Source organism: Abrus precatorius, unplaced genomic scaffold (assembly GCF_003935025.1).
Source record: "Abrus precatorius isolate BTA unplaced genomic scaffold, Abrus_2018 Scaffold3, whole genome shotgun sequence".
NCBI lineage: Eukaryota > Viridiplantae > Streptophyta > Magnoliopsida > Fabales > Fabaceae > Abrus > Abrus precatorius.
In genome coordinates, this window is record NW_020874373.1 from 12,999,634 (window position 1) to 13,060,581 (window position 60,948).

Here is a 60,948-nt window from a genome sequence, read left to right on the forward strand (position 1 = left end):
ATAAATAAAAAATTGAAATAACATAATCAGTATAAATATAATCATACTAAAGTAAAAAGAATCCAGCTTGTGACTTTGCTAGGCAAAATTTCTGATGAGCGGAACTTTGATCATCATCCCTTACTGATTATCTCGTCTCCTCTCATCTTTTTCACAGAATTGAAAAAATCACATTGCAATTTCATGAAAATTGAATATCCACGTGTAATAACTAAGAACGACGCCCGTGAGAACAATGGCTTTTTTTTTATATGACGTGGCACGTGGTAAGAATTGTAAGACGACGCATCCTTTGAAAGAAAGGGACGGGAACCGGTAGCAACGGGGTTCTATTCGGGTCAACCCGAATTGGAACTATAAAATTCAAAAGCATAGTTCTAGGGTTTTAGGTTGTTGGTCGTGTTGTACCCACTGCAGCAGAATTCATCTGTGACACAGCACCGAAGAATCGCTATGACTGCTGTGACCCAAGAAGAGCTTCTTGCCCAACACCTCGAACAGCATAAGATCCATGTATTCCACTTCTTCATTCTCTCCTTTTTCTTTTCCCTTTTAATTTTCATTTTGAAGTGGTTTAGGATTGGATTTAAAATTAATTCAGTATTGTTTGATTCTGTGCAATGTTTAGGGATTTGTAAACAGTTGCATGCTGTGCTTGATCTCAACCTTTTTCGAATTCAGTGACTGACTCTTGATTGTTAATTAGACTTACTACTAGTATAACTCTACTGCTTCGATTAGTATTGGGAAAATTGAGATTCCGGAGGGTGAAAATTACGAGGTTTTGATTGATTCAAATTTGAACATTTTCTATGCTGTTAGTTAAAAGGTTTCTGTGGATTTGAATGTTCTAGCAATTTATGTGAAAAAGATGTGTGTGATTTTTCAATCAGAGATAGGAGATCAACTTAGCATAAAAAGAATGAACACTTGGTTTTGACTTGTAGATGAAAAGTCTTAACAACCTTAGGTTATTATTACAACTACGTATTTTCTCATGATTACTAAGGAAGAACGACTTTTTTACTCCGTATTTGATGGCCAAGAATTTGCATTTTTTTCTAGTATTTTGAACTTTTGAATAATATCTTTTGTAGGATGATGAGCCTGTAGTTGAGGATGATGATGATGATGAGGAAGACGATGATGAAGATGAGGATGATGACAAAGATGACAATGCTGAAGGTAAGTTGGCTGGATGACATATCCATTTTCATTCTTGCGTTTGGCAAATGTTTAGTAGCATTTCAATCATTTGGTGGGGATTAGTGTGAAGCATCAGTCTGTATATGGTCAATATGATTAATATGGCTAGCTTCTTCTTTTTTCCTAGTAGTGATCTATTTTATTTTTTTCAAAACAAGTCATTGGCTCTTGGAAATTTTGGTCATTTTTCAATTTCATTGTCTTAATTTTGGGGCCTTCTTTAACAAGGCGATAATTCTTTCACGCATTTGTTCAATTTTTTTTTTTTGTGTAAAAATTTTAATTTTTTACCGATAATGAGTAGAGTGTTATGATAAATCATGCCAGTTTAATTTGTGTTAGAATAAAAATGAAAAAGCATGTAGGTTGTGAATGGGCCTCTGATCTGTAAAACTGAGCGAATACTACTTATTTATTTATTTGTACCTGAATTGAAGCTATTATAATGGATACAATTCTCACTCTCAGAGCAATTTGTATTCTATTGCAGGTCAAGAAGGTGATGCATCTGGTAGGTCCAAACAGACCAGAAGTGAAAAGAAGAGTCGCAAGGCTATGCTTAAACTTGGAATGAAACCTGTCACAGGTGTCAGTCGTGTGACAGTCAAGAAGAGCAAGAATGTTAGCATTTGACATATATATTTATTTTGACTGCCTTTTTCATTGCCTCATTTTTGTATTGGTCAAAATTGAATTTTTGAACTTTTGTTTGTTTAGATCCTGTTCGTCATCTCAAAACCAGATGTTTTCAAGAGCCCAACGTCTGACACATACATTATATTTGGGGAAGCCAAGATTGAAGACTTGAGCTCACAGCTACAAACTCAGGCAGCAGAGCAGTTCAAGGCCCCTAATGTAAGTAATGTGGGATTGAAGCCAGAATCCTCTGGTATTACTCAAGATGATGAGGATGTGGACGAGACTGGTGTAGATCACAAGGATATAGAGTTGGTGATGACTCAAGCTGGTGTGTCAAGATCAAAAGCCGTTAAAGCGCTCAAAGCTGCCAATGGTGACATTGTTGCTGCCATTATGGAGCTAACTAATTGATGATCAGATTTACTAGAATTTTAGAATTTGCAATGTGGAGCTATTTTTCTTTGTTGACCAAAATTTTTGCTCTTCTTTGGTTTGAAAGTGGTTTGCGGATACTTACCTTTGCTTTCTATTTTCTCGGTTCAATCTTCCGCACAGAAGGAAAAGACTATAGACTCATTGTCAACAAATGTACGTTTAATGTCAAGAATGGCAGTCATAATCAGCAGTTATCCAATATTTATGGTTTACAAATAAGGTGAGAATCATGTGTTGAAGTTAAAATTTGAGATGATATGATACTACTTAATTACAAGTTCAGGAACTTGGGACTGGTTTCTCCAAAATGATGGAGAGATTAATCTAGATATTATTCAGAATACAAGTTGGGTAGTTATAGGGGAGAAAAATTTCAGTATTTATTTGTGATATGGTTGTTTTTCGCATAAGCATATGTAAGATGAGAATTATGCATTTAAAGTTAGGATTTAAAATGATGTTATATCACAAATTTTAAGTTCGGGTACTTTTAATTAATTTTGTAGAATAATGAGAAAGTTAATAAAGATGTTATTTATTTTTAAGTTGAAAGGAAAGTTTTAATATATTACAGTATAATTATTTATTATAATAGTGAAAAAGATAATTAAAAATTGTTTAAAGTGAGTGAGTTAGGTGAGAAAACTTTTGTAGATACCAATAAAAAGTAGATAACAATTTTTAGTCTGACAAAAATGAGTAGAAGAAAAATAGAAAAATTTTAGAAGTTATTAAAAGAGATATTTTATTAATAATATTTTTGAAAATTTAGTTTTTAACAGAATTTAAGAAGTTATGTAATTAACTTTATTAAGTAGGATAATGTTTGATTGTTATATGGTTTACAAATAAGGTTTGTATTTTTTTAACCAACGCATGGGGAGCAAGTGTGAGAAGTTTTCCTTCTCACCTTAAGTAGGCGGCAAGGAAGAGATGGTTAAAAGTTTTCATGATACTTCCAAACTTCTTGTTCAGAAAAATTACGTTGCTTAGGTCAACCCATGAGCTATGGGAAGTTAAGGTTGACTACCAACTGAAAATTTTAATCCTTTGGTTAAGATAGTTAAATCATTTACACAAACAAAAATCCTTCTGAGTTTATCCAAAGGGTGTGTGTTTTAGTTATCATAAAATATTTTCCTTGACATCTTTGAATCAACGGAATGTTTCTCATCAAGTAGACATCATCAGCAAGGGAAGAATTAAAGAATATTCGGCAAATTTAGTTGAAAAGTCACACAAAATACCCAATATGATGGCTATTATCAGGGTTAGCTAACGTTGATGAGGCGCTGCTTCTATCTGCTCCATTTCTGCTATATTTAAATGAACATCAAGAAAGACACCATACAAGGAAATAGGTTCTGCTAGACAATGCTACTATAATTGTTTCTACTTCCACCACTAGAGCTCTGATTACTTAATCCTTTTCTAGAAATGAATGTGTTCATGCATAAAATTATGAGTCACCTATGAAGTCTTAAACCCAAAGAGTAGAGTAAGATAAAATTTCGTCTTTTACTCGATGTCCTAATTCATTTTGTTGAACTTGGAATGAAGTTAATATAATTTTTTTGTAAGTGCTTAGGCCGAAGAACATTTTAAACAAATTCCACTAAAGAGTGCATTTGCATAAATTAATTCCTTCACTTACTTTAAAATTCGAAAATCAAATTATTATTCTTCTCAAGGATCTTAATATCTCAAAAGAATAATTGAGAAAAATCTTGCAACTATAATTTTTGACTATATCAATTCAAGAATACTGTATTTAATTATTACTATAAAAAAAATCTCAATTCTTTAGATATCAACAAAATTATAACAAATAAAAATCATAATTACGTTATTTATCTTCTTAGTTTAAGTTATGTTTAATTGATAATTTAACTGTGTATAATGTTAAGATTGATATATTTTACTTGTAAATTAAATTAACTCAATTTTGTTCCATTATTATCAGATTTTGATCGGTCTATTTTGAAAAAAACACCCTATCACCTACTTATAAAAACCTGTGTGAATTATCAGATTTTTTTTTTCCTGCATGCACTTTTTAATTTATGAGTAGGAACAAACCAAAAACAAAGGTATAATTAGGCTTGCTTCCGTACTAACTGCACCGAAAGAAAGGGACGAGACCCGGAAGCAACGGGTGGGTCGACCCGAATTAAGGATGTATAAAGGCGTGAGTTGAAGTTCTAGGGTTTTAGGTTGTTGGATCCACTGAACCACACATAGAACCCATTTGTGACAGCATACATAGCACCCACAAATCAATGACTGCTGAGACCCAGGAAGAGCTTCTCGCGCAACACCTCGAACAACAAAAGATCCATGTATTTGTATTCTCTTCTTTTTCTTTCTGTTTTCTTAATTTTAATTTCAAGTGGTTTAGAATTCTCTTTGTATTTTCTATGCAGTTTGCTTCCTGTGTTTAATCCCTTTTTTTCTTTTTTAATTTCGTAATAAGTGTCTGATTAATGATTGTTCATAAGGGTTTTGGGTAATTAGTAACTTGAGATGCGGAAGAGAGTGTAAATTTGTAGGTTTTCAATTGGTTCAAAGCTTGAACTTATGCATTCAATTGAAAGGTTTCTGGAGGAATTTATATGATAGATAAGAGTGTATTTTTCAAGTGAAAAAAAATGCTTGACCGCTGTCCTGGAAGTACAGTTAAGATTTAAAACTAACAGGTAGACGCTGTGTCTCTGAATTTGGTTTTTATTTTTTTCATAGCCTTAGTTTATTGATACTGTTAAATATTTCTCGTGATTTCCATGGATCAGTTAAAATGTGGTTGCCGATCAACTGTTTTACTCCTTATGTAATGACCTGGTACTTGCTATGTTTTTTTAGTAGTTTGATGTTTTTAAATAACGTGTCTTTGTAGCATGACGAGCCTGTAGTTGAAGATGATGATGAGGAGGAGGAGGAGGACGATGATGATGATGAGGATGATGACAGAGATGATAATGCTGATGGTAAGTTGACATATGAGATTAACTGAAGGATTGATTGTTGTTTGCTTGCATTTGGCAAAGGTTTAGTGATACTCGTCCTGCAATTTGGTTGGAATTGGTGTAAAGTAAAAATGATGTATGTGGTTGATGAGATAAATTTGGCTTATCTTGTTCTACAAGTGACCTATTGCATTTAATTCCAAGTTGAGAAATGAGTCCTTCCAAATTTTGGCCAGTGTGTTTTAATTGCAATTTCATTTTCATTTTTTGTGGTCTTCTCATAAAAGGTGTTTATCATCATGGTTTTCAAAGTTTTTGTTTTTTTTCAAAACTTGAACTTAGGTTTCAATAACAGGATTTTGAACTTATACTTTAATTCATTTAGATTCAGAAATTACCATCAGTACTACTAGTCCGGTTGTTCACATGATTTAATGATGCAAATTAAAGTAAAACTGAAATTTCATCAATAATTGCATATTTTATATGCGCTGTTGTTTTCAAGTAAGCATAGACAGTTGAAAATAGTGGTCCTGTTGTGTTGTACTTGTGTCTGACACTTTGAATAATCATGGCTGCATTCTAAAATTTTTAAAACTTCTGTAGCAAACCAATATCAAATGTTAAATTTATATTGCAATACTTAGTTAAATAGTAGCATTTGATTATGTCTACAATGACTGATGTTCATTTTTAAAACATCAAATCTCCCGTTTGATTTAATATTTATATTATGTTATTTTTATTTTCTGTATTATACCCATTTTCTGTCCTATGATTTTTAAATTTGTTGCATATGCTTCTCCGAGTCAAAATATTTGTGTCTTGTGCCTTATCCTAGCTTTATTACGTTGTTGTTCTGTGCTTATACCTCAGTTGCTAGTCATAATAAATCATGCTAATGTCATAAATAGGTTGGGTAAAATTAGCAGTCGAGTTTAATCTGTATCAGAATGAAACTGAAAATGCATAGTGATTGTGGATGAGCCTCGGTTCTGTATATGATTCAGCCTCAGAGCAGTTTGTATTCTATTGCAGGTCAAGAAGGTGATGCATCTGGTAGGTCCAAGCAGACCAGAAGTGAAAAGAAGAGCCGCAAGGCAATGCTTAAACTTGGAATGAAACCTGTCACAGGTGTCAGTCGTGTGACAGTCAAGAAGAGCAAGAATGTTAGCATTTAAACTCTATTTCTTTATAACTATTTTTTTCCATTGGGATTTTATCAAAATTTTAACTTTTGGACTTTTGTTTGGTTAGATCCTGTTCGTTATCTCTAAACCAGATGTTTTTAAGAGCCCAACTTCTGACACCTACATTATATTTGGGGAAGCTAAGATCGAAGACTTAAGCTCACAGCTACAAACTCAAGCAGCGGAGCAGTTCAAGGCTCCTAATTTGAGTAATGTGGGAATGAAGCCAGAATCTTCTGCTATTGCTCAAGATGATGAGGATGTGGACGAGACAGGTGTAGATCCCAAGGATATAGAGTTGGTGATGACTCAAGCTGGTGTGGCAAGATCAAGAGCTGTTAAAGCTCTCAAAGCAGCCAATGGTGACATTGTTGCTGCCATTATGGAGCTAACTAATTAATAGTCTTGTCTGGTAGAATTTGGAATGTGTAACTATTTTTCTTTGTTGATGGAAATTTTTGTTCCCTTGGGATTTGCGTTGTTTTTCTCTTATCTGTGTAATTGTCTGTATGGAAGGAAAAGACTATAGACTGATTCTCAACAAGTGCATGTCTAGTGCCAAGAATGGCAGTCATAATTAGCAATTATTTAATATCCATATTGGTTAGTCTAGTGTAATTAGTTCAGAAAGGGACACCGATTCTACCTGGCATGCTACTATAATTGCTCCTGCTTCAACTTTTATGGCTACATAGCATCTAGCTTGATTCTATACCAATTTCAGATAATCTTTGCATAATTGTCAATGTGAATGGAATTGGCCACCAAAGGTTGCAAATGTAGCAAGCCCCACCCTTTAAAGAGATTTGATCGGATCACGCACTCACGATATAGTATCGTTTCTATCTGTCATTTGTTGCATCAGAGGCCGTGAAAGTTTTTTAAGTCGATACCTCACAATTATGTTCATTTTTGCCCAGTTTAAAGAAACATAGCTCAACGACAAGTTCCATATCATTAAGTTCATGAACAAATCCATCGTTAGTACAAATCATGTCCCTCTTTGATCTTAAGTGAATTGCAAATTGAATAGCTAGTTGAAACATTGGCTATTTGGATTGAAATAAAAGTTGGAAGTTGAAAGTTAAAAATTTTAAGTGCTGAATGTTCTTTTCCTCATACTCAAGACTCGGAGTAATCTTGCTTAAGAAAAACTAAGACCTTGTCTAAGAACGATATGCTTTGGGGTTCAATCCTCACATCCTGTAAAAAGTCACCAACTCCAGTCCTGTGTTTAAAATTTTAAAACAAAATAAAAATGCATATTATATCTGAAAATTTTTACTGAAAAATAAAATATTGAGTTTTATCTAATTAAAAAAAACAAAAATAAACATCTCGATTATCGTCAGAAGACTTTAGTGTTCATGATGGTATGATCATATCTGTTTTTTAAATAAGAATTAATTTCCTTACACGTAATTTTTATAATCTAATAATAAAGGGAAAATGTTAACGTCAGTTCTAGGTAACATTTTTCAAAGTAACATCACTGATATACTTCTTGGATAGTGATTTAATCCTTGGTGTAATGACAAGAGCTATGGCTCTGCTAACTTTGCCTGCACTTTAATCCTTGGTTAATTCTTTTGAGAGATGCTATCAATGAAATTGTAAAAGGAACTGACACTTCAAGCTTTATGGCAAAAACATCATTAGAAAAATGTTTTCCATTAATTTCAATCGAAAGGAACAGAACTGTGTACACACATTTTTTGTGCAATAGTTATCTTCGATGTTTCATCATTTCGTCTGCAAGGTGACATTGCATTTTCATGATAATTGCCTTGAGCAAAGCTATATGCTGGCGTTCATAGAAACTTTATCATTTGTCCACTCAAAAATCGTTAGACTCTTGTTAACAACTTTAAGGATGCTGTTTGTTTATAGAGAAATGTTTCTGACTCTATTATCTAAGGTCTCTGAAGAGACTTCATTTGCTTAAAAAATATGACATGTTTATTTGAAATATTTTTATATAAAGATAAAATTTAGGTGCAGTGTGATATGATAAGTGTTTTTTGCGCTATTTTTTAAGGTTGTGGCGAGTTAGGAAGTAAAACTTCTAATTTTAATTTAAAAATAACATCAAAAGAATTTTACATGAATTTTGTGAGCGTTTTTACGACTGAGAACCACAGATTTAGCAGTATGTAAATAACCAAACTGTTATGTTCCATCTTCACGATCGTTTGGCTATAAAATATTCATGATGAGCACTTCCTCAATATATTGTATAAAACAGAATAAAAACTTATGTGAAAAAGCAATTATGAGCTAGGATGTAATAATGCATTACGAATTCATTTTTTTTTCACATTATGACAATGCAATTAGATTCGAGTATTTAATATTAGTATAATATAAAATTAAAGAACAATTTTTTTAAAAAATGTCAAACATTTTTTTAACATTATTTTCCCAATATTTTACAGGAACAGTTTTTTTGCTCTCTAATTTTGAAATTTATTTTGAGAATAAATTATCCAATCGCATTTTTGTAGATTTTTGTTTTGTAAAATTACCATTAACTTTTTGGGGGGTCATCCTTTTTTATTGTCGAGTGTTTGGCTCAACTTTAACTATTGGGCTGTATAATTGAATATTGAATCAATACCAAAATGCCCATTATTTCCAAATGGACCAAAACTAAAACTGTTAGTATTTAAAAAGTGATTGATTAGAACGTTTTTCGAAATGAAATATGTTTCTGACAAAAAAGAAGAAGAAGAAGAAGAAGAAATGACATATGTTCATGACCCAAAAACAACAAAAAATTGAAATGAAATACGTTTCAATGAATTTTTTCTTAATAAAGTCAATTAAATCATCAAATTTTAACAATGATCAAGTTGCGTAGATTCGGATTAATAACAAAAAAGTAGTCAATTCAGCTCTGCCCAATTCAAGAAGCTTAAAAAAAACACCCAACTCACTTCCTATGGTATCTGTAATTTTTACCCAAGTTACCTTTATGGATTTAAATTTATTATAAACTACTTAACATATATTCTACGTCAGTTTATCTTTTAAATAACTATATTTGTATTATTCTATGTTTTAATATTGGAGAATAGATATTTTTCTTTTTATTTGATTATTTACTTCAATTTTCTGTCCTATAAAAAATCAAACTATACAAATTGAAATCGTGAATATAAAGTGTAATAGAATGAAATTTTATACGATGAAATAATAAATATTTAAAACTTTTATCTGAGACTAAGATTGCCTATTCTATTTGACATATGGCTAATATTGTAAAATATCACTTTAAAAACATTAAAATATCAAACTTAAGCAACACAATAATATACAATATGTCAAAATAGGAAAACATTTTACCAACAATATAAAAAAAAATATTTATTAACATCAAGTATCAAACTTTCATATCTACATTATTTAATAAATTTTTATAAAATATAAAATTCAACTGTTAATTTAAATATTTTTATTAAATAAATCAATTTTATAAAATTTTATATAAAAATAAAATTAATAGACACTTCATTGTATTACTTTATTTTAATGATAATATATTTTTATAACATAAAAATTATATATCAAATTTTATATATCATACTTATAAACATCTAAATTATATAAAATTTAATATATATATATATATATATATATAATTATAAAATAATATAAAATATTAAATAGTTTAATTCATGACTCTTATATGTTATAAAAAGTTATTAAACAGTAAAATATGTTGCCTTTCTCTGTGAAACAATATCCTGTAACACATATGTTTAACTTGTCCAGCTAATTTTGTTCCAAAAACCTACCCAGTTGATTTATCTTGTTCTAGTTTTAATTTACCATTAAATCCAATTATGTACCCAAAAAGTGAGGACAAGAAGATTCCATTTTAAAAAAAATCTTGATGGAAAAGAAACCAGATTTTGAGGATGAAAGCTACTGGTTCCCACTTTGCTTTGCTTTTTGTTCTTTGTTTGTATTTATATATATACATATATCCCTTCCTTCATCCGAACGCATACCATATTATGATTATATTGTCCTTTTGATCTTCACCCAATTAGCTTTTATCCAAATAAAAAGAAAAGCAACCTTTTGATAGCTTGTATCCTTTCATCTTTTCTCAAACTCTTGCTTTCAATTTTCTTTCTTATACAGGACCAGCCACAAATACCACACAGGAAGAGTATATAATATAATTTCTTTTGTCTAGTAAATTATACCCTTTTCTGAATTTGTGATTTTCTATAATTTTGAATAGTCATCGATCTATCAAACCTGGGTTACAGTTTGAAGTAGGACCAGGTTGGGTGCAGATATTGTGTAGTCAATATGAATAATTACTACTCTCCTTTGAGACTGTTCCAAATGAAAGAAACTGGTAATTTCTTCATATACCTCCTTTCTGAAATATTAATTTCAGAAGGTGGTTTATGATTTTTTAAAAATTATTTTTTTGAAAGAGTATTTGATATATTTTAAAATCAATTTTTCAGAAGATAAAAAAGGTCATACAATTAAAAGAAAAAAATGTGAAAAGAAATTTCAAAAAGCAACAGCAACTTTTGGTTTTATCAAGCCATCAAAAAGACTAATTAATACAAAAGAGAATGAGGAAATTTCTTTGGTGGATGCTTAGCTCATACAGTAAACATTATTGTCAGTGTAGCTTCTGCGATCTGTGTCATTATCAAGGCGTTATGCAGGGATGCCTTTGACTCTCTTTTTAGGGTTTGACATTACCCAAATTTCTACTGATTAAACAATCACACTCTCATGAACCAATCCCATAAATATACAATTTATGGAAGCGTTTGAAAAGAAGGGTACTAAATAAGAAAAAAACTCTCTTTCCATAGGAGTAAACTTTCAAGAAAATATATTTAAATTAATTACTTAAAGATATTCATGACATTAATTATAATTAAATGGTCCATTAAGAGTTGTAGATTAATTTAATATTTAAAACAACAATTTAATTTGATTATATATCTCGGTAGATTGATATAAGTATTATTTAAAGAAAACATCAATTGAATGACTAATTTAATATTATATATATTTTGGTAGATTAAAACTAGTATTTAGTCAACTTTTATACACATTCGTTAGCTTACGCTGAAGATTTTGTTTGAACTAGTTTCGGTGGAGAACTGCCGGATGAACACCATCTAATTGAAAAAAAAATGTATATTTTATTTCAAGATGATCAAATATGAAGTTCTAGATAAGCAAATTGCTTACATAGTGCCAAAAATTTTAAAGGCGATCAATTATTTTTTATTATTATCATTAAAAAAACGAGTTACTTTGACCGAATCAAATATGTTTAACTAATAAGATCCTTATACCTAAGTTCATGTGCATGTGGCTTATAAGTACTTAATTCTAAAATAAGCGTTCAATTTGATGTTAGATTTCAAGTCTTTGTATTTGTTTTATAACCAACAAACAAAACACAAAATAGTTGTTTTTAAAAGCATGTAATAAACATGTGGTAAATATCCATCTACGACCAAAACATACACTAAGGAATTTAAGATAAAACCTAGGACACTGGGTCTTTCTTAAAGTTTCTTTTGATAAAAAAATTTATGATTAGAAATGAAGATTTCAAATGAACCTATTTCACCCTTATGAATGAACCTAATCACTAATGATATATGTTAATTAACTAACGACAAATCTAGTTGCACAATTATTTTCAATCATAGAGATACATGGTTAAGCAAAATTATGTGAAACAGTGTTGATTCAACCTAGTTAAGAAATTAACCAACCCCTCTATTGTCGATTTGCATATTTCCAAACCCAAATAAGAAAAGAATTAATTAAGCTTCTCCAATCTGTGTTAAGAATAAGACATGTATCAACAGGTCAAGCCAAGGCATGTCATCCACGTTAGAACAGCTAGCTAGAGTGAATGGATATATGGAGGATGAGAAACACTCATTTTTCCTATCTTTGTCATGACTTCAATGAAGTGGACATGGTTAGTAACGTCCAAACAGAGACTAAGATAACTCTCAAACGTGGCTCCATGGCGTTTACAGCAAGGAGAGAAGGGGGACATGACCACATGGCTGGGTTTCCTATAAGTGCTTCCCAAAAGTGTTATATTTTAATGCCGTGTTTGTCTCGGGTTCTTCCTTTGTTTTGTTCTATGGTTGTTATCAAGTCAATGCTGACCCACAGAAATCTTATGATCTATACCCGGTTTTAATTTTATAATTTGTTTCTTTCCCACTTGCCATTTCAGAAATTATATTTTCAAAAAATTGGTTCTATTAAAATTTGGTCAATCCGATTAAAAAAATTAAAATTTGTTATTTAGTTGACTCAACATTGGATTCTTTGTATATATAAACTTGTATAAATCATTGATATTTCATATATTTGTCACATTTTTATTATTTATTGAATAAAACTTTGAGATAAATAACTTAATTTCAACAAGCATGAAATTATAAATATTAGTTTTTTGTTTGGTTAAGAAAATGAAAAATAAAATTGACTAATTAAATTAAGACGACCAAATATTTTGATGATAAAAACTTAAGTTCAATTATTTTTGGATAATTTTTTAGTTTATAATATATGTAATTTTGATCTTTCAATTTTTTGAAATAGTTATTTTTTTTAACCCTCGAACTAAGTTTTTTTATTTTTAAAATTAATTAAATTTAATAGATTTATTGATTTTATATTTTTTAATACTCTTAAACTATTTTTTAAAATATTTCAAATATTAAATTTAGAAAAATTTGATAATATTTAAAAGAATTTATAAAACATAACTTGATGGAAATTTTTTAAATTTTTTATTTTGATAAATCTTAATGTGTAGATAAAAATATTTAAAAAAACTCATTTTACGTAATTTAAAAATAGAAAGATAATTTACTAAAAAAAACTAGAAAAGCTAAAATGGTTTGTAATCTAAACTACTGTACGTCACCGTATGATAATGCCACGGAATATGATGACGTCAGAGTCGCACTTATTGCGCCCGTTTCTTTGTTGCCACGCTATATAATTTTTATTTTATTTTTTGTTTTCTTCTAGAAATCGTGCCTTACAAATTACAATTTAATATTTGGCTTTGCAACACTTTTTAAAGTTCATTTTAGTTAATTTATTTTTAAAACAATTGTTTATTTTTATCAACATTTAGAAAAGCATTTTAAAAAATAATTGAGTATTTTAAAATAATAGTTTAAATTTAATACCCGTTAATTTTATATAATTTCGTCGTATTAAAACACAATATATATATATATATATATATATATATATTAATAACATCTTATTCTTTTTAATGTATTTAGATAAAACAATGTATCAATATATTTTTTTTCATACATTGTTTACATAACTTATATGAATTCTACCTTTTCTTTTCGTATTTACACTTTAATTTCAATTACTTTGGATAATATGTGGTAATACACTGCTAAAAATTATACCTTAAAATTATTCGCCAAGCTTTATTAACTGTTCATGTTTTGGATATTGAATTCTTGATAGGCTTCTCCAAATTGAATGGAGAAGGTAAATAGTCTACAAAAATGTTTAAATTGGTTCTGATCAAAGTAAGAAGTAAAATTATACAAAACCACCATAAATTTATAATTTTGATAAATAAAAATACTTCTACTTTTTATTTCATCACAATTAATTTTAAAATTCTAACTCCTGTAATATAATCTCGTTCATTAACTAAAGTTTAATTTATATTAACGATACGTAAATCTGAATCCTTAATCAGCAATCAATTTAGGAAATTAATTAATATATATTTTTTATTATCATATTATTTCAATTTCTCAATTTAGTAAAAAATAAATATATGATTTTCCCATCTAAAAACCAAAAAATTAATGTTTATTCAAGTTAGTTGGTTCTGTGTTTTTAAACTTTAAATATAAAATTAAAATGAAACTAAATTAATTTTAAAATACTTAACTTAACTTAACTTTATAATAACTTCAAATTAAGAAGAAGAAATGCAAATGAGAAAGAAGATAAACAGTGTGTAGAAAAATAAACGTAAAAGAAGAATTAATATGGTTTAAACAAACAATCATATTTAAATAATATTTAAAAAGTTAGAAAATGAAATTAATTTTTTAAATTAAAAAAAGTAAAGCAAATTGAAAGAGGATACATATAATTTAACTTTGCCGCTCACAGTATTCATATTGAGCTTGAACAAAATTGTTTTCAAATAAATAAATTTTAACACATTATAACTTTCTAACGAGAGAGAATGACATTTTATTTCTATATAATATTTGTTATTGCTAACAAAAAATAATGAAAATGTATCGAGGTTATTTTCTTTAATATGTTAGGGTTTGATATTTGATTAATGTGGTAGTTGTGGATGGAGTAAGGAGCATACTATACAGTGAAGTGGTTCTTCTTCAACGCTTAATCGCAAGGTCGATGGAGCAATCGACAACCAAAGAATAAGGGAGGGTGTGTTTGTGAATTCCATTGATTTGGCACATGTCGTTTCATACCTGATACCACCACGGAAATTTGATGCGAAATAAAATCAACAAAATAAAAACGTGTTCTCGAAGAGGGACTCCTCCAAAGGAAGCATTCAGATGTTGGATTTCAAGGTAACTTGGTCACTTTCAGGGTCCTCTTCCTTTCAATTTGGGGCAAACATTACATTCACATTGTTGCTTTGATCTTCCTACAAGTAGATAACCAAACCCATAATTTAACCCTCTTTGATTGGGGAGTAATTTTGCCAAGAGAAATGTAAACGAGAGAGGGAGCAGAAGAGATGGATAGCAAAGAAACAGAGTCCCATTTGCTCCCATTAAAGAAGCATTGTGCGTGTGGACCCCTCACACTTTTTCACTCCCATTACTCTCTATATTACTACTGTCTCTGTCTGCTTCGAGGAGGGAATCCCATTGCTCCTTTAATAATTGTTCGTCTTTGGGCTTCATCTCACTTTTCTCCTTGTCTGTTCATACATTGTAAAACACTATTAAACTTCTTTTTTAAAAACTTACAAGATAGAGTCTGCTTAGAAGCATTTGCCCCACATTCATTAGCCATTAGCCATATTTTTAACACCGATTTGGAGTTATTCTGCTCAAGTACGAACGCTTAATAGGTAATGATATTACATGGATACAGCTCTTAATTGGGACTCTCTTTCACGTGCCCATTGTCCACTAATCAGTATATTATTTTTACATTTTTTTTTATAATAATAACCTTTTTTAATTTTTTATATCATATTATTAATTTTATCATTTTTCATTTAATTATAAAAAACATTACCCTATTTGAATTGGTATTACGCACCTTTTAGAACCCTCTAATGGTACATTTTATAAAATGATTTTTAATTTTTATTATATTTTTAATGCATAGAGTTAGTGAGACCTGAAGTTAAAATTAAGAAAAACAAATGCTAATAATAATAAAATAATAACAACAACAAAAAGAGAATAAAATTGTAATGTTATAATAAATATAGATAAGTCTAATGCAGTTGCTTTTTGTTTATGAAATTACCACTAAATGATAGTTATATTAATTTTTGAAATTAAAAAAAATAAAAACAAAAAACTTATATTCATTAATTTTAAAAATTAAAAAAAGTTAATTTTTAAAAAATAAATAATAATAATAATTTAAAAAATAATTTAAACATGACTCTATGAATATTTAGTAAACAGTAAAATAAATAAAAGCGTAAATTTACAAGTTTGGGAATGGAAAATATTTGGTCAGACTATATTAGAAAAAACTATATTTACTTTAGTAATTTCTTCCTTATGATCTTAGAAAATGGATTAATGTATGGCTGTTGACTACAAATATCTTAACATATTAAAATAAAAAGTTGCCGATTAAGTATGTCAATGTGAAGAAAAAAAATGCAGCCCTATTATAATATATATTTTCCACTATATGATAATGATATCCACAATATATAATTTTTTTCCTTTTAATTATTTTAAAAAATAAAAATTATGATTTTGAGAATAATTTTAAAAATAATCAATTTTTTGTAATTTAAAAAATTAAATATAAACTTAACAAATTTTTAATATATGTTTAAGCACACATATATTAGATTTTGATTATTAGATTTTAATATAAATAGTTAAAATAAAAATATACAAGTTAGGTAATTTTTTAAAAAATTATATAATTTTTTAAGTCATTATATTTTTATTTAGAGTAAAATATTTATTTAAATAAGAAATTAAAAATAAAAAAACATTGTAAAAAATAATTTATTTTATGTCTATTCATCACACTAAAATATAGTCCTTTAGATGTGCAAAGATTTGAGTAGCTATGTGTATAAAGTGAAAGTTTATAAAATTGTAAATATAAAAATTTATAATTTTGTTTATATAAAAATTGTAAATAAAAGAGTTTGTAGTTTTATCTAATTAGAAATTCTAAAATAATTATATTAAAAATTTGTAAAGGTAAGTATAAGATATTGAAACATGTTAAAAGTTGTTTTTTTCATATTACTTTTTATTTCATATGATTACTTATTTATAGAGAATTTAGATGACTCTATTTTTTCTCTCAAGAGTAGTGTTAGAACTTATGATTTATTTTGATGATTACATTTAAGTGCAGTATTGGTTAAAGATGATAAAAATTAAATGAAAAATAGTTAAAGAAAATGATTCTTTTAATAAGTGGAAGAAAAATCATGTTAGATGATAAATTTTATAGGGAGGATTGTAAGAAAACTAAGAGGATTAAAAGAAAAGTTGTTGACCAAGTAAAAAACTGTGATAATTTAGATGAAGAGAAAATTAGTTGAGTTAGAATGAGTTATTCATCTAAGTCACATATAGAAAGTCTAAACGAAAAATATAGAAAAAATTATAAAATAAGATAATTTATTTTATATTTACTCACCAAAATAACTTGTAGTTTATTAAAACTATATTTAGATTTTATGTTTAAGAAGAAAAGGAAAAAGAAGGAAGAAGTTACTGAGTTTAACGTTAGTTAAGAAAGGAAGAGTTAAATGATTTTTCTAACTTCAAAACTATTTTAATGTTGATTTTTTGAGTTTCTTTGTTGGATTTTTCTTTTTCACTCTCTCATCAAGATAAGATTTTATTTGTTTAAAATATTAGTTTGTAAAGTGAATTTTTTTTTTAAAAATAAAATTTAATTTATTATATTTATTAAAAATAAAAATATGAATAGAAAATACAAAAGATAATAATATTATTTACATAATTAAATTTCATTACTCCTTTTTTTTACTGTTAAACATTTGAATAGATTGGTTTAACTCTCATTTTTCATGTATTTTTCTTCTTTCCTTTCTTTTTCTGTGCCTTTTTTTCCTCTCTTTTTCTTTCAAATTTTTTCTTCCAAAAGTTATAAATGAAAGAGTTTGTAATTTTATTTAATAAAAAATTTAAATAATAAATTTGTTTCAGAATTTCTTAAATATAGGTAAAAGTGTTAAATCACATTAAAATTTGTATGATTTTTTTTTACTCTTATTTTCTCTTTTTTCATGTTGATGTTGTTCTAGAATAGTTAATTTAGATGGCTTAACTCCCTCCCTCTAACGTTACCTTTTAAAATTTTTAACCTTAACTATTCATGTATATTTTAGATTTATTATTTTCTTTTATATAAAAAGCTGATTTAATATATATTTTAATGAAAGAATTTTTATTTTTTTACGAAAGGATGAAAAAAAATTAATTATTAAATTTTATCACAAATAATCAAGAGAATTACTTTAATTAATAACTTTTCATAAACATTGAATTTCGTCTATTGAGTTATTAAATTAAAAAAATTTCTTAAATAAATAAGTTTTAAAAAAATTGTACAGATTAAAACTGAATAATAATTCATTAAACAACTTTATATTAATATATAATATAATTTTAAAAGTATAAGTAAATATTGGTTATAAAATTATATATCATGAACATTTAATTTATTTAAAATTTGACATGCAGGATTACACAAAAATATGTAACTTCATTTAATGATTAAATTAAAAGAATTTAATACTGATAAAAATAAAGAGTTCCTCTTGTTTAGTCAACACTCAACACAGTGTTTCACTCCTTGGCATAAAAAAAAAATAATAATATATAAAAATTATAATATTATTTACTTATAAATAGTTATATTAATAAAAATTCATAACTTTTTTAAAATTAATTTACAATTTTTTTATCTTATATTTTAATTATTAGACATTATAAAAAATTTATATTAGAAGTACATAAAAATTAAACTTAAATAAATATAATATAGCACATAAATTTTAAAACATTTGTTAACCAATATATTAAGGTTGTAGTTAAACAATAATAAAAAATAAAAATAAAAATAAAAATATGATAAACATATATTTATAATATTTATAAAAAGACACTAATTAATATATTCAAAATAAATGATAAAAAATATTTTACATGTAAAACTTAAAAGGGGTGATCGAAAATCGAGTTTACGCGTGAAGGAACGCGGCTTGACCGTCAACAATGTCAAAATTTCAACACTCTGCACTGCTCATACGCCCAAGCAGCGCAGCTACCTCTCACTGCCACACTAATTTCTCTCTTTCATTCACTGCTATTACTACAATCCCTTATCCATATTCTATAGTAACTGTAATTACTTCTTTTTTTATTTTTTATTTTTTATTCTTCTTTTATAGTTAAATTTCAAAAACCAATAATTCATATTTTTGTAGCTTTGAAAAATAACACTACTTAAGTAACATTATAAATAAATAACAAATAAGTCATTTTTGTTAATTATTGAAAGGGCTTAAAATAATTTGAATCTTTCTGATGAATGCAATAAAATAAAATTTAAAATATTTAATACTTATTAAATACTTTAACTATTTCAAATATAATTAATATATGACCATTCTAATTTTTAAAATACTTTTATTTCTTATATTACATTTTAATTTTCGTAAATAATATTGAACAATATTTAAAAACAAATTATTAAACAAGTGTATAAGTAGTGTTAAACAAATTATTAAACAAATTATTAAACATGCTCTACTGAGGGTTGTCTAAGTCTTGTAAAAAATATGTATAAATTATAATTTGTTTCATTATGTTATGATTAATATATTAAATATGATTATGACATATTTTAATTTTTAAAAAAACAAAACATTTTTAAAGATTTTCTATTTTAATTAAAAAAGGAAAAAATATAGATAGACTAATTATTTTGATATTTTATATGTTTTTTAAACTAATTCAATTCAACCACGTGTATTATGATTGAAATTAAATCATATAGTTGTGGATGAACAAGGATGGCCTTACAAGATAAGGTTCAGAGGAACTAAATCCAGATGCCTTCAAACGTATTAATCGAAAGTTGATTTACAAAAAATATCTTCTAAAGAGAAACTGTATTTACTTCGATAACATTGACATCTAAATGACTTAGTCCTGATTAATAATGATTATCGACTAAGAGATTCCTAAAAAAGATAAAAATATACAGTTATATTATGATTGAAATTTGAAAAGTACATCAAGTGTGCTACTCCTGCAATCTATTTTTATTTTCTTTTATCTCATTAATTATATAAATAAAAATATCAATTTCATTAATTATTATTTTTATTAAATTATCACTGTTATACTTGTTAAAGTGATTATAGGAGTTAACATAATTAACTTTAAAAATATTTTAACTGTTTTATTAAAAAACAGAATATCTACTATAATAAATATTTAAAATTTTATTATTATTATTATATTACATGTTTAAATAGTTATTGTTGATAAATTTTGTGTTCAAAGTTTACAAAATGTAATATTTTTAATGAAAGCTTGTACTATTGTATCACTTTTTATGTGTTAACAAAATAATAAAGGAATGAAGGGCATAACGTTAATAAAGAGATAAACCATGGTTAAGTTAAATTAAAGTTGGAGTCCGCCAAGTTTAGCATCAGCATCAGCTGAGCTCACATCCCCGTACGGACAAGATGACGCGTGTCTTCTCGTCCCCCGAACAACGCGCTTTCTATCTCTCACCGCCCTATTTATCACCCTCTCTCTTGTTCCTTTTTCTTCCCATTTCACTTCCTCTTCCCCCGTCTCTGCTTCTCTTCATCACTCACAGTACTGCTATCATCAACACTCCCTTTTGATATATTCATTACACTCTCACTATTATTTCAAACACTGATTTACATGGCTTCGCCAGAAAACTTAGCTACCATTGAACCCTGGATGCCTCGTCCCGCAGTAACTGATTCATGGCTAGCCGAGTACATAGCTCGCGATGCTGACACGTTAACCAAGGCTCTTCAGAAATCCTTCTGCGCTGCTGAGGATAACGTCTCCCCGTTTCTCGTCAAGCCCTTCACCGACGCTGCTGCTGCGACTACTCCCACGGTTTCCAGTCTCTCTGGCTCTGATCAGGAATCCGCGCCGAGACGGCGCGGCGCGGTGCCTGCGTCGGGGAAGATTTCAAAGAGGAAGTCGCGCGCGTCAAAGAGGTCGCAGACGACCTTCATCACGGCGGACCCGGCGAACTTCCGGCAGATGGTGCAGCAGGTGACCGGGGTGAGGTTTGGGGGCGCGGGGGTGCCAATGACGCCGGCGGTAGTGAAGCCAGAGCCTCAGAGGGCGGTGGGAATCGGCGGAGGGAGGTTGCCGGCGGGGGCGGGGGCGGGGTGTCTGCCGACGCTGGACACGTCAGCCTTATTGTTGGAGCATCACCAGCAGGTTGTGGTGGGGCCAAATTCGGTGGCTGCTGGGTCTGGTGGGCTTTCTGGGCCGGGCCCACTCCCTTTCGCCCAATCTCTCGGGGGCCTAGACGCTCACGCTGCTTCCTTTGCTTCTGCGGGTTTAGATTTTGACACTTTCTCCAGCTTTCCTACTCTGGAGTCGTGGAAAGTCATGTGAGAGATGAGATTCTCCCCAATTTTTCTTTTTTCCCTTTCCCCCCCCTCTCGTGGGTTCAGGAAGTTATCATCTTCTAGTGGAGGTTCATATCAGGGTAGCTAGGATCTGTATGTAAATTTGGGAAGGGAGTGGATATGGGTGTAGTATCTTTTTTTTCTGTGTAATTTTATGTTACATATTATGAGGGGTGTATTGGTGATATGGTAACTTTGTTTATTTTAATTAACCTAATTAATGCAATTCCAAGTTTATGTATCAGCAATGTGGTTTGCATCTTTTTGTTACTTAACCGAAACAACATTTTGCTTGAGCTAATGTGTCGGATTTTATCTTAAAAAATATTTTGAACCCTGAAAGAAGAAAGATTTGGGAATTATGGATAGATATTTAATTGAATGTGGTATGCGATTCCATGTGCAGCGTGTCAACATTGTTTTGCTACCTGTCCATGTATTGGTCTAAGGACTCTGACTCAGTCTTGGAAGTTTCAGGGAAAGGGGGGGCTTCGTGTGTGAAGTTTGAACGCAACTTGATTGCTTTTGGGTCAATTTGGGTGGTGAGCCAAGTTATTTCCTTGTAGTGGCTACATGCTGTGTTAAGTTAAAATCTGTGTTCCGTGGCTGCTTCTCCCTCCCCTGCAACGGGGTGGTCCAGGTGTTAAAAAGCACCGGGGCGCGCTTTTATGGTTTAAGATAATATAAGCATATCTTTCACTTTCATTGAAAGAGTGTCTAGGCCACTGTAGGCCAAGATTCGTTTTTGCATTTTGTTTTTGGGTTTTTCCCCTTTATTTTCACTTGCATTTTTGAAAACCATGTCTATTTCTGTTTAATCATTTCCGTAGCTTTCATGTCACCGAATCCTTTAGTCAATATCAATTTTAGAAAACCAAAGCTTCGGCATCAAAACCTCCATTTTAAACCAAATTTGCATGTTTGTGGCACTTGTGTCATTGCTGAGTCCCCCTAATTTTGATCGGTAGGTTATCCGTTTCTTTTCGGCTTTGACTGTTTCTTTCTATCTTTGCAAGAAATGGAGGAAAAAAAAAATTAAGAAAATGTTAGCAGTGTTCGGAATTAAAATTGATTTTGGATGAATCCTCAATACAATTTTTAATAATAAACTGATGTTTGTGTACTAACATTCCTCATCTATGTATATGTTATATGTATATGTGGGTACATTATGAAGGAAGCAGCTTGGGCATCAAGTCCCCTTAGACTAGGAACTGTACTGTATTTGACTAGTTCGATTTGCTTCAGCAGACATATCCATGTGACCATGTGACCACTTCATTAACCAGCACTTAAGCTTATTGTTCGGTTCTAAAGCATTTACCTGTTAACATGTTGGGATCTTTTATAATACTCCGCATAGAAATCTAGAACGACCAAGTCTGAGAATGCGTGGGCGTTTTTTATTTAATTTAAAGTAATATAAAAATAATAATTATCTCATCAACTACTTGATATTATCTTAATCAAAAGCATGTTGGGTTTACTCGAGTCAAAAGGATTAATATAAGAATCAAACATCTAATTGTGTTAGGTAGGAGAATAGTCTGACTTGAGTCTTGAGAAATCTCTAAAACTATTTTCTATTAATACATTGCGGACAACATAAATAATTTCTTTTATCAAGAGTACCAAGTGTCAATCCATTAAGGATATAAAAACATAGAAACTATATATTTCATTCAAATAGGATATCTAGATCACACTTGAAAATTTTATAACTAAGGTTGTTTAGAAGGGGGAAAAAGGGTAGGCCAGATTTTTCACAAAAGCATATCCCAAAATCAGATAATTAAATGATTGAATATCAATGCAAACTAGGTCTTCTTCCGCTGTCTAAAAGAATGTTTTTTCCCCTTCATTTGAGTCATTGGATGACATTTTTCTCCATCACTTTTCCCTAATCTGCTAGTGTCTAGTGCCCACTTAAGAAATATCCTTCTAATATAGGCGCTTGTTCTTTTTGAAACACAGCATTCAGCTCAGAACGTGGTTTTTTCCATTATGATGCTGTAAAGATATTGTCATTTATAAATAATTTAGCATTAAATTAGTCTTTATTAGTATAATACTTTTTAATGATAATTAAATTATCAGCAGAGACATTATTAACTTATATTAATCGCATAATATATATGCGTATATATTAACAAATGATTTTATTATTATAAACTATCATATTTTATCAATACAATTACATATTAATATAACATATTAGTATAGACTTTCAAAATTATATTAATGGTTTGATTTTCGTAAGGAAATTTTAAATTTTAAAAGTTTTTATCTGTTAGCAAATAATTTTTTTAGTGTACCTTTGCCTAATATTTGTCCGGAACGAAAAGTTTGCTCTTCAAGCTACAATCACGGTCCTAAATTAGCAAATGACATTCCTTCTAAATCGAGAAAAAAAAATCTGAAATTTAAGGGAATAATATATATATATATATATATATATATATATATATATATATATTAATGGATTAATATGAACTTTCTTTTCTCATGACCTTTTTTGCATAAATGCAAGATAGCATAACCTTTAAAAAAATATTGATATGACTGCATCCAAATTCAACTGATTTTACGTGTTTTGTTGTTGCTTGAACTCAAAAATTCTTATAGGAATTCTTTGGTCAAACAAAAAAAAAAACATCAACCATCACGATTTTCTGTACAATTGCATCAGAAATCAGCTTTATATATATATATATATATATATATATATATATATATATAAGAAAATAGTAATTTTAATAAAAATGACTATTTTCTTAGTAAATTTATCATTTATCTTGTCATTCATCATGTAAAAATGTATTTTTTTTCATCTATACTTAATTTCTCATAAATATAGTAGTGAGATCGACTAATTATAGAATCAAGACAATTGGTCGGACAAAATCCCTTTTATAGCAATACTCGAAAGTTAAACACTAAAATAACAACAACAAAAAAAGTTTATTTAACGTCAGATTACTATTTGGTAAGAAAGTCCATTCTAATATCAAACTCTAAAATAATAGCACATAAAATCTAGAGCATTGACTAGATAAAATCCTTTTGAAAATAGTTATTCTAAAATTAAAAATCTAAAATAACAAATAAAATTTATTTAAAGTCACAAATCACAATTCATCGCCGGTAGGACTTGTTACTAATGGTAAGAAAAATCATTCTAATATTAAGTCAATAAATACCCTTTTAGATCGATAAGTAAAAAAATGATTTTGATGGGTTAAAGCTAATGTCTAGTAGGAATAGGATTGAATCGAAGAAACCAATTATCATATTAGTTAAAATTCGAAGCAAGCAATTAATTTGGATGAGTTAAGAGGAAGGAAAGCAAGCCCTCCACATAAACAAAAAACATTTTGGGAGAGGAATGGGTTACTAAATTTCAAACCCTTGAAAGACGAATAATAATTGCGAAGGAGTGAGGAAAAGAGGGCCAATGAAATAAAAAGAGATGACGAATGCAATAACGTAAGTATTTGAAAGCTACATTTGGATGAAAAGGAGATATAGATGCCATTGTGCCCCACAGCTAAGCTTACTTTATCACAAAAAATTGTTTTTCGTCCAATGCGGATGAAGAGAAGATTAGAAAAGGAAAGAAGTAAGTTGTGTATCAAGTTAGCATGCACCCACTAATACGTTATTCCTTTCTTTTCGATTCTCTCCCAAATTCTTTGCACTAATTATGCCAATTTTTTAAGTTCCAATTCAATTCAAGATTAAAGATTAAATATAGGGTTTAGGGTAGATAAGATCCTAACAATAATTTGCCCTAAGCTACTTTATTTTGTGGTTATATAGCATCATAAGGGGTCCTATTTGTAATAGTACTTCTATTTACGTTGTATGATTGATAACAGATAACATCATGAAACTTTACTATCAATAGAAGAATAATGGAAACAAGTAGTTCTAGAAGCAGGTTCCTAGTGACTTAATTTGAGGTGCATATACAAACTCATGTCAATAACACAGTTCATTAACAGCTATATTCATGAACTAACGAACTGAATTTAAGATAAGAGTTTTGGTTCATTATGCCTTGACTTATTTTATTTGTTATTTGAATATATAATCCAAAATAAGAAGAATTGTTTTTTTTTTCAATCTAGGATCATTTCTATTTTAGTCCTCATATTTAGGTGATACCTGAGTCTTTTTTTTTATTTAACTTCCCTTAAACCCAAAAGATAAATTATAGCAAAAATATATTTAAAAAATGATCTTGAGAAAAAGTACTTTTTTAATGAAAAATGAAACAATGTAACCTTTATAAAAGTTAAACTAATTAGAGAGATAAATTATATTGTTTAAAGAAAAAAATTCGTTAAAATAATTGAATAAAAGACTACCTTAAAACATACAGCACTGAGCAGTCTCTAAACTTTCCATAGTGTACATTTTAGTTTTTCAAATGTCCATTTTTATACAAAATTATTTATGGGAAATGTTCAATTTATCCCTTCCTAGTCAAAATGTAGTTTGGTATTAAATTTTTAAAAATGAGAGTTTCCATCAGTACTTTAAATAGATACATGTGAGAGCTTTAGGAATATTGAACAGTCAAGAAATAAAACATGGAAAATAATTAGATTTGTAAATTCTGTAATGTAATTCATGTTTTAGAGTGAAAATTCACAACAGAAAATAATTAGATTTAGACCGTTTTAAAAGAATTTAGTTTTGGCCCTTTTATATTATTTTCAGCATTTAATAATGTTGTTTTTTTTAAAGGAATCTTAACTTTGATACTAAACCTTTGTGTTGATTATAAATAGTACTTTTAGGACTAAAATAACGGTTTTAGAGCATCTTCAATGGGAGGTGCTTAACCACCTTTTCTAAATCAGCAACCGTTGCTTTATCAAGAATTATGTATAGAAAATTAATTGACGTAAACAACATAATAAGTACATTTACTAAATTAAGCAATTGTTACAAAAAAATAATTATCGAGCAGCATAATTAAAAAAAAAAAAAAACAGTGATGACATATCAAAACATGAAATAATTTGTGGTGGGAATCATTTAATAAAATTTTTGAGACCCCATGATTGGAAATGAGAGTTGTTTAAATAGCAAAACAAATAAAATAAAAGTAATGTGTTATCGTAAGATCCACATAAAAACTAATAAAATAAATTTAAACAATTTGAAAGAGTTTCACTGTTGAATTTATTATTAAAATTATCTTGTGGTGTTTAACCGATATCTAGATTCTTAATTTTCTATAATTAACAAATTTGTTTTTTAAAAATATCTTTAGATAATTATGCGAAATTCATTTATGGATTCTAAATTTGAAAATTTTCTAAATTCGCATCAATAAATTACCGTTATAATTTATCAAGTCACTATTTGATATTGATTAAAATTGGTTTTTTAAAATCGTACCGACTATTGAATTGGTATAGGCACTAATTCATGGTTCATCAGTTCAAATATTGACCAATTTTTCGATCTACTGAATTTTTGGCTATCTTAAACCAATAACTTAGCCAATTCTCAATTTAATAAGTCTGACTGAGCAATTTAGTCTAGTTTTCATAACACTAATTGTTATGATTATTGACATTTTTCACTGCTTAAAACTTTGTTTTAGTTCTGTCATGTTATGTTTCACTTAAAGGGATTGGGAAAAAAAAAAAAAATCCTATTCTACAGTATGTAAAATTTCGTCCCTTTAAAAATCCTTTTTATTTATTTATTTATTTAGAATGATTTACAACTTTTCTTTTTGTTATATTTTGCAAATTTATAAAACTGCAAAGATTACAACGCTACAACTTTTATCTAATTCCAATTTATCTAACTCCATTCAACCCTATTATGACTTTCTAGCTTCATGATGTTATTTTTGAAAGAAAAAATTAAAACTTATATACATATAGCACAATGATATTATAGCTAGGTGTATGTAGGTTTGCGTCAAGTGATGGAGAATTTACAGTTTGAATCGAGGTGATTGATTTGGATTAGATTAAAAGGTAAACCCAAACATTATCAAGTTTGGAATTGAGTTGATGTAATGCATACCCTTTTAAACTATCCTAAACTAACATATACAAAAGAAAGTAAAAGCAAATGTTGGATACTATAAGACATTTTGGTCTTTTAATCATAGGTTTGTAATTCTCACTCAGATCATTGCTAAATCAAAAGTCCTAGTGCCCTACCTTATATTCATTGCCCCATCATCCTATCATAGCATCCCATTGTCCAGCATGTCTCCATGATATTACCAAATTGTCAACATGCTTGTCCTCACTTCATTCTTCGTCCATTGCGGAAAATGAGTGACTCTAGTGTGTAGTGCTACATAGCTTTGCCATAGACAATTGCATCGTGTAATAAGTAGTTACACGAGTGTAAGGGACTCCAAGTTATCATGCCACAATTTATAGTTAATTTTCAATCACTTATTTTAATTTTACTGATAATCAATGATTATAATGAGAACAAAATTTATATGTTATTCTTTAGGTACTATTTATGTTATTTACTAATTCACATTAAAGTTTTATTTAATAAAATATTTATATTTAATGTTATTATAAATTGTTGAGGTAAAACTTTAATCTTAATTGAAAGTAAGAGTAAAGGCACTCTAAATCCTAGAACTACAACATGTGGTGCGAATGACATGGGTGTGTGATTTTATTGTTAGAAATTATGTGTACGATAATTATAGCAAAATACAATTAATGATCCTTAAATGCTCATGTGATATCTACATTCTAAAGCTTACGTGTGTAATTTTAACTCTAAAGTTACATTAATATGATAAATATAGTAGTTGTAATTGTATATTTTTAGGTATTCACATGAATAATCCATCATCATTATGCTAGTAGTTGTGAGTGAGTTAATAGAATTATCATTAGGCTTAATTTTTATGAGTTTGACTCAATTAATTAATAATTCTAATTCAATTAGAATATGTTGTTGTTTAATATTTAATTTATGTTATTAAATATGAACTATTTATATTTAATATCATAAATAGTGAGCGACATTTAACAATAAATGACTCCTTTCAAATACTAAGAATGTCATTAAATTAACATAACATTCTTATTTATGTGATAATACATTCTATATTATTAAACTCTTTGTTCATATATCTAATTAACACAAGACATGAAATGTTTTATCATGTAAAGTCCAATTGAACATAACTGATTTATGTGTTTAGAAGAAGAGACAAATTTCATCTTAATCTCTCACATTCTTCTATGATTTATTCTATTTAAAGCCTCTAACTTTTTTTTACACCTTGTTATAGGTGACATTTGAAAAGGATTAAAACATAGAGTTTGTCATGTAAGAATTGTAATGTCTTCAAGTCAAAAGATCACATATGTCACTATCACACAAAAGCTTTTATGACACTTATATAACATTTCATACAACGTTCTTATGGTAAGTTATTCCAATACATCATTGCATATTGGTAAAGTTTCGAACCAAAAGAAATTGACTATCCATTTTTTAGATCAATTCTGACCATTTAGACATCAGATAATTCTAGTTTCAGTTTGAGTACTTAATTAATGGTTGATCAAGTGAGTTTGAGTAGTTTGTAACTCTTGATATTAATTTGTTTCAGATTTGCAATCACTCTTTGTTCCTTGTGCTTTTCTTCTACAGGGTTTATTTGGCTAACCTTTCTCAAGGATTAAGGAGAAGATGTATGGTGGTAATTCACTAGTGAGAACACTTTCTCGAGCGTACAGAGGCAAGTCCATAGGAAGAGAATTCAAGTAATGCAAAGGAGACAAGTCTATGAAGGAGGTATAAATTCAAAGTTGAAGCTTGTAAAAAATAAACAATAATGACTACACAATAGATGAACTGAGATGAGATTGTGAAAAATGGAAATAAAATATATTGAAGTGTGTACTTTCACTTTTATCTAATATATTAAAATGCTAGAACATTTACTAACAAAAGTGATGTTAGCAACATATTTTTTAATATAGACTCTCTATTGTTGGTTAAAATTATATAAGTCTCACTCTTTCTCACTCCTAAATTAATAATTTTTGTAGTTTTCAATAAATTTTAGCAATAGTAAAGTGTGTTGCTAGCATTACTCTTACTAATAATTAGTTAGGTTGGTTATCAACGATCATCAGATCATAAACCTATACTTGATTGTAATTAACTATAAATAATTAAAAATTAAGCCAAATTAAGTAACACCTAACACATCTAAATGATATTTTTTGACTTTAAACTTTTGCATTTTTGTTCAGTTCAATAAGTGATTCTCACCCCTAATAACTTATACGGTTAAGGATGAGAAATCTTTTAAGCACTTAGTGTTATTGTTTAGATAATTCTTTACTAAATTGCAAAACTTAATTTTTAATTATTTTTGACATTTTAAGTAATGATCAAGATTACATTTTTATAGCTACACTAGTTTATCAAGATCATCAAAATGTTAAACCTTACAAAATTTATGTATTTAAAATATTTATAGATTTTGAACTTTGTAATTAATTTACACGGAATGAGGCTAATTTTTTTTATAGTATATTTTTTTAAAGACTAAACTCTCATTTTGGTCCTCGAGAGAGTTTGTGTTTTACATTTTAGTCTCTAAAAAATTAAAATGTCACATTAGTCCCTGACTTTCTTCTCTGTTGTGCATTTAAATCTCTAAACCTAGATGTTGTTAAAAGACAGTAATGGAATGCTGACATGTCATGTTAAGTGACACGTGTCATTGCTTACATAGCAAAACTGATAAGTTCATATTTTTATATATTTTATGACTTATATATATTTTTAAAACTCTATTTTATATATATTTACATTAATTATATTATTAATTGTTGTAGTTTAGCTGGAAGTTATTATTAGTGCATTATGGAGATATTTTGAATAAAAATTAGATATTTTTAGTCCTTGGCTGTACTATGTAAAGCTGGATTTGAATTTTAAATTTTAAATTTAAACTTAAATATGAAGATTTAGAGTGATTCTGATTGTGGATAAAATTGATTTGAAAAGATAGAGTTCAATCAACTAGAAACTCAGGGCACAACCTATATAAAAAGGCTTTATGGTCCACACTTGACACTCTCACTTCTCTACACACATTCTCTTGGCAAGACTTAGAGCTTCGAGGAATCATACTTGAAGATCGAGAACTCATCTCACACTCTAGTTTGCTATTTCTTTTGATTATGAATTTACTTATGATTATTTTAATTCTTTCCTTTAGCATGAGTAACTAAGTCTATATTTACGACTATGAGAACTATTGTTCATGAATTTATAGGATTTTGAAGTTTGAATCTATATTTGATTTCCGTTCGTAATTAACTTTTATCCTATTACGCATAATTATAATCTTAATTAATTATATCGTTAGGCGATCGTACCTCGATTAGTTAATAGATCTATAGGGTAACACGAGACAAAAGATTAGGTGGACCAAACTAATATTTCTCTTCCAATTGTTATTAAATTAACAAGTTCATAGGTACTTTATGCTTTCTTTAATTGATGTCTTGCATGATTATTAGGGATATTAATTTAGAGAAAAGAATATTAGTATTTCATGATCATTGGGTATTAATAGTATTTGTATGAATGATTGATAATTACAAAGAAATTAAACTTAGAGTTAAAACAGAAAAATAACATACAAGATTGAATGAGAAAACTCATACGCCCTAGATTTCTCCCCTATAAGTTTAACCAAGACGTGTGTTGTGTTATTTATTTTTATAATTAATTTTATAATTAAATTCTGGTTCTTATTAAATTTCATATCTTTTAGGTTCAAACAATTGAATTAAGAAATTCTTTGTAATTGAAAATCAATCCTTATGGGACGATATTTTGGGAACTTATTTTAGAATCCTTTATTACTTCACGACAGGTACACTTGCCCAACAAACAAAAACGATACTGATGTGACATGTGTCATTGATTACATGACAAAAATGATGTTATATGTGGTATAATATATGTTTTCGTTCCATTTTAATCCTTGAAATTGTAACTCGTCGGGTATTTTAATCCCTGAGATTTTCACCGATAGATATTTTAGTCCCTGAGATTATCATGATCAAATATTTTAGTCATTGAGATTGTCATTGACGAATATTTTAGTCCCTAAGAGAGAGGAAAATAAGAAGGATGATGGAGGTTTTATTGAAAAAAGATCTGGCGGAGGAGATGATAGAGAATGTTCATGTGGAGCTGCATTTGCAAGATGGTTAGTGACTTTGTAAGAAGGGGAAGGGAAGAGAAAATGGATTGAAGTTCTTGCACTCGTCAAATGATAGAAAAGTCATGCTAAAACATTTGTCGTTGTCTTAACCCATTGTAAACTGCAGTATCATCAAAACCAACCATTGTTGTTCAGAACCCAACGCATCATCTTCAAGTCATACCAATGTAATAGATTTTCCTCACACCCATAACAGCTTCATCACACCAACTCAAGATTTTGTGCTCAAGTTAAGCCTAGGTATTAGATATGGCTGCATGCATATATACACAGGAAAACTACATAGAAAAAGAGTGTGTAATCACATTCACATAAGAAGAAGTTAAAGAGGATATGAAGGAAAGATGTGAAAATGAAAGCAAAACAAACCCAAAAAATAACGAGTTATAATCTCAGGGACTAAAATGCTTCTCGGTGATAATCTCAGGGACTAAAATACAGTTATAATTTTAAGGACTAAAATGAAATAAAAACATATTCTATACCACATATAACATTGTTTTTGCCATGTAATTAATGACATGTGACACATCAGCATCGTTTTGACACGTAAGCAATTACACGTGTCATTTAATGTGATATGTCAGCATTCTGTTCCTGTTTATTAACTGCGTCTAAGTCTAAGGACTTAAATACCCGATAAAGATGAAAGTTAGAGACTAATGTGATATTTTTAATTTTTTATAAACTAAAATGCATGACGCAAATTCTCTTGAAGACGCAAATTCTCTTGGAGACCAAAATGACAATTTAGTCTTATTCAAAGACTAGTTATAGTCAAACTTAAAAGGGTGTTGATATACTTTACGATTGGGAAGACATCTCAAATTTTGATTAGTTTTAAATTTTAAATTTTATTTATAACATGGTTATTCTATAATCAAGATAAAAAAATTAATTTACCTTCATGTCTCAGGCATATTATTATCATAAAAAATAATTTTATAACATTAACTTATGTTTACATGTCTTTAAATGCGCGAATAAAAATTTATTTACATTTATATTAGTGTGTGATTAAGGGTTAACTTACATTGATATTGTTAATAAGCAAAAAAGATTAATTTAATATTAAAATTTTTCACTTATTGAACTATATATAATATTTTGTAATTTCTATAAAATTTAATACAAATAATTAAAATAATATATAATTATAATTCAATAATCAAAACAATGCATATATAAATATAAAATATTATAAAACTTAGCACACTTACACCATTCCATAGATTTATAATAATCTAGTAAAAAATAAGTAATAATAAGTTTATAACTAATTTTTTTAATATATATTTCATTAATTTTTATATGTATTAATAAAGATGTTTTATAAAAAAAAACTAGAAAGAATAAAATTTTAAAATTTATTTTCAATGATTAACTTTTATATTTCAATCTTATCATTTATATATATTTTTTAATGCAAAATCAACGGTATAAACAATTGTGTAATATTTTTATAGTTTTACTACAAAATGTGTTTCTCATACATAATTCAAATAAAATAGATCATTTAATTTTTTTTTTCCACATAATATATCCAAATATAAAAAATTTCCATATACTATACAATTATACTGAATTATTGAAACAATATATTTTCATACCTAATCTAAATACACATTCAATTATGCACTTCAAATTAAGGGTGTTCATAGTATGAGTTAGGACAACCCTTTTTTTTTTCTTTAACTCAAATTTTTATTGAGTTATTTATTAAATTTTAAATCCAACCTAATCAAAACTCCATAATATAGTATAAGTCAACTCAATTTATTGATACAATATTATTCTTAAGACTATATATTAGATCATAAAATTAAGATATAAAATCATCATTAGGATATATTTTTAAATAAATAATATCAATTATTCTATGCAAAATATTTTATTAAATAAAGAAGTATTACTAATATATATAGAATACGTAACCAACTGAGATAACTAGACCAAAACACTTTTGGTCTAGTTTTTAAAATTTGAACACTTGAAAATTAACTTCAAGTTGAGTAAGATCAGTGAGATGGAGTGATTGAAAAACAGCCCGACTTCAATGTAATGATTTTGATAGAAATAATACATGATTGTACGTATTGACAAAATAATGCTCCTTGATTTTACATTATAGACATAAATTTTCTTAGTTTTATAATAAAAATTGATTAATTCAATAAAATAAAAATGGATGACGATTAAAACTATATAAAAAAATATATATAAGTAAACTGATAGTATACTATTATTTTAATCAACATATTTTTATTAATATATTCAAATAATACATTTTATCTTTTTATAGTGAAAGCAATTATATTTAAGTAAAATGATGTGAATAAAATGAAACAACTCATAAAAATTAAAATCAATACAAATAGATTTACACTAATTTATTGAATTTTTAAAATAATACAATATTATCCATGAAAATAATTTATATAAAATTTTTAGAAACAGATAACTTAATGTAAGTTATGAATGCCATTAAATTTTTTTATTTTTAATAAAAAAATATTAATTACCATACTCTTACATGACTACTACCTTAGTCCTTACAAGTATTGTCCACAATAATCACCTATATAAATTATCATCAGTACAAATTAAATATTATTATTATATTATATTACTACGATTATTTAGACTAACCTAAGTAAATTCAGTATCCACACAAGTAGAATTAGATTTAGAGTACATTTTAAAAAGTGGAATAACTTGCAATATTTGAAGGCTCACTAACATAAATTCAATATTCGTATGAAATTGACTATTTTACGATATGCATTGATAAATAGAAAGAAATATTGATTGGGGAAAGTCATCGATGGTGGGCTGTACTTGATGGTACACCGTTGTTGTCTCATACGATTGACCCAAACCCACGCTGACTCACTCTCACACCCACCATTCACACGATGACACGCCCACAGGAATGCAAAATGGATATGCATATGCACATGCACATGCACATGTGATCCATCACCCACCGTCCACCTTCATTCATTACGGGTCAACGGACGGTGCTGCTTCGTTCATTATTAACAATGACATTGTTTGGACACGCCACTCGCTAGGGCGACACAACCAAACCCCACACGTTATTTAACCAAACACGCCCTTACCCGTTTTATCCCTCTTTCAATCCTCGAATATATATTCCTGTTTTGGTTATTGTGATCAATTATGCATATGATATTTCAATTTCAGTGCTTAATTTCTAATGTAAAAAGCAAAGGACCATACTTGTTCTAAATTTTGGTTTAGGGAAGACTCCCAATTCAATTCACCTTTCGCATCGCTTGACATACTTCCAAGTCTTTTACTTATTTTATTTGCTACACTTCTAGAGGCTTTGAACTTGAATTTGATCATCTCAAGATAGAGAACTGAAACTTGCCCCTTGATTTGTGTTCATTTCATTGTCAATAAATACTTTTATCTTTTGTTTTCTTCATAGCCCAAATATAGTATCAATATTTTAAAAACTGGGTTTTATCTTATTTAGAAAACAGACTTAGATATATATGAAATGAGTAATTTTTAAGACATATAAAAAGTAACAATCTATCAAAGTACTTTTTTATGTTAATGAGTACTTACAATTTCAGTTTTTCTCATCTTAAATAAACTAATAAAGTTAAGACACTGTATTGAAAATTGTATTATTTTTTTATAAATAAAACATATAAAATAAGAAATTAAAACCATAAAAGCATTAGCTAATATTCCTAGACATGAGAGAGGGGCATTGGGAGGAGAGAAGGTTGACCAAAGTAGGTGTGGGGTTGCAAAGGTTGACGTGTCCGATGACTTTTAAATGTCACTGTCAAACGTGTCTCAGTCATAAATGGTGTTTGACAGATGTGCCCTCATCGCCTTATCTCTCTTTCTCACCTCATGCTTCCTTCATCATCTCGTAATACTACCCTCCTTTTATTCAAAATATATTTTCGAATTTTGCTAATAAATGTCTGAGTATTTTTTCTAAAAAATTAGAATAAAAAAGTATTAAAATTATATTAACAACGTTTTCAAAAAATATTTAAATTTTTTATAAATAATTAATGAATATTAAATATTTTTATTGAGAGATAAATATATATATATATATAATAAAAATATACAATTTTTTAAAATTTAAAAATTTATCTTAAGAAGTATCTTTAAAATAGTAATTGTAATATCATTTTTAACTTGAATTATTTTCAACATATGTGAGGTACTGAGAGCAACTAGGGAATGGTGTCACTGCATGACCCATGGAATTAATTAACTTCAAAGTGTGGGATTCCTAAGAAACAAACAAAAGAATTTCAAAGCACCCGCAGCAGCAACAGAGTGAGAAGGAATTATTCTGGAGCAGAAGCACGTTTGCTTCGTTCGAGGCATTATATAATTGCCGTTCAAGTTCAAAGTTTTCTGACATAGGTTGCCTAACAAATAACAACTTCAAATTTTACAACATTTTCACATTCATTGTTGTGCGGGTTCTGCCTTCTTCCACAGTTCAGGTGGATAACAATACTTTATGTACCCAAAGAAAAGGTTTTTAAAATCAAATTGATAATTGAATTAGAAAAACAAATTTACGTCATGATTTAATCAGTTTAATGGGTTAAATTTTTAATAAAACTATATTTAAATTGTATTTGAACTAAACAAATAATTTTTGAACCAATGTTACACATTTGAATCAGACATAATTTTTGAAGACAAATATTAATCGGTGGTCTTAAAATACTGTTTAAGGAATTAAAATTAAATTTTAATTCAATCTAATGCAATTTTTAATTAAAAATTTAAGTTCTAGTTCCTTAACCAAATATCTTAAGGTGTTAGTAAGACTTTCCTTTTATAAAATTACTAGTACATCATGTACATTTGCCACTTTGAGTAATCAAATAGTCAAATGTACCTAAATTTCTTTCCCTATCTTTATTTTGTTTAAATATTTCAAAAACGGCTTGAAAAACTGTCATTGTTTATTTGTTTAATTTAATTTATAATATAAAAACAACGATTACACTAACTGAACACTATTCTTTTTGCAATATATTTCAACGATAAAAAGTAAAGAATACTAAATATAATTTTCACTATTATTTTAATATAAATAATGTGAAACTCTTATAATTTTGCTAATTTGTTTTCTGACATCTGTGAAGCTAAGGAATATCATTAAAAAAAAAAAACAGCTACTAGAAAATTTTAGAGGACTAAAGTCAAGAAACCTTTTTTCCTAGAAATTGTTATGATAATTACGTTGTAGTATATGTCTAGTTACCTAGAGCAAATCAATGGTCGTGGACATGTTTGAGGAAAAAGCGAAGGGGAAGAATAGGCTAATTCTTTAAAAATCACGCTATTTCGTACTCCTCCATTGTTGAACCCATCCTAGTGTTTAACCACATTGGGCCGCTCGCTAATACCCACTTTCTATTCATGAAATATCCAAGCAAAAGTAGGTGGACGCTTTTTTCACCAACATTTGAAAATTAAATTTAAAAAATGACCTGGAAATTTTTTTAAAAATATCTTTCAGAGCTTTATTTTCATAAGATATATAAAAAAGGAAAGATGCAGTTTTTTTTTTAAAAAAAAGCGAGATGCAAAAAGTAACCACTGTAAAAAATATAATGTCCAAAGTTTCAAAATAAGAATTTATATATGAAAATTTTTGAAAAGTATTGATAGCATCCACACTTTTCTTAATACACTCTTAATATTAATAAAAATATTAAAAATTATAAAATTAATTGAGTTGTTAACTTAGGATGGAAACTACATATTTTTATACTTCAATAAATTTCATCTAATAATAAAATGTGTTTGGAAAAGCGTGTAGATAATGTTACTAGCATTTTTTTATATATTTTTTTATTAAATCACAATCAAAATGTTATAACTTTTAGATAAAATCTTCATTTATTGTTTACATTTATTAATATTTTATTGCATATTCTTAAAACATATTTGAAAAAAAAAATTCCCTTGGTTTGTTTCTTCCGCACTATACCTTTTATACAAATTAAACGTGGCTGCTTCGAGCCATAACTAGAGGTTGTTGAGTGTTTCAAAACCTCCTAAGTTCACCTACTTATAAGTAAAATAGTAGTCATGCAGTTGGAAATGCAAACTCAGTTTCATATACTATATTACAAAATAACCAGACCTAAATTTTACTTTTAAAAGCCATTTTATTTTTGAATTTTGCTATAAAAAATAGCTCATATATGATCTGAATGATGTAGAATCTTAGGAAGCACAAGGACGAAGCTTGCATCGCTGGAAGTGCATATACAAAAATTGTACATGCGAATTTAAAGAACTGTTTGTCTTCATGTTCATGTAAATTACCAAAACATTTAAAAGACTTAAATACAGCTCCCCGCAGCATCCTTGCAAGTTCCTTGTCTGATGAATGAGCAAAGAACATAGAACTGATTAATATTGTCAACGATGAAGGAAATTGCTGCAGCATTGTCCATGCTTAGAAAAGCTATAAAATATAGACAGATTGAAAATACAAAGACAGCATGATATATCTGTAACTTTAGGATTTCTTAATAATAATAATAAAGCACATCTCTGTTAGAATCAAATTAAAGGAAGGTTCTTATTCGTCATAACAGATTCAGTTAGCCAGAGGCAAGGTTCCTAATTATTTCTTTGCTTCTAAGGTGATGAACTCTTAGATCTTTTAGCAACGTGTGACTTAATAATTTCCCAATATTCTCTCCCATTATAGAGTATATGCATTGTAATTTAACAAAAAAATAAGACAAAAATTATACGTTAAAAGTTAAAATTAGAGATAATATTATATAAGTTTTTAGATTTATAATGATGAAAAAATTAATGAAAATATTACTCACAAAATATAAGTTGGGTAGTTAAAGTGGCGCAAAACATCAGGAGTTATTTGTGATCGTAAAAGTATCTATCAAACTAAAAGATCAACTATCTTATATAGTAGTGAATATTGAGTCTTAAAAGGAACAATATAAGAAGAAAGTGAGAGTGATAAAAATGAGAATGTTAAGATAAATAAGTGTACATATAAGAAAAAATAAGATACACAATGATAGTATACAGGAGAATATTGTGCTTGTTAATTTATGTAACCAACCTCACCTAGTGGGATAAGACTTTGTTGTTATTGTTGTTTAGGTAATAAATTTGATTGAAGTTTTATTGATGTTAGATAAGAGAATCCTTGTCCTATCAGGGCAATGTTTTATCCTTGGTACATCACAGCGGATGTTTTTGGGTACAAATGTGTCTTTCATTGCACCTAAGAAAAAAATTGGAAGAGAGAATATGATGGTGCCTACTCAGAGTAACATTAGGAAATTCTTTTTCTTCTTGCCTCATATATTCATGCATACTAGAATTCCTTAAAAGAGTTAGTAAAGTAAAACTAGGACTTCTGAATTCAAGGAATGTAAAGCTTACCTATTTTGGAAGAACTTCTTTGTGTGCCTTAAATGAGAGAATAACATTCCACACCAAAGCAATAACATTAGCAGCAAGGACCTGAAATTATGTACATATATTTTAAATTAAACAATAACATTAAGAAAATGGAGAAGCAAATCTAAGAACATTGAAGAAAACGGTGGATCCTATGGTCATTCCGTGCTGTCAACAACAAAAACAAGCTGGGGTAAACTGAAAAATATCCTTTCGCAAGAACATAGAATTTTCTGCTGTTGTTCAGCTAAAAACGTATAATGAAGTTAGTATGACGAAGAGAATATCTATTGACAGATCAATAGAAAACTCTTCTTTCAAGAATTTTGAAATCCCATTAGAAGCAATTGACATATGCTTCTTTAGGCTTTGGGTCCGAATCCAATAATTGTTAAAAGTCCCATCTTGTCCCAGTATCTGATTTAGGCCCGTAACTCAGTATCTATCACCAATAGGTGTCAGAGAGATGAACAGATTAAGCACATGGTCAAGTCAAATTCCCAATTTGCATATATAGTCTAGTCTACCAGTCTAACCTGAAATTGTTGTGGGACAAATCTAAAGTTGAGAAATTGAAAAGGTATCCACAGTTGCCAGTTTGCAAGAACAGCAGAAAACCACTCCTACAAAACGAAATTTCTGGATGAGTATACACTATTAAACATGACAACAACATAATACCACTCTTTGAATACACATTTTTACAAGCAAAGACAATCTAAATGATACTGTTACCACCTACCTGTTTAAGCTTGGGTACAGCTTGCGATGGTCTTCCCTCTAGTGTCACCAATGTAGCCAAGAAAACTCCAATGAATATGGGAGAAAATAAGAACTGCAAAAATATTTCATAGCATTCAAAATAATAATCAACAAGCACAACATTAATTAATAATAGATAGACAGTGGACTGGGGAACCAATGAAAATATCCCACCTGATCAAGTACAAGCCTTAAAAGTGCACCTGATGCTCCAGGAAGAGTAACCAATTTACTCAGATACAAATACCTATAGATTCAAAGCAAATGTCAGGCACAACACTGGAGTAAGACTAAAAATTATTGAGTCTTCATCCAAATTCTAGCAACATGCCAAAATCCCGTAAACATGACACCATGAATCACATGAATCAATCTTTAATTTTCATTGGATTCTTCTAATGATATTCATTAGGAGAATGAAAACATATTTGCAATATATATATATATATATATATATATATATATATTTTAAAAGAAGAAACTACACACAGGACCATAACTTACAACATATTGCATTTATAATTACTGGCTTTAGGATTTCTTTACATTATTCAAAACATTACCACAAATTCACAATTAATAGGCTATAAACAGATAGTCAACTTTCAGGCATACCAACATAGATACTAGGGCATTACCAAAAATGCAATGTTGGACCCACTAAAACAAAACCAAGCAAAGTAAAGAGGAATGTCCTCTTGAAGTCCAGTGACTGCACTTGATCTATCACAAGCTGCAGAAGATAAGACTAAATTAAAAAAAAAAAAAAGAAGAATATATGTAGATGAATACAAAATGCATACAATGCTTTAGAACATTAATTAGGTACTGGTTAGAAATGATCCATTTAGAATCAAATTCAAATGTTATGTCATGTCAGGCTTAATACCACAAGCAAAGAGGATTGACCAAAATTTCATGTAACGTAAGCCAAGATGGTTCAGAAAGAAGAACAATTAAAAATGATCAATTTCCTGCTAATAAATTGCAAAATAACAGAAGAAACACAAGGTATAGTCATAAAGTAGGTTGTCCAGTAAAGTTCAGCTCTTGCTGAAATCAGGAGCATAATATATTACATGAATCTATCATCTTAAGGACTCTATCAGTCTGTAACTCTGTATGACCGGGGTTCAGTAGTCTGTCACTTTTGTTTAGTAATTTGACTTGGCAGGTCTAAACACATTCGCTTTTAGTTGCAAGACTGTGAAGGTAGTCAGCAAACTTTGACTAATGTAAAACCAAAATCAATTAGATTAGTTCTGTAACATTCCACTAGTTAGATTTCAGATTTCTTCATGTCTACATCTCTTTTTTGTTGGGATGTGCAAACAAAGTCCCACATTGATTAAAATTGGGGAAGATCATGGGCAAATAAGTATGGTAATTCTCCATTAGTATGAGACCTTTTGAATGGTGTCCAAAAACAAAATCATGAGGGCTTAGGCCCAAAGTGGACAATATCATACTAGTATGAAGATGTACTAAAAAGTTCATACTTATTCTAATATTTTTCCCCAAAGATCGGTGAAAAAATTAGTGACAGCAGTAGCACCATAAGATGGTGCTAACCCACATGTAGAAGAGCATGATGCTTTTTTTTATTTTATTTTTTATGTTTTCTAATAATCTTCTTAGTCCACAATTTCCATTTGGAGTTCAAATCATTGTACTAATAAGCCAACCCAGTCATCAAGACACTGCTTTTCCCAAATAAAGTTTTATAACTAGTACTTCCAGTTTATGGTGATCATGAATCTTCTTCTAAGTGACATGAATCTGATGTTGCTAGGCTTTCTTTTAATGACAATTTTGTAATTTTCATTCATATCATCCTATCCTTATTCCACTATTAATTCCATGTATTTGAGCATAATTGTATCTTCCCTGATGCTTTTATGGGGAACTTTACATAGTCCAGTACTTTGTCCACACCCCACAAGTTGGCAAATTAGAATAAAGCAGAGCAGTTAAGCAATGTCCAAGTGGCTTAAAATAAACATTATATTCTGAGTGTCTGAGTGAAAATGACCAACTTTGTATCTCACACAATGTGAAACATCCATGAGATATGCCCAAATGACATTGTTTGACAAACAGTGGAAACAGAAACGGGCAAAAAATTACTGTAATACCTGGCAGATTAAATCTCCAATAAGTGTCAAAATCGCCGATGTTATAGCTTTCACCGGAACAGGGTACTTTCCAAGAAGGGCCAAGTACCTGAAGTAAAACCATGTCAAATTTTCAAAAGCATGTTAAAGCCACTAAAAATAGTTTGAAGAACAAAGAGTAGAAAACCAATCGTTAGATTCATATGCACAATGCACAACACCTACCTCCCCTTTTCTTTCCCAAAACCAAAAAATAGAGGTGGCGGTTTCCTAAAACTGCTTTCTCTATGATACTCAGTTGGCAATTAACATCTCAAGTTGGCATTTACCTTATCATGTGAAAATTTCCGTTAATTATTATTGACGTCTATTACCCTCGAGAACTAACATGATAAATGTGTTAACAACATTCGAAAGAAACACATTTGTGAAAATAACATTTAGCTCTGCTCAGCTCTTCTCAATTTATTTCAATAAGCTTCTCCGTATACCTTACGAGAATAAACTCTTTTTTAATTTTTTCTAATAAATTTTATAGTCAAATATATAAAATAAACACGTTCTTAAAAAGTTTATCGAATAAGTACTCAATGTCTTCGTCGCAACCTAGCCATGAAAATGAAAAGAGCTAATAAAGTTAGGAACTAAAGCCCTAATTTATCAAGCAATTTTCTTACCATGACAACAAGGACCACTTGTCTCCACCGTCGCCGCCGCCGCTACCGCCGGAATTCCAACCATCAGAGTCGCCGCCGCGTCCGCCATTTCCGGAGGAGCCGTGATTGGAGAGGGCGGAGGGTGGAGAATTGAGGAAGCGACGGTGAGTGAGGGAGGGTGGAGGGCGATTGAAGGTGAACTTGAAGGAGTGAGGGTTGAGAGAAGTGAAGGTTTGAAATTGAAGGCGCGTGGGTTGACGCCAAATGCTGAGGGTACGGGTAAAGAGTAAGGATTTATGGGCGAGTGCACAACACGCTCCAGACACCATTTTTAAATGGAGAGGGTTTTATAGGTTCTGCGCTTTGGGTTTATGTTCTCAATTGGAGCTGTGAGTGGATACGTTGTTGTAAGCGAAACGCTACACTCACTCCAGCACTTCGGTGCCGGCCAAGAACAAGTTAACAACAAAAGGCAACGTTTCATAACAGGAAAAATTAAATTTTGTAATTCTTTAAGATTGATGTTAAAGTTTAATTTGTTTTTTAATGTATAATGAAAGGTGAGTTTAGGGTGTATTTAAATAAATAATATAATTAAATGTTTATTAAGTAAATTCATATTGAATGAGAACTATTAATAAATTTAATTGTAAATATTGTTAAAATCATTTAAAGCAATTATTTTGATAAATTTCTAATAAAAATTATTAATACAAAGATCGTTGGCTACATTTATAAGTTTAGCTAAACTTTTTTTAAATTTTTTACAAATTATATATAATATTTAAATTTAATTAAATATTTGATTTCTGTTAGGTAGAGACCTACTTTCCCTCTTTGTACAATTATAGAATATGAGTGGATAGATAGGGAGGTCTCGGCCTATTTTTCTTGTTTTAGTTATAAGGAATACCTCCAAAATTTTGTAAATTTATATAAAATAGGTTTGTAGGAGATGAAGATCTCTATCCTATTCACATAAAGGTTTGCCGAGGAGAAGGATCAGAAAATCCAAAACTTGTATTTTTAGGCGAAGATGCTGGGCTAGCCGGGACCTTCTTTGTATATGAATGTTTGTTTAGAGAATTAGGTGGAGTTTTGCCCTTTAATGATTTCCAAATGGGAGTACTCCACTTGTTAAACGTGGCACCGACTCAGTTGCACCTGAATGGGTGGGCAACAATGCAAGCATTTCGTATATTATATAGATTTCATTATATAGAACCTAGTGTAGGTCTTTTCTTCCATTTCTTTTGTACTCGTCCTTCTGATAAGGTTAGGGGAGTTTTATTAATAAGGCGAGCTGAATTGTCATTATTCAAACCTTATACTACATCATTCAAGGGTTTCAAGACCAGATTCTTTAAGGTAAAGATGAATCCTCGTGTAGGAAAGAAATATTTTTATGACAATGAAGGTAAGCCCCTTTTCCTTTTCTGTTGGACCCGAGTACCTCGTTAGTATGACGTATATCCTGAAGAGATATTGTCTGCCAAAGAGGTATCGGCCTTAAATTACTTAAATTCGTTGCCTCGAGAGCTTCTTGCCTAAGTTATTATACTCCTGCTCAAGTCTCCTCAACCTCGGTTTGATATGAAGGGTATGCTTCATTTCTGTGATAGTGGTTTTATTGATCATGTTATATTGATTTGACTTCTTATTCTCAGTGTAGGCATAATGGCGCAAAGGAGGGCAGGGGTGACCTACCGACAAGCCCTTAAAGAGGTTATCCCAGAGGGTATGACAGTTGAGGAACATCGTCATCCTCAAGTGGATCGAGTCCCTGATCTTGATAGCGCTTACTCACGTCCTGCCATTGTCTCGTTCCCTGAAGGTGCCCAAAAGAAGAGAAAAGACAAGGGCAAGGAAAAAGAAGCAGACCGAAAGAAAAAACAACTGTGCACCAAAACTACTCCCACGCCAAGTAGTTCTTCCAAATTTGTTGTTCCTCCATTGTCGATGACCGGAAACTTTTTTGAAAAGGGTGTTCAGCCAACACGGTTGGTCTCTCCAGATTTGCTATCAAAAAAAGGTAGAGCCTTCCTTGATGGCCATGATAAGAGATCGAAGTGGGCATGGTTTTGCGAGTACCAAACCCGAGCCATGGTTATGGCCCGAAATTTGGCTTTGGAGCCCATTGTTGATTTCAAGAAGACTCAGCAGCAATTGACCACCACCGAAAAGACTTTGGAGTAGAGTGAAGAAGTTCAGTCTAACTTGGCCAATACTCATAAAGCTTTGGAGTATGAGGTGGGTCAGTTGAAGGAGCACCTCAAAATCATGGATGATTGAGTCTGGGCTGCCGAAGATCGAGCTCGGGTTGCGAAAGATCGTGTTCCACGGAGGATCGCGCTCGGACGACTGAGAAGGCTACCAAGGCCAAAGGCTTGGAGTTGGCCGAAACCTTGGCAAAGGAAAGGTGTAACAAAGAAAAGACTGATGCGAACATGAAGGCTTTTGTAGCTGAATGTCACCGCAACATTATTGCTGAGCATGAGGTCGGCTTTCAACATGTTGTCCGACAGGTGGTACAAGTTTGTCAATTGCCTCCTGCTTTTCAATTCGACTCGAAAAAGGATTTCTTTCAGGCAAATTTTCTTCGTTACGACGAGGTGGCCAACGATGTTGAAGCTGACGCCTTTGCCCTTTATCAAACACAGCCGGCTAGGGAAAGCGACCGGAGAAGAGTGGATGAGGCTACCAATGATGCTCCCACTCAAGATGCAGCCGGAGAGGATTAATGAAAGTGATTTTTATTTTCCTTTTGTAATTAAAGGCCAGTAACGCCTTATATTTTTGTAATACTTTGTTGGCCATTTTGTGCCTCTATTAATATAAGTTCAGTTTCTTTTAATCATATTCGTCTTTATATTGTTGCTCATTCATTTACTTAGACTCATAATTGCAGAGTAAATTGTAATAGGTGTGATCGTCGTAGTTAAGTAATATGCGAGTAGTAATTCGACCGTTACCGAGTAAAGTATTCAGGAGAGAATTTAGCTCGTCCTTAACCGAATATGTAATTTGAGAATGAATTCATTTTTAACTTAGTTTGATTTATTCTTAGCTAAGTAGGGATATTCGAGAGGAAATGCATTTCAATCTTAACCGAGTAGGGGTACTCAGGAGGAAGTGTTTGTCACCCTTAACCGAGTAGGGATACTCGGGAGGTGATTCTTTTCATCCTTAAACGAGTAAGGATACTCGGGAAGGAATGCTTTTCAACCTTAACCTAGTAGGGATACTCAGAAGAGAATGCTTTTCATCATTAACTGAGTAAAGGTACTCAGGGAAGGAATGTTTTCAATCCTTAACCAAGAAGGCGTACTCGGAAGGGGATGCTTTTCAACCTTAACTGAGTAGGAATACTCGGGAGGGAATGCTTTTCATCCTTAACTGAGTAAAGGTACTCGGGAGGGGATGCTTTTCAACCTTAACCAATTAGGGATACTCGGGAGGGAATGCTTTTCATCCTTAACTGAGTAGGGGTACTCGGGAGGGGAAGCTTTTCAACCTTAACCGAGTGGGATACTCGGGAGGGATATTATAAGTAGACAAATATAAGGGTTGAAGTGAGTTTTATTGATAAGTGTCTCATTAGAAAACCTCTTTTCAAGTTCTTTTAAGAGGATAAAACCTGAACAAGAAAAAGTGCACAAAATTTACACATTATACTAACTAAAATAATGCTTTAAATGTGACACATTCCAAGTTCTTGGTATGGGCTTCCCCTCAAGTGTTTCTAGCCTGTAAGATCCATTTTCTAAGCGAGTTGTTACCCGAAAGGGTTCATCCTAGTTGGCAGCGAGTTTTACTTCTCGTCGGTCTCAGCATCCTTCTTCAATGGCTCTCCATACTAAGTCATCGATTTGAAATTATCTCAGTATTAGTTTTGAGTTAAACTTACGTGTCATTACCCTTTTACTTGCTTCCATCATGATGGTGGCCTGGTCCCTAATTTCATCTACTAAATTCAAGTTAGTTGTTAAGGAGAGAGAATTTGCTTCTTCTTCGAAGTGTTGTTACTGCCCCAATTTCAACTGGAATCATGGCCTCCGTTCCATATGTTAACCGAAATGGAGTTTCTTTTGTTATAGTTTGGGAAGTGCACCGATATGCCCAGAGAATTTCCAGCAACTTCTCAACCCATTCACCTTTTGTCGACCTCAATCGCCTTTTAAGCTCATAAAGAATAACTTTATTGGCGGCCTCAGCTTGACCGTTAGTTTGAGGATGGTCGACTAAGGTGACTTGGTGCTTTATGCGCAACCTATATAGAAATTCTTTAAAATGTCGATCTGTGAACTGTAGACCGTTATCAGTTATCAAAGCATGTGGAATGCTGAATCGTGTGATAATGTTCCTTCAGGTGAATTTCTGGACTTTATTTGTTGTGATGGTGGCAAGTGGTTCAGTTTCAATCTATTTGGTAAAATAATCAACAGCAACTATCAGGAATTTACACTGTCCTTTAGCTAAAGGAAATTGTCCTAGCAATTCCATTCCCCATATTACAAAGGGCCAAGGTGAAGTGATCGGATGAAGGTTATCAGCTTGTTGATGTATATGTGGACCATGTTGCTGACATGGGATGCATTTTTTAACAGAAAGCTCATAATCTTTGGATAAGGTCGATCAAAAGTATTTGTCTCTCAGTATCTTTGCTACCATCGTTTGTCCCCCTGAATGGGTACCACAAACTCCTTCATGAATCTCTCTTATCACATAGTTTGCTTATTCTTCATTAAGATATTTCAGCAGAGGAGTAAAGATTTCTCGTTTATACAGCTCTTGGTCGACAAGGGTAAACTCTGCTGCTCATCTTCTGAGTTGTCTTGCTTGCTCTGAATCTTCAGGTATTTTACTTATACTGAGATATTGAATGATCTTTGTCATCCAGTTCTGAGATGTGTCTTTAATTTCCATGTATTCATGCCCGAGAATGCTAGGCTTATTAAATTCTTGTTGAATTATACTCTGAAGCTGCACATATTTCCTTTGCCTAGCCAACTTAGCGAGTCTATCAGCTTGCTCATTGAGGGTTCTCGGTGTATGTTGAATATATACTTCATCAAACTTGCTCTCTATCCATTTAAATTCCTAATAGTATTGCAACATGACCGAGCCTTTTATTTGGTAGGTACCTTTAATTTGTTCAGCCATAACTTTTGAGTCACTCCAACATGTGATGCATCTGACTCCAATTTCTTTTGTGAGTTTGAGACCAGCTAGCAGTGCCTCATATTCATATTGATTATTAGATGCCCTAAATTTGAACCAAATAGATTGTTCAAGTACTACCGTGTTTGGCCCTTCCAAAATAACTCCTGCTCCACAGCCTTGAAGATTTGATGACCCATCCATATGCAGCTTCTACATATTGGTATTGGTTTGTTTCTGGGTAGTGAATTCATTAACAAAATTGGCAAGAACTTGAGCTTTAAGTTGTCCTCGGGGTCTCAAATCAGATATCAAATTGGGATAGTTCAACTGCCCATGTCATTAACCGACTTGCTAACTCTAGTTTTCATAAAATTTTGGCAACTGGGCAATCGATATGTATTACTATCCGATGACTTTGAGAATAATGCCTCAACAACCGAGCTGTGTGAACTAATGTCAATAATGCTTTCTCTATTAACTAGTATCGGGTTTCGGCATCCTGAAGTGTTTGACTAATGAAATATAATGGTGTCTGCTCAGGTATTTCATGCAATAAAACCGAACTAATGGCTTTGTCAGATTAAGCTAAATAAATAATTATATCCTGTCCTAGTCTTGGCTTTGTTAGAATAGGAAGGGCCGCCAACGTGTTTTTGTATTGAACAAAGGCTGCTTCACACTCTTCGGTCCAGGTGAATTTTTGTGATTTTTTTAGAAGATTAATGCCATTGTAGGCAAAACTCTGGCAAGTGCAGCTATTCGGTCAGTCAGTCATTGTACTTCTTTTGTATTATGAGGGTTTGTCATCTCAATAATAGCTTGACACTTATCTAGTTTCATCTGAATCCCTCTCTCTATAAGCATAAACCTTAAAAAATTTCCTCTGGCTACCCTTAATGTACATTTCTTTGGGTTAAAGCGCATCCCATACCGTCTTGCTTCACCGAATACTTCGTTTAAATGGGCAACATGACCATTGAGAGAGATGGATTTAACTACCATATCATCAACATATACTTCCATACATCTCCCTATTTGTTTTGCAAAGATCTTATCCATCAGCTTTTGATATGTCGCCTCTGCATTTTTAAAGGCCGAAGGACATGACTTTATAACAAAAAATAGTTGAATCCATTATCAATACTGTCTTTTCCTCGTCTAGTGTGATTATATCTCGAGTATGCATCCAAGAAATTGAGCACTTTATGACCAGCTGCCCCATTAACCAGGGTGTCAATATTAGGGAGGGGATAAGCATTCTTGGAACATGCTATATTTAGATCAGTAAAATCGGTGCACATTCTCCACTTTCCATTTGCCTTTTTCACCATTACCACGTTGGCCAGTCAGGTGGAATATCGCACCTCTCAGATAAAGTTGGCCTGTAATAGCTTGCTAGTCTCTTCTCAGACTGTTCGTGCTCTATCACTACCTATCTTTCTCTTTTTCTTGGCTACCAGTTTGGCCCCCTTATAAACTGATAAATGATGATATAGGAAATCAGGGTCTATTCCCAGTATATCCAAGGCTGACCATGCAAACAAGTCGGCATTGCTTAATAGCACTTCTTAGAGGACCTACTGATGGTCCGAGGATAAGCTAGTTCCGAGATATGTGACTTGTTCATATTTTTTTCCCTAGTTGAAAAGATCTTTTGTCTTCATTGGGTTCAACCTGAAGCCCTTCATCTATTCTTGGGTCTAGTTCTACATCCAGTTCTACTTCTGATCGAGAGGATACGATGTTGACATCTCGTCTATGCCTGGGGAGGGATTTTAGGTGGAAGCTTGCAAAATAACATTCTTTGGCCATCTTTTGGTCTGCATGGACAGCGACAACTCGACCTCTATCCGAGGAGAATTTCATAGCCAAGTGAGGAGTAGACACTATGGCTTTCAACTTATTGAGGGATGGTCGACCGAGCAATATATTGTATAAGGTGCTTGCATGTACCACTAGGTAAGTTACCTTGATACATTTTCCTTCATGTTTTGATCCGAACAGGGTGTATAAATTAATATTGCCTCGAGTTTCCACTCGCTCTCTTGAAAAGCTGACAAGTGGTTCATTATACTCCTTCAACTCCTCTTTTGGTCTCCCTAGTTGTTTGAAAGTGTTCTAGTAAAGGATGTCAGCCAAACTCCCTTGATCGATTAGGGTCTTTCAAACTGTACAATTAAGAATATTGACGCTTATGACCATGGAGTCGTCCTGGACAGGGTCCACCCTTGAAAATCTCTGTTTGTAAATATGATAAGGGGATCCGGATTCCACTTCCTAATGATATATGATTTACTGACTGGACATGCCTCAAATGCCTTTTCCTAGCCAAGTTGGTAGATCCCTCTCCAACAAATCCTCCTGCTATGGTGTTAATAATTCGGCGAGGGTACTTCTCACGTTCGTCCTAATTCCTAACAGGTGGTTCTTTCGATCTACTGCACTGCCTTTTTGTTCTTTCATCATATCTTCTTGAGAGATCGAACTGGTAATCCCTACCTCTCTCGTTGTGTGTTTGTACAAATCTTTGCAGGTGCTCAACTTTAATCAAGTCTTCGATGCTATCTTTAAAGGTTGTACATTCTTCAGTGGTATGTCCCTTGTTTCTGTAATATCAACATGATTTTGACTAGTCTGCCCGAGGAGAGGTATTAGCACGCCTAGGAATGGTTAATATCTCAGTTGTCAGTGCTTGTTCGAGTATCCTTGACTGATTGGTGTTGAGAGTTGTGTAAGTGGTGTATTTGGGTCCTCTTGGTGGCCGCTTAACTTCACCTCTTTGGTCTTTGTTTTTCTGCCAATTTTTGAATGTCATGTTACCTTCTCTTGGGTTTAACCCTAGTTCCATTCTTACTTGACCTCGATATTCGGCCAATTCTTCCATCTGCATGTACTTGGCTGCACGACTTCTCAATTCATCTAAATCAGCGGGTGGTGTTTTGCATATACTGTTGACGAAAGGTCCTAGTTTCAAATCTGTGGTAAGGTGATGCATTGCAACTGCCGGCTCTAGGTTGTGGATTAAGAGGGTCACTTTGCCGAAACGTTCCATGAATGCTCTAAGTATCTCTTTTTTCTCTTGACGGATATTAACTAATGCCAATAATATCAATAGATGAGGACGGCTTGTGGCAAACTACAAATTGAAGCGTGTGCGGAGTGACTCAAATGAATCAATTGATGAGGGGGTAACCTGGTGAACTAATTGAGAGATGGTTCACAGAGTGATGTGGGGAATATCCGCATAATAAAGCATCGTTGTCTGTACATAGGCCGACCTAGGTTGAAAATATATCTAAATGCTCTTTAGGGTCGGACGTTCCTTCATACTTTTCCAATGTTATACCCCTCTAGTTTTCTGGTAATTGGGCTTCCAAGATAGGCCGAGTAAAAGGGCTTTGACCGATTCTTTCCTTAAAGCCGACAACTCAAGAACGTCTTTTTCTGTTAACCTTTGTATCTCCATCATTTCAGCCCTCAGCTGTCTTACTACCGAAAAGAGGTTTTCATCTCCTCCCCCTTCAGCCAAAACTTCAGGTACCAGTGGGTTAGGTGTAGTATCCTCCTGCTGATGAGAGGCTCCCCATTGTTGGCTTTGTCCTTCATGCTGACTCCTTATTAGTACCATGATTGATCTAAATTTAAGGCAAATCGAACCCTATGGTGGGTGTCAAAATATTCTTACTTGGGATACACTGATCTTCTAGAGACTCCTATTCTGTGAAGTAAGATGACGTCCTTCCAAGTATCTCTGGTTCTCCTCTGTATGACGTGGGAGGTGTACCTACAAAAGGCAATCCAATGATAAATTCAAGTGTTGGTTTAGGCAATAAATATTATTGAATATTCGAAAGTCAACTCTTTACTTGTACTTCTTACTTTCCTTTTATAGGCAATATTTTGGGCTAATAGACCTATTAAGCCTTTCTATTTAGGTAATTAATTTAATGATTATTTAGTTTGTAGTGTTGGCAAGTATTACTTATTCCTACTATGTTGCCTAAAATAAAGAACTATAATATAAAAAAAATATTAAGCCACATTTTATAACACATTTTTTAATAAATAAGCTTATCTATTTGTGACAAATAAATTAAGAGTTTTGTCAATTTAGCCTTAAGAGCTGAGTTTAAACATCCACAATTAAAAAAAATTATGAAAAAAGTATATGTTATTATATTAAAGTTATAAAAATATAATAAATACTTCTCTTTCTAATAAAATTTTATTATTATTAATTACTTATCATCAGTTCTAAGAGTTGAGGTTAACAAAAGCTGTAAACTAATCATAAGACATGGACTAAATGAAGGATGGTAGTGTAGTGAAGATAGGAATGAAACAAGGAGAAGAAAAATTTATAAAACACAAATAAAGATTAAAAATATGATTTTTTTATTGGGTCTATAAACACACGTTAAAATTTTTAAAAAAATCATTAAAAAACAAAATCCAATATTAATATATTAAATTTCATAATATTTTATTATTTTCAATATAAATTTGCCATAGACATTCCTTATTGTATATTTTTAAACACATGTTAGAGTTAAAAAAATATTATTCCCTTTTATTTTCAACCGTTGATATGCTTTCATTAAATTTGATGATTAAAATGTAATCACGGGATCTATCATGTTAAATTAAAAAATGAGACCCGTTCTGGTTTGCACATTCCTCATGTATAAAACCAATGTTTGTTGATAACACAACATATAGTCCTTATTCAATACTGATAAATGAAATAAGTAAAACACGAGTATTTTCTCTTCATGCAAACCATGTTCTCTTCAACATTGTTTCTTGCCCCCGAAAAGTTTCACTTCCTCTTCTCACATAAAATTCCTAAACTGTGACCACTTCATGGGACTCTGAAATTCCTTTCGTAGACACAAGATTATGATCAAGCCCAAGGATAGTAACAAAAACATAACCATAATAATCATAAGGAAAGTAACAAAGACTCTCACTCTGAAAATTCCATTATTCTCTAGTCAATAGCCCCTGCATTGCACCATTTCTCACTGTTTCTATCCTATTAACTATCATACATAGTGAAACATAGCTCCCAGCATGGTAAAATGGAATCACTTTATTGTACAGTATCAAGCTAACTAGAAGCACAAGCAGCAGATAAAGGTCCTAAGGTGAGCTATACTTTGGTCAGCATCTGGCTGCTTGGGAGCAATGGCCCCACCATTCATTCTAGCCCACGTCTTTGCAAACATTCTTTGCCGCTCTAATGCTTCTTCCTTGGTCCTCTCAACTCCCATTGCTCCACTTGCCACCTTTTAAAGAGTCCAACTGAAAGATGACAAAATCAATCAGAAAATACTCTCTTTTCCAAAGTAAATCCATATACAACAGCAATTAACTACTTAAAATTTACTTCCCAGTTCAACTGACATAATGAAATTCAGACCATTCATCAACTCAATATTCTGGTTGGATGATCTCTTGCCAGACCAAAAAATCATCATTCTTATGTCAAAAACCACTGTACAGCCAGCCAACTATTTAATTCAGAGTTTAATGGAATATCTAAAGACTTCACAAGCACAGAAGGACATCGAACTGCTAAAGTTTCATAGGAGATTTTAACAGCCAAACACAGCATGCAGAAGAAAGGAGAGGGGAGCATAGTCAGATTATCAGCTGATTCAGATCTTTCATGTGTGCTTACATATAGGATCCAGTCACAAGTCTAAATCAACATATCAACATCATATCCGGAATGTTTTAAAAAATCCAAATTATCCATTCTTGATTATCTTCACTCCCTGAAAATGCTTAAACAAACCTAAGCTGTTTGGACATTGACACCCTATCAAGCATTTTAGGTTATGTAGCCTACAGTTTCTATCAACTTCACTTATGGGTTAGTCAACTTATTCAGAATTCAGAGATCAAGAATTCACTAATTTCAACATTCTTTATATAAAAACCAACAATAATTGTTCGTGTATAAAAATGTTTTAAAAAGTTTACAGTGAAGCAGTATCTGGCTAAGACATAGCACTTAATAATTCACTAATAAAATACAAAACTTGACTCCTTAATAACAGGTATTGAGATTAATTAATGCTTCCTCAGTTCCTCCCATCCATTATACAATTTAAATAAGTCTGTGACGCCCAAATAGTTCTTAAAAATAACCTTGAGGATATACAATATGTTACCAGTAAATGCACCATTTAAAAAACAAAATTTAGTATAGGTCTAAACAAGGAGAATTTCATACCCATGCTTTAGGCAAAGCCACTAGAGCAAATGCCTCAACAAACAGATAAGTTAACATGATAACATAACCATAAGACCACTTAACAATAAACCTGAGTTCAAAATACCTCAAAACAAAAAAGGCTCAGAGCACTGACCTAACCAACTCACAGATGACACCATGAAAATTCTGAAATTCCATACTGACATGTTAAATTTGCCCTTAAATTTTCATCTGCATAATATTTGAAGCAATGTTCAACATTAGGGAACAAAAGGCCGTTGTAGTTGAAAGTTTGCAGTTGGAGACATAATTAAGAATTAAATATTTATACTGTAGGAAGTACAATTGACATCAACATTATTGTTGAAATACTTTAAAATCATAAGTACTGTAATGTGTAAAAAGTGATTTCACTCATGCATAAGTTTACTTGAAGCAACAAAGTCACTTAAGAATGGCCCAGAACAGTCTAATATTGATGCCTATAATGTTAAAAGTCTTTCAACATATAACATCTCTTAATGTCTACACTGTTAAAGTACTTTAATATTTATCAGCTTTAGAATGAATTAGTCTTCGGCCAAAATGCAAACAAGAAGGAAATATAGGTTTTTCATCCATTTAGCATCCACTTTCAGTCAGTCATTTGAATTAAAAAAGGATGGAATAATTATGGTTAGCAAGAAATTAGGAATAGAAATGCAACAAATTTAATGAACAAGTGGGGAGAATGGCCAAATGATAACAATTTCGTTGGTGACTCAAACTCTAACCATGAGCTTAATAAAATGTTCAAAGAACTGATCAAAATCTAGTCCAATAGATAAATCAGGAAGAGAAAAACATAAGGCTACATTATTCCTCAATGATAGTGTAATGCTGTAATTCGCCTATTAATACAAACAACAAACAAAGACAAAACTATACATCATTATATCGTTTGGTTAAACAAGTTTGAGTTATTAGAAATTGCAACCAAAAACAAATCAATGGGTAAAGATATTGCAATTGAGGATGCATTATGCATACCCTATTCTACAATGAAGTGGTAAAAAGTCTGAAGTCACTCCCTCACTTCTTGAGAAGATTGTCATTCACACTTGTTCTTCCAGATGTTGTAATCCTCTTCTGCAAGAACCTCCCTAAAGATATAAGGCTCTAGTGCTCTTGCACTAGATCATCCACAATTTGAAATTTTAATCATGATTTGTCCACCAGTGAAGTCTGTCTCATCTAGCCACCACATGACAAGTGATATCAATAGAATACAAATGAAACATTGCACAGGAGACTAAAAGTAGAAGCCAATCAACTCAATAAGCCCAAAACTGTGTTCATAATTTCTTCAAATATGCTCTCTGCCATCCTCACAATATCATGGGGATCTATTCTCCTCACAATTCTCCAGGAAAGGAATCACCCAATCTCCTTGTCGTTTACCTTCCTCATATATTTCATGGACTACAATATTTTTCTCTTCCTTAACTTTATCACAAGCTAACAACTGTTTCGTTTTCCTACGTCCTAACAATACTAGGTCTGACATATTCCTTCGAGCTGTATACACAGGATTAGGCTCAACCAAACTCCCTTTCCTATATGCTTCCCTAAGAAAAACAGTTAGAGTTTTCCCTTTAGTAGATATGTAGAATATTCCAGGGTGCCTTAACAATAGTTCACGTACATTAACTTCAATCGCAAAGTCCCTCCGAAAATGAGCCAGGTGATCAACCTCAACCATTTTCTCCATAGTCAGGCTCAACAGCTCATGAAGAACAGCAACAGCCCTCTTCTCATAGCGCTCAATCCCGCCACACGTTCGAACCTGAATGACCTCTTTCCTCTCATAAGGCTTTGTATAGGGAAGCCTTTGCCAATTCTTCAACTTGTCTCTGAAGCCTCTCTCAATCTTAAACCCTGTTGGGAAATTGATGGGAAACGCAAACTTGGTCTCAAACTCACTCAACCACTTCTCTGTATACTCTTTCTCCCTCCATTTCTCAACCTGAGCCACTCCCAAGTCATCATCTATACCCACCAGTGCCACAACCTCCAAATCAATCAATCTGAATTCCCCACTATACTTGCCAAGAATGGAGTCTCTGAAATCCTCAGGAAGACCCAGTTCCCTTCTGATCAACCTCAAAGCATGTACATGAAGGGTGCCATTCACAGACATCATTAGCAACTTCTTGACGCTCTTCACAGCCTCCAGCTCCTGCTGCTTCACAGCAACCCCTTCCAGCAAGATCAACTCTTTCACCTTCCTTGTAATCCTACAACACGTGTTCCTCCTGAGAGGGTGCGCAAACACCTCAAAAACGTGAGGGTATTTGTGGACAAAGGAACCAATAGGTACATTGAGTCCTAAAATGTTTCTCCAACGGGACATGAGCTGAAGGGACACAAAAGCACCACGCTTGCGTTTTGACATGAGGTGGTGGATTTCGAGAACAAGTTTGAGTTTTTTAAGGTGGGTCATGAACTTGTCAAGGTAGGGGTCCCTTACCCTGTCCTCCAAACGGGTCTGCGCTGAGACCGTAGGTTTCTTCCATCTCCTTTGGGTGAAGAGGACAAAGGGTGAGACAGTTGGTGGGAAGACCCTGTGTCTGAAGCTTGACAACAGGTTCATTCCAAATTGGTAATTTGTTAATAATTTATACAAATTGGCAATAGTCAGTGGATTTGGGGACCAATGAAAATATCCCAACTCATCAAGTACAAGCAGAAAAGCTGCACCTTATGCTCCCCGAAGTGTAACCAATTTATTCAGATACGAATACCTATAGATTGAGAGCAAATGTCAGGAAAGACAAAGGAGTGAGATTGACAATTATTGAGTCTTGATCCAAACTCTAGTGACCATGCTAATATATGTAAAATATATCTCCTAAACTAGACACCACGAATCTCAGAAATGCATTCTCAATTCTTCATAGAACTTTTCTAATGATACTCATTAGGGGGAATGAATAGATATTTGCAATATTATTTATTTATTTATTTAGAAAATAGAGCAGTCATTCACCGGAAAAAAAATGCTCTAACGCAGATGGTCTCGCCGGACGAAGTCTGGGTCACATCGGAAATTGCTTGAGTTTCGCCGGAGATGAGGAAGATGACCGGAACCTCGCCGGAAATGGTGATTCCCACCAGAAAACGAAAGTAGGAGGTCGAGAAGACAAAGCAGGAGGAAGAAGCGAGCACTGTGCTATGGTTCGATTTCGATTTGTACTAGTCGGAGGACAAGCACAGAAAACAGCAATGTTAAAAGGGGCGAAATCCCAAGAGTTTTGGGTTTATATTTTCTATCCTCAGCTGTGAGTGGATATGCAATGTAAACGAAACGCTGCACTCAATCCAGTAACTCAGTGCCGGCATAGAACCCCTTTCATTCCACGGGAAAAAAATTTAATATTTATCAAAAGAACTATATTTAGTTTATAAATACACTTGAAAAATATATTTTTAAATAAATAATGAAATTAAATAAATTCTTATAAAAAATATGTACTTATTAATTATTAAATATGAAATAAAATAAAAATGTTGATAAACCTTTTAATAAAATTTAAACAAAAAACTTAAATTTAGGTCTCTATAGCAGATTAATCACACAATTATACCGTGATCATTTAAATATTTTATATTTGTTATTAAAAGTTTAAAATAAATATAATTAAATGTTCCACTATACGTAGTAAATTGTTTCTTGCGTGTGTTTAGATTTAACGATTTTTTAAAATGATACCTTTTAAATTCATTAAAATAATTCTTAAAATATTGTATTTTTATTGAAAATTTATTTTTTAAACTTTTAGATATGAAAATTTATTTATTTATTTATTACTAATTTAACTAGTTATTTTGTTGAGCAACTAGTTTCTATATTATGTATTCTCTCGGCGTTATTATGATAAGACATTTTATGTATTCTGGCGTAAAATAATTATTACTACTACTGATTATATATTAAATATTTATAATAGATTTTATGAGGTTCGATAGTCTATTTAAAATAAACATAAATATTTTATAATTTTTAAGATATTAGAAAAAATATATCCATTAATTTTAAAAGAGTATAAAATATTATTTGAAGTTTACAAGTATTATACTAAATACTTTTTAGAAATACTAAACACTCATATATTAAGTCAAATGTCATTTATGATTTAATATCATTGATTTGGTAAATATATAAATCAATAAAAAATTAATTATAATTAATAAATTGTTAAGAATAATTCACATGTGATGAATATTTTTATCACAGTTCAAAAAATATCTAGATATGTCTAAATATGTCTAAATATTTTTTATCTAAGAGAAAATAATAAAAAGACCAACTAATGAGATTTTGAGTTGATATAATAAGAATTGTTTATTTATATTATGATAAAAAATTTATAAATTTATTTATGTTATAAAGTTGATCCTCTAAAATTTTGAACAATAATATAATTTTACATATCAAATACAATAAATATTTCATTTTTTATATGAAAAAAAGTGTTTTTTAAATATATTTATAAAAATTGATATATTATATAAAAAAAATATAGACTTAATTAAGTATTCAGTCCTTACAAAAATTACACAAAAACTTAATTAAGATATTTAAATTCAAATTATACAACTTCTTTAAAATTATAATTCGTTAAAACACATATTTTCATAAATTTAACATGTTTACAAATTAATCTTTATATTTAAAAAAAAAATTTTAGTCCTTATATTTAAGACAACTAATATTTTATTTTCTATATAAATATTTTGTTATGATATAATCTCTTTTATTATTATTGTCATGAATCAAAATATAACAAAATTTTTGTATATAGACTAAAATTTAACTTTTTTTAATTACAGTGATTATTATATAAATGTGAGTCATCTATATAACTAAATGTTTAGTTTAATCAAAATAAAATTATATTTAATATTTGACTTTAGTGATCATAATTTCATTTATGATACTTGTGAGTATTATTTAATTTTACCATAGCTCTTAAAATAAAGAATCATAATATAAATATAAGTGAGTGTTTATTCATAACAAAAAGTAAAATCTTTTGTCCTAAAAAGAAATAAAGTTGATACATTTTAACTAATAAAAAAAATGCACCATGAAAAACTCTTTTAACAAAAGGAAAAAAAAAAAAAGACAGAGGGGAATTATGTACAACCAATTTCAAATCTAATATTATGGCTCAATTGAAAAAGATGATAAGTTAAAACATTGCATTTTCTTATAGGTATGTTAGAGTTTTTTATGCCTCTAAGTAGTTTTTTTTTGCTTTGACAACCTTAATCATAGATGAATAATGAGACTCTACTTTATTGGATTAAATAAAAAACAAACCTAGAATCAAATATACTTGATGATGGAAAAATTTCCAATTGATTTGTCTAACTATTTGTAAGCTATACCAAACTTCCTACATCTTAGCAATAACTTCATATTTTCTATAAAGGCAGCCACCAAAATTCTCAAGTTATTTATAGCAATATCAAGGTAACATGTCAAAACTTTGCTTCCTATGGCCGTCAATGTTAATTTTATGAGTCTATCCAGAGGAAAAGTCCAACCAATGAAGACTTGCACGTGAAGAATAAGAACTTTCATCATAATGAAATTTTTTTATAAGATTAATGAAACTATAGAGGTTTAATCTTAATGTTAGGTGTATCCTTAAATATTATATTACATCTATCTTATCATAACAACCTGCAAGAGAAAATGATACATTAATTATTACCATCCCCGTTGATCGTTGATCCTTACCAGTAAGTGAGTAAGACAAACTAATACTTCAAAAAATAATTATTAGAATTAATACAAGAATTCCAAACACAACTAACTAGTCACAACTTCTGATGGCATGCATGATTGATTACAGGGCATTATTACATGTAAAATAGAGATTATCATTTGTTAAATCTCTTATATACTTATTCTCATTAGTCAAAGTCTACTCTAAATCTAAAAATCATTATTGTAATTCAAAAACAAGTTCTTAAATCATTTAGGTTCGACATAGTTAAGTGGCACAAATTTGACACTTATAGTTTTAGTATACAGTCTTCAGAATAGAAAAATTTATATTTTTCATAGTTAATTATTTAATTAGACATCCTACTAAAACTACTTAAAATGTCATTAATGAGGTGGACTTGATTATTACAATCCTTTGATATTATAATGATATCATCTAAAAAAATAAATAAGCAATTTTTTAACCATCTATTTTGAAACTAAAAAGGTTTCAAAGATTATTATCAGTGATAAAGTCACAGTTAAGCTATATTTTAACATATATTTAATATTTTTTTTAGAACTATTTATTTGTAACATGAATTAATTCTTAATTAATTTAAAAATTAATTAATTTTTTTAATTTTTATTTGAGTTGCTGAATATTTACAGTTTTTAACTTCAGTTACATGAGAATTATGATAAATTATTGTTATTTTATTAATTGTAAGCTCAATTAATTAAATATCCAAGCTAATAAGAGTTCAAATAATACAAAGACTAAAGTTAGGGGACATCCAACCACAAAATCTATGATTAATACCAGTATAGTGCAAAAAATCGGATTTTTTTGCCCTTTTGGGGTTATTCTTAAAACAAATTATCAAAATAGGTTTGCATGCAAACAAATTCTTGGGTGGACGGGTGATGTGGCAGCAAAATCGTTCAGAACAGGGACAACACACGTGATGACGTGGCCAACTATGAGAGTGTCGTCTTATTAGTAGTCGACACTCATAAAATGTCGATACGTGTCGTTCTAGGAACTTATGTCGTCCATTTTAAGACGATTTTAGTAGCGTCCACAACAGAGACAACTCTAGTGTCATCCAATTAAACCCGATTTTAATGTGATCGATGGATAAAAAATTT

At 30.7% G+C, this 60,948-nt stretch overlaps 5 protein-coding genes across 11 annotated transcripts in view; 3 read left to right on the plus strand and 2 right to left on the minus strand.

Annotated features, from left to right (window-relative positions):
* LOC113863315 (nascent polypeptide-associated complex subunit alpha-like protein 1) overlaps positions 1 to 2,827 on the plus strand; it is a 13,540-nt gene extending 10,713 nt beyond the window's left edge. The window contains exons 1-4 of one of the 3 annotated variants that reach the window (XM_027496855.1): positions 394 to 513; positions 1,098 to 1,185; positions 1,697 to 1,827; positions 1,924 to 2,827. In XM_027496855.1, the coding sequence (XP_027352656.1) occupies positions 454 to 513; positions 1,098 to 1,185; positions 1,697 to 1,827; positions 1,924 to 2,256 (612 nt within the window). In that variant the 5' untranslated portion in view covers positions 394 to 453 and the 3' untranslated portion in view covers positions 2,257 to 2,827. Of the gene's footprint in view, positions 514 to 1,097; positions 1,186 to 1,696; positions 1,828 to 1,923 lie in introns of those variants that run through there. The other 2 variants (XM_027496856.1, XM_027496857.1) reach the window with 2 other exon arrangements.
* A 1,601-nt stretch (positions 2,828 to 4,428) lies between these two features.
* On the plus strand, positions 4,429 to 7,142 carry LOC113862685 (nascent polypeptide-associated complex subunit alpha-like protein 1). Of its 3 annotated transcripts, none has more exons than XM_027495811.1 (4): positions 4,429 to 4,619; positions 5,174 to 5,264; positions 6,291 to 6,412; positions 6,501 to 7,061. In XM_027495811.1, the coding sequence occupies exons 1-4, from the start codon at positions 4,560 to 4,562 to the stop codon at positions 6,831 to 6,833; spliced, it is 606 nt and encodes a 201-aa protein (XP_027351612.1). In that variant the 5' UTR covers positions 4,429 to 4,559; the 3' UTR covers positions 6,834 to 7,061. The 3 variants fall into 3 exon arrangements, with proteins under 3 accessions (XP_027351612.1, XP_027351611.1, XP_027351610.1); XM_027495810.1 differs by having other exon boundaries at positions 6,288 to 6,412; positions 6,501 to 7,047; XM_027495809.1 differs by having other exon boundaries at positions 4,431 to 4,619; positions 6,282 to 6,412; positions 6,501 to 7,142.
* Positions 7,143 to 20,528: 13,386 nt separating this feature from the next.
* On the plus strand, positions 20,529 to 21,647 carry LOC113863068 (calmodulin-binding protein 25). The gene has a single exon (XM_027496468.1). The coding sequence runs from the start codon at positions 20,647 to 20,649 to the stop codon at positions 21,361 to 21,363; it is 717 nt and encodes a 238-aa protein (XP_027352269.1). The 5' UTR covers positions 20,529 to 20,646; the 3' UTR covers positions 21,364 to 21,647.
* A 16,182-nt stretch (positions 21,648 to 37,829) lies between these two features.
* LOC113861596 (protein sym-1) lies at positions 37,830 to 43,090 on the minus strand. Of its 2 annotated transcripts, XM_027494521.1 has the most exons (8): positions 42,674 to 43,090; positions 42,018 to 42,105; positions 40,521 to 40,615; positions 40,057 to 40,129; positions 39,863 to 39,955; positions 39,657 to 39,743; positions 39,103 to 39,183; positions 37,830 to 38,061 (listed from the first exon to the last, which is right to left on the minus strand). In XM_027494521.1, the coding sequence occupies exons 1-7, from the start codon at positions 42,979 to 42,981 to the stop codon at positions 39,103 to 39,105; spliced, it is 825 nt and encodes a 274-aa protein (XP_027350322.1). In that variant the 5' UTR covers positions 42,982 to 43,090; the 3' UTR covers positions 37,830 to 38,061. The 2 variants fall into 2 exon arrangements, with proteins under 2 accessions (XP_027350322.1, XP_027350323.1); XM_027494522.1 differs by lacking the exons at positions 37,830 to 38,061; positions 39,103 to 39,183 and adding an exon at positions 39,203 to 39,562 and having other exon boundaries at positions 39,656 to 39,743; positions 42,674 to 43,011.
* Positions 43,091 to 52,723: 9,633 nt separating this feature from the next.
* LOC113861595 (protein ROOT PRIMORDIUM DEFECTIVE 1) lies at positions 52,724 to 57,419 on the minus strand. Of its 2 annotated transcripts, XR_003504268.1 has the most exons (3): positions 57,067 to 57,401; positions 55,068 to 56,821; positions 52,724 to 53,119 (listed from the first exon to the last, which is right to left on the minus strand). XR_003504268.1 is itself a non-coding variant. In XM_027494520.1 (2 exons), exon 2 carries the CDS (start codon positions 56,668 to 56,670, stop codon positions 55,414 to 55,416), a length of 1,257 nt encoding a protein of 418 aa, XP_027350321.1. In that variant the 5' UTR covers positions 56,671 to 56,821; positions 57,067 to 57,419; the 3' UTR covers positions 54,769 to 55,413. The 2 variants fall into 2 exon arrangements, 1 of the variants encoding a protein (XP_027350321.1); XM_027494520.1 differs by lacking the exon at positions 52,724 to 53,119 and having other exon boundaries at positions 54,769 to 56,821; positions 57,067 to 57,419.
* Positions 57,420 to 60,948: the final 3,529 nt, after the last annotated feature.

Bases quoted from the DNA above. Each gene is read 5' to 3' on its own strand.
- LOC113862685 (XM_027495809.1), top strand. From the start codon at position 4,560: ATGACTGCTGAGACCCAGGAAGAGCTTCTCGCGCAACACCTCGAACAA. The intron at 4,620-5,173 runs GTATTTGTATTC...GTGTCTTTGTAG, and splicing joins TCGAACAACAAAAGATCCAT to CATGACGAGCCTGTAGTTGA. The intron at 5,265-6,281 runs GTAAGTTGACAT...ATTCTATTGCAG, and splicing joins CAGAGATGATAATGCTGATG to GTCAAGAAGGTGATGCATCT.
- LOC113861596 (XM_027494521.1), bottom strand. From the start codon at position 42,981: ATGGTGTCTGGAGCGTGTTGTGCACTCGCCCATAAATCCTTACTCTTT. The intron at 39,956-40,056 runs GTGGGATATTTT...ATATTTTTGCAG, and splicing joins TAAGGCTTGTACTTGATCAG to TTCTTATTTTCTCCCATATT. The intron at 39,744-39,862 runs GTAGGTGGTAAC...TTCGTTTTGTAG, and splicing joins CTGTACCCAAGCTTAAACAG to GAGTGGTTTTCTGCTGTTCT.
- LOC113863068 (XM_027496468.1), top strand. From the start codon at position 20,647: ATGGCTTCGCCAGAAAACTTAGCTACCATTGAACCCTGGATGCCTCGT.
- LOC113861595 (XM_027494520.1), bottom strand. From the start codon at position 56,670: ATGAACCTGTTGTCAAGCTTCAGACACAGGGTCTTCCCACCAACTGTC.